This window comes from Scleropages formosus, chromosome 22 (genome assembly GCF_900964775.1).
Source record: "Scleropages formosus chromosome 22, fSclFor1.1, whole genome shotgun sequence".
Lineage (NCBI taxonomy): Eukaryota > Metazoa > Chordata > Actinopteri > Osteoglossiformes > Osteoglossidae > Scleropages > Scleropages formosus.
Genome location: NC_041827.1, coordinates 20271361 through 20343449, shown reverse-complemented (window position 1 = coordinate 20343449; position 72089 = coordinate 20271361). Strand labels below are relative to the sequence as shown.

General features: G+C 46.6%; 1 protein-coding gene across 1 annotated transcript; it reads right to left on the bottom strand.

Annotated features, from left to right (window-relative positions):
• Positions 1 to 32104: 32104 nt before the first annotated feature.
• On the bottom strand, positions 32105 to 69606 carry LOC108923392 (eukaryotic translation initiation factor 4E type 3-like). Its single transcript, XM_018734079.2, has 9 exons — positions 69315 to 69606; positions 66417 to 66489; positions 66191 to 66285; positions 64597 to 64657; positions 64422 to 64488; positions 62570 to 62725; positions 60288 to 62270; positions 59857 to 59947; positions 32105 to 32175 (listed from the first exon to the last, which is right to left on the bottom strand). Exons 1-7 carry the CDS (start codon positions 69497 to 69499, stop codon positions 62224 to 62226), a joined length of 684 nt encoding a protein of 227 aa, XP_018589595.1. The 5' UTR covers positions 69500 to 69606; the 3' UTR covers positions 32105 to 32175; positions 59857 to 59947; positions 60288 to 62223.
• Positions 69607 to 72089: the final 2483 nt, after the last annotated feature.

The window sequence follows — 72089 nt, the reverse complement described above, 5'->3', positions numbered from 1 at the left end:
CTGGGGGGGGTGGGGGGGGGGGCCTCGAGGGGGTGAGAGAGCAGAAAGGAGACCTCTGGAAAATAAACAGGCTATTGAGTTTCAAAGGCTGGGGACACAAGCATTCCATTGTTGGGGCCAATTATCAGTGGAAAATAATAACAACAGATGGATGGAGAGCGGCCGCGTTGCGCCGCAGCGCCGAGCACCGCATGATGAAATGTGAGAAGCGAGTCGGGGAGGAGGGCCGCCCAGCGGTCGCCCTGGCCTCACGCGCCAGATGTGGAACCTCCGACAAGGACACTTAAATATACACTCCTGGGCTGGGGCACGGAAAAAAATCTAAATAAATAAAATAAGCGCCGAGAGGCTCATCGGCACGGCCGAGCGACCAGCTCGTGTCTCTTCGTGCGTCTGAAGTCACCCGTTGGACGAGCATGCCTTGAGTGTGCATTAAATTTTCGAAGCGGTGCCATATTTCCAGAGTCAACCAAAAAAAGGGGGGGGGGGAATGAACATATGGAACATTTTTATGCTTAACTACTGTGAGTCATTCTGAGAAATAATGGTAAAAACGAAAAAAAAACTGCACTGGTTCAGACTCAATTCCGACCACATCAGCGATAGCCCAGTAGGAGGCGCAAGAGGGAGCTGCAATGAGGCACCTTGGGCCCCTCGGAGGCCTCGACAGAACCCGTGCCGCTCGCCAGTTGCGCGGTAAATCGGAACCGAGATGAAAATGGTACGAAGAGCACTTTCGCAAAGGCCTCCATCTGCTCTGAAATCGCACAGCAGCTTGCTAACCGTTCCAAAAGGACGAAGGACGAAGACACACGATGTACTTTGGTGTCCCACTGTCCAACAGGGACCAATGAAGTTCCACCCTTTATTGCACTCCAGTTACACATTTCATATATAGGCATCCCTCGATTTACGAAATTAATACGTTCTGGAAAACGGAGTGGACTTTCAGTTTTTTTGATACTAAAAGCCTATTTCCCATTATTTTAAAGAGGAAAAAAATAATAATGTGTTCCCAGCCCATTCGAAAACCCAAACCCATTTTCACAAATACGACCAGAGCTCTGTAAAACACCTGTATAACTCGACTCATGATTGCAGCACAATAAAAAAATTTATATTTGCATTTCTTTATTTTGACAGAGAGCGGGTGCGGTGGTGCAGAGGGTTTGACCGAGTCCAGCTCTCCGGTGGGTCTGGGGTTTGAGTCCCGCTTGGGATGTCTTGCGACGGACTGGCGTCCTATCCTGGGCGTGTCCCCTCCCCCTCCAGCCTCACGTCCTGTGCTGCCGGGTTAGGTTCCGGCTCCCCGCGACCCCGGTGTGTGTGTGTGTGTGTGTGTGTGTGTATTTTGACAGATACTTCTCCCCAAACTGATGTACATTTATGAAAATGATACAAACGTGTTTTACAGCCGTTACGTTTTCCGTTCTACTCCCAGACTGTGCTTGGAAAACCCAGCGGTGTTTTCTGGAGCTACTGCTCTGAGGTAATTCCCACTTTTTTTCTTAGTTGATTAGTTTTCTGCAGGATGAGCAACAAAACCAAGTTGGGAACCACCGAGAAAGTCGCGTTTATTGTGAACAACTTTCTAAAACTGCACACTGCTGCTAAAATGCACATACATAGAGTATCTGAAAAACCATCAGCTAAACTTTTCCTGCTAATTGCTCTGCTGTCTCTGCAGTCAATTAAGTAACACACCCAGTATGGTCAACTGACACACCTGTGCAATTTCATACATTTCCCATAATGCCCCACTTTCTTGAAGCAACCCTCATGCTCCCAACACACCAACAGACAAAAATATAGATGCAGACAAACCAACTACAGAACATTACTGCATTTCCGCTTCACTCGCCCAACGCATGACTTTCAATTTGGGCAGACTTTGGACACATTTTTTATGCGGATTTTTGATTTGTAAAACATATTTGATATCAGAAGCCAGGAGTAGAGCTCAAGGGATAGCCATCTACTTTCACAGAGTACCCAGTTTATCTCCACCTTTTACCCAAAACTTACATTTATCTGACACTTTTCTCCATAATGACTTACGGCGTTAATGCTACTTACAGCAATTTACCCCATTTATACAAGGAGTCATTTGTTACCTATCAATTCAGTGTAAGTGGCTTGATCAAGGGTACTACAGCAGGAGGGATTTGAACCTACAAACTGAGTCCAAAGTCAGCAGCTCTGATCAATATGCCAACCTCTACCCAATTTATGTAAAACTCATGTAACACAGCTGTAAACCTCTAGCTCAGCTGTCCATAAGGTCTTGTAAAGAAACATGTTAATCTGTTACCCATATCCCACGGTGAGAGATTTGCTACCCACTCAGTAATAATATGCTGTCAATTTAGAGAAGGGTGATATATTGCAAAAAACACACTGTTTTGATGGCCATTATGCTCATATATCCACTTTTTACCTTTTTTCCATTCAAAGAACAGCAATAAACTAAAACAGTGTTAAAAACACAAGACATACATTTTGTAATGAAGTGACAGATAACTAACGTGCACGCACGCGCGCACACACACACACACACACACACACGTTAACACACAGGGTTAATAACAGGAAAAACTGTCGGCTAGATTCACAGTTAGGCTGTACACTCAGTGGGGTAATTTCAGACCCCACCTCCTGAGATACATTTCACTGGTGACACAACTCAACCACAACTGTCGAAATGCCTTGTTATGTGTGTCGGGGTAAACTGCTGTCGGTCACTGTCTGCTACTGCTCTTCGCATCCACATTTGCATGAACTGTAGAGGCAAAATGAAGCTTCTGACTAAAGCAGCATCACACGCTGATGTCGTCCACACATTTATATGACGCTTTTTCCAAAGCGACTTACGGCATTAAGCTACGTACAATTTTTCCACCCATTTATACAGCTGGGTCATTTTACTGGAGCAATTTAGGGTAAGTACCTTACTCAGGGTACTACAGCTCAAGGTGGGGATCGAACCTGTGACCTTTCAGTCCAAAGGCATCGGCTCTAACCACTGCCCTACCAGCTGTCCCTACAGATGTGGCCTGGGGCAGGAGCAGGACCAGGACCATGACCATCACAGTGACCGTGACCAGGATACCGTTTCCACAGTTTGCCGACATGCGAGTGCTTCTGCACGCAGTTTATTCCTACATTCAATATTCGAGCATTTCAGCACCTGAACAACAGCTGAATCTGTACCAGCAAAACTCATATTCGGCCCTGGAGATCTCAAGCACACACACACACGCAGACACGTGCACGCACGCACGCACGCTGCCTCCGTGTCGGCTGCACGCACACATTCCCGAGCGCAGGTATACCGTGTCAATTTCGCACCGCGCTCTGCGTGCACCTGCACAGCACGCCGGGCACTTTCTGTTCCTGTTAGCGACTCTGCGACAAACCACAGAAATTCTGGCTGCGGTGAGAGATACGTCATATTGGCTCTGGACGGCCGCGCGGCACACACTCGCCCGTGACCTAAAACAAAGCGCTTGTGCACTCTCGGTCTGCGCGTAGCTTCGCGAAAGGATGTGCTCTTCATTTCAGAAAGGGGGGGGGGTTTCATTTCATTAAGTCAAGACTAAAGTGTAATTATCTCCCCGCAGACCTTCATCGGCAGCGCGAGGAGAAGCGAGCACAAAGAAGTTTCCAGTTCAGTCATTAAAAGGTTTGTGTTTTTCCTTTTCTCTCGGAAGAGAATTGCAGTCAAATAATAGTAGGAGATTGTAGGGCGAGTCTGTCTCACTCTCTCCGTCTCTGTCTCACACACACACACCCCTACAGAGTGTGACTTACACACGGAAGGGCTATTCTTCTTCAAGGTCACCCACTTCCCTGACCCCCCGAGGCAGACTCTGACCCTCCGGGCCCCCCGGGGGGCCTCTCCGGCCCCGCAGTGACCGGCGCAACTTCTCCGGCGTCCTCTGCACAGAGGACAAGTGTAATTAACCGCGTTTAATGCGGAATCACAAGGAACACAAACAGGCTGTTTCATAAATTGTATAGATTACTGTAAATGACTAACGGTGCTTGAAGGTGCTTGGAGCAGCGGCCCTTAAATGGTGCGTCCCTCAAGGATTCCGCACAAAAATAGTAACTGTGCAGTTAATTAGCTTATAAAAATAATTGCCATTAGCCATCCCATTGAAGAGGTTGCAGTGTTTGCTGAAAAACTCATTTGTGTGTGTGTTGGGGTACCGAAGACAAAAGGAGTTGACTGAAAGAAACTTGCAGGCTAACGTTCGCTTCCCGTGCTGGTGCCGGGGTCAACTTCATTAGCATATTGTCATTATAAAGAGGCCGGCCGAGGGCCACGCCTCCGTCGCAGAGCAGCCGAAACGCGTCGCGCCGGCGAGGCGGCTAGGGCGCGCGGTGCGAGCAACGCACATGCACACACGCGCACGGGCTTGAAGCGTCAGCAAGACTGCAGCATTACATCACCTTTAGTAATTTGAATTTCCAGGAAAAAACACCTTTTCTCAGAATGATCTGTCCGTGTCGACAGGTATATTTATGACAGAGTCCGTCGAACTTTCAAACCCTCAACAATAACTTTTCAAAGTCACGCAAAACCCGAAAGGGGAGACTCTCTGAGGTCATTCTTTTAACAACGGAAACTTAACCAGGTATGAAATTACACATTATTCTGAATATGAGTCTATTCTGTCATTTTAACGTAACATAAAAAGAGCAAATACACGCATTGATCATTTAGCGAACAGCTACCCTCAAAATTGGACGCTTAATATATAAAAACAGAAATGACAAATGGGCCTCGGCTGGAGACGAGGGCGACTCGGAAAGGAGGCCACGGCGGCGGCGGCGACGCTAGACGCAAAGCCATGCAAATAGCGTTTCTGCTCAGAGCCTCCGAGTCAAACGTAAACTGAAAGAGATCTTTCGCTCGGCTTCATTCTCAGCTAATTTAGGCAAATGATGCGGCGGCACGGCGTTTTTTCGGATACGGCCGGGACAATACGAAATATCGCCGACGCGAAGAGGCCCGTTTCGACGCAGACAGGAGACGCCCGACCTCGAGAGCGACACGGCGACTCAGAGTGCTAACGGAGCCCTTCCGTCGACGTGAGCCACGCCGGGCTCGGGTTCGAACGCGGCCCTCCGGACCGGACCCGGGTACTTTACCTCAACGCGGGCCGCAAACGGCGCAGTTAGTCATCGTCACGTTCGCGTGCGGAAAGTCACACTCGGGTGTAGGCGTACGGGTGTCTGTCAAGCTGACGGACACAAGAGAGACTCCATCGGTCGCCAAGAGTTGAGACTTAAGGCACTTGGCAACAAACAACAACAACAAACAACAAACAGCAACAACAACAAGGATAACAGCAGCACACGTGCACCTTGCTGAAGCAATTTCCCATGGCTCAAACAACAGGGTGCCCACCCAGACCTCAAACCTGTAACCCTTCGGTTACTAGTCCACAATAAAGGTTACCGCACCAGCAGATGCTCTAAAGGTTCAGGTTCAAATCCGGGCAGGTCAGAGGTCGTATCGCTGAACCTCTAGGAATTAACAGCAACGGAACATAGGTCCTCATTGAAAAGGTGTGATATTTTCCCGTTTCTCCCTCCTGATGGGGACCCTCTGCTCCCCCACCCCCCAGCTCACCAGCACTTATGGACCACATGTGGTTTTTGCTGCTCTCTGTGCTGCTACAACATGGCGAGCGACTTGGTCAAAAGAAGTTCGGGGCCCTTGAGAACATCCATCAAAACAAAGGCTCCATGTTTCCTCTACCAGCATTAACACATTTTCACTGTAAATGTCCACCGCCGGCATCATTCGTTCGCAATTGTTTACAGTTTCGGTACAAGAAGCTTCCCCACAATAGTGATGGAAGCAGAGAGAAGCACAGAGAAGCACAGAGGACAGCCAGCCGTTGCTCCCACCCACTAGAAAGGAGTGGACAGGTAGGCAGGGAATTACTTGTACGTAGATGAGACACATTCCGCACACCTGTCTCCGCTTTTTCGGCAAACACAAACCCTCATTTTAAGGAAAAGTTGAGTCAGGTATTTAATTTGCGGTTTGTGCGTACTCAGTCAAGGGTTCGGCGGTTCCATAATTAAATATGGAAAAGAATAATTGAGCTGTATGAATGAAGGAACGGCACAACGAGAGGACAGCGAACACACATAGCTGGCAGTAATCGCGTCTGCTTCCCCAACGCCGCGACTCAGTCCGAACGGGACAGTAACAAACCGCTGCTGTCCCGACTCTCGCTGCCTGCTTCGCTCGGCATCCTCGCTACCTTCACACCTCCTGAAAGCGTGCAGTAGAAAAAATTAAAATAAAAACATATAAATAAATAAATAAAATAGGAAAAAAAAATTATATTTTTTTGAAAATTTACAAAAAAAAAAAAAAAAAAAACCCCGATTGCCATGGAAACCTCTCCGACAAGCACTTTTACCGAACTCCTGGAACGCGGCGAAGAGTGTGTCGGCACGGTTTGATCACAGGATTCAAAAAGTACCGGCTGTTCCATCTGGCCGCGCCGCACATGTCGAGATACAGGAAGACATGAGCTGCGGAGCCATTCGCTGGCATGTGCTCGACATTTACCGCGAGTGAGGTAATTGAGCGATGTAAGCGAGGTGTGGCCCTGTCCAAATGGCCGGTCGGAAAACCGCACCTGAGCTCAGTTGCCAAAAAAAAAAAAAAGACCCTTCAAGTCTCCAGTGGCAACACAGAAATCATATTAACATATTGTTTCGTCTCGCAGCTTTAACTCAAATATAAAAGTGCCGTGAAAAATCATCCACGGTGATGTCAGAAAGCCTTCAAGAAACATTGTTGCGGATACTTTTTGACCCTCTCTTGTGTGTGTACAAAATGAAAGAGTAAGAGTGAGTACACACACACACACACACACACACACACACACACGAAAAAGAAGACATGCTGTCCTAAAATGTCCAAAGTTGATGCAATTGTTACTTTTCAAAACCGGTGCATCTCAAAAATAAACCACTCTTTTTCTCCCTGCGTGTCACAGATACATGACTGAACTTCTGAAAAGGTTCTTCTTCTCCGCTGTTGGGCTTTACAGAAAGTGAGAAATAAATATTTCACCGAGATGTATAGCCGAGACAGGTCCGCGATAGATCATGTATCTGGACAACGGCGACGTCTAAATTTAAACCGGGTGACGGAGCGCCGCGACAGCTCACTTTACTAAATTATTCAGCACTATACTGTTATTAGACAGCATATAGAATTAAAAATAGCTGCTGCTGCTGCTTAATTACGACGGCGTTTCATAGCGTCCGCGCCCTCGCCGCACCTCCCCGCCGTTCGGCCTCGTCGGCGACCGGGCCGTGGCGACTTGCTTCCCTCGGCCGTTTCGGAAAGGAACGAGGGGTTCGAAATAAATAGGCGAGGAACCGTCCCGCAACAGACGGCTCGCGCTGCGACCGACGGCGTCTTCCCGAGGCCCCGGGTTCCAGCACGCAGAGCTCCCCGTCCGCAGAGGGACCTTCCTCGACGCGCGTCGGTCCGAGCCTCCGAAGGCGACCGGAGGTTTACGTCCATCGCGTTTCCGGCGCCGTTCGCCATGCACAGAGCCCGCTTTAAGCCTTCGACCTCAGCTTTACGTAAACAAAGGAAATACTTAAAATGCACTGCACTTTAGGAGCTACAATTCAGGCAACACACACACACACACGTTTTAACACAGTGCAGCAGGAGGCTATCCATCAAACATTCAGGAATGTTTTCAGACCCCAGAAAGGCTCTGTAAATCCTGAAAAGGGCCACACTTTTACCTTTTACAACAGTGTAAAACAGTGTCGTTTTGGGCCCTGGCCCGCCCATCATAGGGAGCCCGCTTCTCTTACATAAAATATAAAAGCTCCCAACACCTTTAACAACTCGGTCCATTTTACTTGCGACAGAACGAAGCAGCATCACTCAGTCATGGAGTTCAACTAACAAGTGCAGTTTTCAGATGAGGATCCATGCAGCTGCGACCAAACGCTGAACGAGCAGCATTGTCTATAGGACACCCCCACCCCACCCCACCCCACATCATTTAATTATTGATCTGACACTTTTCTCTAAAGCACCTTACAGGGTTAATCCATGTACACAGATGTACCCCTTTACACAGCAGAGTAATTTTTTTACCGTATTAATTCAGCGTAAGTGCTTAGATCAAGGGCATGACGGAGGATTCAAACCTGTGGCCTCCTAGTCCAGAGGCGGCAGCTCTAACCGCTACGCCACCTGCTGCCCTCTTCAGGTGACAGTTTGGGGCTAGACACTGACACTCAAAGACTCACTCAAATATTTACTGAGATATACTACTATATATGGACGTTGCTTCGGAAAAAAGCGTCTGCAAAATGAATAAATGTAAATATTGCTCTTGTTTTGCTTAGCAGACACTTATCTGTGGTTATTTGCATAGCAGTACAAGGTACAAACTGTTGAAAGTGAGGTGAAGTACTTTCCTCAAGGGTACAACGGCAGGTAGGCCCTGGGGGGGGGGGATTCGAACCTACAGCTCCAGCTGTTCAACCGCTCACTTTGCTGCAGTTCCACACAGACCTTCAGTTCTCTGCTAATTCAGGACAGAAATGAGGAATAAGTCGTAATACCATTATTACCTGTAAAGCACTTGGTACTTTAAAAATGAAAGTGGCACGAATGTAAGCAGACGAAACCAATTGAAGTGCTTCTGGAAATTTCTGAAATGGCTTTTTTTCCCCCCCTCTTTAACGTGTCGAAACGAGGCCCTTGGAGCAAGCGCTCCAACAGCCTTCCGTCCCTCCGCCCTCCTGCCACTCGTCTCGGCGACACAGCAGCTGCACAGCTTATACCGTGACTGCAAACGAGGAACACGAACGCAGCGAGAAACATGCATGACCCGTGTGCAGCCAAACCACAGCACACTTAACATTCATAGTAATAATTACATGGTTAACCATAATTAGAAGAGTGTACAGTGGCTGGTGTCTGTGGTTCAGAGCTATTCTAGGTGTTTTGATTAGGAAAAATGGGACTGTCCCTCTAGTTACTACGTCGACGAGTATGCCGAAATACCACCAGTAACACGGTAAAATAGGGAATGCAACGTGTGGAGTTTGCGTGTTCTCCCCATGTCTGGGTGGGTTTCCTTCGGGTGCTCTGGTTTCCTCCCACACTCCAAAGACATGCTCTTCAGGTTCCCCCATAGTGTGTGAGTGACAGAGAGAGAGTGTGTGTGTTCCACTGATGTACGGATGAGTGACCAAGTGTAAGTAGTGTATCTAGCAGTGTAAGTCACCGCGGTGAATAAGGTGTGCGGGCTCATAACACTACGTGGAGTTCATTGAAAGTCGCTTTGGAGAAAAGTGTCTGAAATAAATAAATACATGTAAATGTAAACACTGCAGGTATTTCTCAGAAGTTGCATAATTTGGGATACATATTGTGTATTATGTATATGTATTGCTACTCTTATCATCAACAACCAATTTTTACATGGTTTCTTTTACGGTTAATAAATTTAGGCTCCATCTATCTATCTATCTAGATTATTAATACGGCACTTTTGTTACGTCAGGTTTGTATTTTAGACCGAACTAATTTTTCCGTTTAGACAGCTGAATAATTGTGCGATCAAAATATATGTTGGCGAGACATTATATCCTGACAACAAATGACGACAATGTCCCGATTTTATTGTTTTCCCCACCTGGCTGCGCACCTGTGTACTTCATTACACCAAATATTTACCGAACGTTATGGAAACAGTCGGGTGTCTGTGTGCCTCCTTCGCCAGGCTGTTACAGAGCGACAAACAGGCCGCATGCAAATGGCCATAACCGAGCGGCATTAAATTGTTTTGTGTTAACATTTGAATATTTAAACCATCAATTGCCGATCTCGATAGTTCGCGGCAATTTCCATATGTGTGTACGGGAGCCGTGTGTACGCCACAGCACGCCGCGATAACACCGTCGCCGCACTTCCCCCTTCCCATCGCAGAAGGTGCTACGGCGCCGCGTCGGCCGTGGGATGGACGCCGGCAAAGCGAGAGCGTTTAAGGGCAACGCGTTATATCCACTAATTCACAGCGGCGTCTGAAGGTGGGAAAAAAAAAAAAAAAGAGTGTACCCATGGGGGGGGGGGGGGCGGACGGAGATTCCCTGCCAAATAATGGCCCTCGCACACTTGCTGAAAAGTGCGTAATCCCGCTCCCCCGTAGCCGCGCCACGGCGCACCATTTGCGTACCGGACTTAGGTGGCCAGCAGGTTAATGTTCCGTGGGGTAACCAAGGGCCCCTAGGCACCAGGAGACACGTCTGTCAAACAGAAGGGGCCATTTGCATGCGGAGGGACAGTCCCGCCGAGACCTTTGATTTCCCCGTGAAGAGGCGTGGTCTTCGCTCTCCTCCGTCCACCACGACTCCTGGGCTGTAACCGAACGCGACAGCAAACAACAACTCGGCTTTACAAGCGACGTTATGCGGAGTTTGCGCGTTCTCCCCGTGTCCGCGTGGGTTTTCTCCTGCTGCTCCGGTTTCCTCCCACAGTCTAGAGACATGTGCTTCAGGTGGTGACACTGGTGCCCTTAGTGTGTGTGTGATTGCCCTGTGAGTGACTGGCGTCCTGCCCATCATGTACCCTGCTTCACACCTTCTATTTCTGGCAGCGGTTCTGGACCCCAAAGTCCCTGCATTGGACAAGTGGTTACAGGTAATGGACGGACGGACGGACATCTCACGTAGGTCAAGTCATTTCACACCAGCTCCTGCGGTTCTTCTTACTGATGTTCTCCAAGGGTGTCCACCAGTCGGAAATTTCTTAATGCTGAAGAGAGGCCCTCAGAAACCGTACATTAAAAGACAACGTCAAGAGTGACGCAACGACGCGAGACGCGGAAGACAAAGCAGCACGGGGCTCGTTCCTTCAGAAAAAGCCGAGTGGCGAGAGCGGGAGAAGCGGTCGCCGCATTCCCTCCACGCGGATCAGAGCTGGGGGACAGCAGGCGAGGACAGAGTCGGCCGGCCGGGAGGGAGGGAGGGAGGGAGCACCACCGCTATTGTCCGCCTCTGTCGGACCACCGCCAGTAGCGTCCACCTGCCTTTCCACAGCCGCAAGTGTCCACGTGCGTCTTGTGACCACCAGTGCTCCTCACATCCAGTGTACAGCTGCAGACCAACAGTGCCGCTCCCTCAGTCTCACACCCTGTATGCAAATAGTGTGTGTGTGTGTGTGTGTGTGTGAGAGAGAAAGACCCACAATTTCACCGTCTTCCAAACGTAACCAGGAAGGAATGCGGCCGCAACAACATTACTGAACAGAGTTCAAATGTAACAAAAGTTGTTCATAAAAGTAAATTTGACTCATTTGTCAATATGGAAAATCAATTGGTTTCCTCCGTTTATTGAAGAGCTGCTTTCGTGCTCTGAATCACAGCGTTTCCAGGGACGGACCTGCAGCACAATGAACTTTTTCTGGGCGCCCGACAATAATTAAACGCCCATGTGCTTTTACTGAGGACACATGGAAATGTAAGCGGTGCAGGTAGAAAACTCGTGTGTCGCTCACTATCTCATTCTGTCTCTAAAAGCCCTCTTAGATTGTTGAAACGATCACAGATAAACGCTCGCATTTTCATACACTGTGAAATCCAGACCCGTGTGTTTTTCAGAACACGGCAATACTCCCTCTTGTGTTTTAGACCAATTCAAAGTTTGGCAACTTAATACTTTCTTTATATTATCCTCACTACTTTATTATCGTGTAATAATACACACACACACACACACACACACACTCTGACTGAAGCCAACTGTCCTGAGTGGGGTCACGGCGAGCCTGAGCCTAACCCGGCAACACAGGGCGCAAGGCTAAGGGGGAAGGGACGCACCCAGGACGGGACACCAGTCTGTCGCAAGGCACCGAAGCGAACCGCTTGAGCTGCTCCGCACCTGAAGTTCACGCCCCCGCCTCGCATCCTGTCGCCCGATTGGCCGGCAGCCTGTCGATCAACTCCCGCCTCGCGCTCGTTGCGGTCAAAACATATGGATCTGTTATCGGCCCTTTGGACCCGTTTGTCTTCGCTCCATCGCGGTGGGTTCATTTCGCAAAGTCACACACACAGCGGACCTGCGTGACCCCGCGACCACGGAACGGAAAACAACAACCAGAAGCGGTTTAATGGCGCCATGTGAGTCGCGAGCACATGCTGATGGAAAAGGCGGAAGGAGAGCAAGACGTCCTGTATCTCGCTGAAAGACAAAGCGCACACGAGGCACACGGAACGTGGCGACTGGGACCAGAACCGACCGCCACACGCCTGGAACGGAACCCAGAGTGGCTCTCTTACCTTCAGGGCAAGCAAGCGAGCACATTCTGTGTGTGTTGCGCGTCGTGTGTGTTGTGTGCATGCTGGTGAAGGTCAACAGCTGTATATGTTTACAGTACATTCAAAGCTTTGAAATTGTTTGGTGATACAGTATCGACTGCAGGCCACTGTTTGTTTATGGCGTGTTTACACACTACACAGGGTACGGAGGGGTTGCCGAGAAGGAGGCCGTTAACTCCACGACGTATCCTTGCGTGCCCCTCAGGGCGGCCTCTTCCTCCCGTTCCACGCAAAAATAGCACTGCCACATATCATAAATATATGTACACTGCGCAGCAAAGCCTTCCTCCCTCTGACTTTTTTCAAGTTTCTACTTTGCACCGTGTGAGGTGTGCAGCCCTTCCACCAGAACCCATGCGCTTAAGGCTTCGCGGTGTCGGCGCCGCCCACACGCCGACACCGAACGCCCGTCGCCGCGGTCACTCACTCTGGTCTCTCGCGTCACAGGAAGCACCCGCCGGATTCTCCTGGAAAGAGAGCCAAGGGGGAGAGGAAGGGTTACACAGGGAATGCTGGGAGTCCAGGCCTACAGGCACAGGCAGCCCCAGGGAGGGCTACTCTAAACGGCGCACGCTGCGTTGTGTCCGCGTGTGGGTGGGTGCGTACCCCCCTCCGCAGCCTCCAGCACCAGCCTGGCGACGGAACAAACACCAGGACTGGCAATAATTAATTTTACATATATTTCAGAAGAGGTCACCCTCTACGTCGGCTGTTCATTAACGCAGCATTAAGTAGGGTGAGCGGAGCCCCCCCCCCCTTTAAATATATTTTCACATGTATATTTAGGGTCTCAAAAGAAAATTCCCCAGATTAAACAAATAGAGGCACATTCAGAAAACTGTAATTGAGTTCAAATTGATTCCACAACTGCTCTAATTGCATTTAAACACTGTTCTTCTCTAACCCTGGATCCGGAGCTCCTTAATTACTGCCCTCTGAAGATAAATCCCGCAGGTCCAAATGGAAAAATAAAAATAGTGCAAGTTTTACGTCCCGCTGTTAAAACGACCTATAAACATTATTTTATTCAATATAAATTACACCCCGGCAGAGAAGGCGCTGAGAGTGCGAGTTGTTACAGACGGCTGCCGAGGAGGCGCTCAGCGGTGACCCCCCAATCCTACCCGCCGCCTGGCCCCCAGCCCCTCGTTTCTGTCTTCTTGCCATCGAACTCCACCAACCCGCCCAGTTTTTAAACAGAAGAGCAAAAAAAAAAAAAGGCTAAATGTGTTTCCTGCAAACGAGCAGAGGTGGAAAAAGCCCTTCCTGGCTGCGAACATGGCGGCTGCGCCCAGCGTCCAGCGGCGCCCTTTTCTTGCAGAGGCAGCAAAAGGCGCCTGGAAGGGAGCGAGTGCCAAGTCAAACACGGCGCGCTCTTTCACACCCCGGAGCGGCGGGGCCGGCCCTCCGCGGGCTTCCTGAGGGCCCCGTGCAGATGGGGGGGGGGGGGGGGGGACGTTACAGATGCGGCAGAATGGAGCGTGGTGAGCGCCGCTGCGAACCCCAGCCTTCTCCCCCCTGCAGGACGTCCCAAATCAAAGCAGAAAAAAAGACAACTCCCCCCCCAGGCCACCTCAACACAAGGCATTGTTTCTGCGACCCCGCCCGGGCAGCTCAAAAACGCCCGTGGACTTCGAAGGCGGTGCTGGCGGAGGGCGGAGGGCAGCGGGACGCCGGCGACATGCGGCTCAGCCCGAGAAGCTGAAAGGCCCCCAGAGTGACGAGCGCCTTATTTTCCGCTGGCTTCGCAGCACCGCAGAGGAAATCAGAACAATCGACTGCACACCATTTCTTTTTTTTGGTCCCGTTCCTCTGAATTTAGTAACACTAATTAGTTTTGCTCTCATAAACTCAACCTAGAAAGTGCGAAGGGGACACGTGCTGAAGAAACAAAAGGCTCAGGGAACCAAGCGCTCGCCTTCTATCCTTGACCATCTTTCCAACAGCACTAACACCTTTCAATCATAACCCCTACAGTCGACCGAAATCAAAGGCAGTTCACTACAGGGCTCGGTATTAACAGCTGTCTGACCCTCCTGGATGGGTGATTTATTTATAATTTTCACAGTCGCACAGTTAGAGTCGTTTACATAGCTGTCACATGGACAGGTGAAAAATTAAGGTAAAATATTCAGAAATTTGATGTAAAATGACAACCACCACCATAATAACACAACCGTGTCACGAAACCGGAGCCGCTGCCTTTGGCCGCAAAGGTCACAAGTTCCAATATCACCACCAGCTGTAGTATCTTTGAGCAAAGTACTTATTGCTCCAGAAAAAAAAAAAAAAAAAAAAAAAAAAGACTGAGCTGTATATTCTGGTAAAAAATCTGTAGGTAGATTAACAGTAAGTTGCTTTGGAGAGAAGCACCAGCTAAGTGAACAAAAGTCAATGTGACGTCACTAATTGTGTTCTCTGCATTTTCATCTCGAAATTGTTTTCTCGCTAGAAAGCGTTCAGAAGTGTTGAAAATAAAGCACGACTGTCCTACGTCTTGCCAGTTTGGGCAATTTCTTCATGGTGGACCCTTGCTGGACGTGCTCCTCCTTCCACGTGACGTCTCGGTCGACAACTTGCAAGGATATTTCAAAGGTACACATTTATATACTTTTCTCTTTCCAGAACGTTCCAAAATTGGACAGGTAAAATACACCTGTCCTGTGGACAATGAAGAAAAAGAGGCTGCCAAACCCTGCTCAGCAGCGATAAGCACTTGGCTAAAGGTTATTTTACATCAAAGTCTGCAGCAAAAGACCACATCAAGCGTCTGGAGGACCGTGGTCTCGGAGATCAGAGTTCGGTCCAGACGAGCCAACAGTCGAAGCAGGTCTGACCAACTCGAGGTCTGACTGTCGACCAGCAACGTAAACCAACCTCCAGCCTTTAAGCAACTGCTTTACCATCTGCAAAGCTCTCTCTCAAATCACATCTGCACACACACACACACACACACACACACACACACACACACACACACAGAGCTTTGGTCGGACTGCAAGGTTGGGTTCGAAGCTTAATGTTTCATTTACAAATTAAGGATAAACTCGCAAAAATCAACGCTGGGAATTTCTGTGGCTCTTCCCCAAGTGGACGGCCAGTCGTTCATCACTGTCAGGACCAAGACTGATGGCCTGTCAGCGCAGGCCTCGCCTCCAGCTCCGCTCCTTGGGCCGGGAAGCCACCGCGAGGGGCCGCGCCTGCGCCATCCAGGCCCTCGCTTTTGCTGCGAGCAATTCTCCAAAGTCAGGTCGCTGCCAACGTCCTTGCAGCCGATGGCAAAGGGGCCAGAGAGTTCACATTAACTGCGGCGTGTAACCGCGCTGAACATCTGCTCATGAATGAGCGCGCTGCCCACTAACTCGGCGAGTCGGGGCGCCGATGAAAAATTCAGAGCGGCCTCCCTCGCTGGCACGCTCGCGCCGCGCTATTCTCCCGAGCCCCCCTGGAATTATATTAAGAGAATTTCAGCGCGGCGCCGTGTATCAGAGAACAGCTGGTGCTGAAAAGGGATCTGCTGCTCGCAGAGAGCCGAGGGACCCGCGCCGGGCCGGCCTTCTCACACGCCGCTTGTCCTTGAAGGGGGAAAGAAGTGTTCAACACTCAGGTAATAACCGGACAGCACAGCAACGTTTAGGCGATTACAGCCCCTGTGCGTTCGGGTGGCATAAACAATCGCCGGCAAAGACGCGGGACGGTGGACCTCGGAGACACGGCCAGGAGCCTTTCCGTTTGGTCGCTTGCCCTCCCTCGTTACACGTACGTTCGCCATATTGTAGGTTGCTGTTGCTCTACACTGTGTGGAGCAGCAGGTGGCGCGGTGGTTAGAGCCTCCCGGGTCTCAGTTTCCAATCCATCCTCCTGCTGCATCACACTTGGCTAAGGTACTTACAGTGAACCGAGACGGTTAAAATTACCCAGCTGCCTAAATGGGTAAATCACTGTCAGTAGCTTAACGCTGTCAGTTGCTCTGGAGAAAAGCACCTGTGGAGTTTTCTTCTCCAGCATCATGTAAGCTATCCCAAAGTCTCAGACAGCTGGAACTGTTCGGGGGCGGGGGGCGTGTGGGGTCACCTACAAGTTAAACCAAAGTCACAGAGGATTTTCAAATGTAGCTTGAGTCGCAAAAAATAACTCATCGATAAGTGGTCATCGACAGAAGCAAAAAAACATCAGTACAGCACCCCGGTACGGTGAAAAATGTGTATCAATTCACCGGTTCTTGGAGGCGAGATGTAAATCCTGTTCGTCGCTGAAGGGCGTCACGACTGTTACTGCTCTTGTCCCACAAACAAACGAAAGCCTCCCTATTTCTGTCATTCAACCGTTTTTTTTTTTCCTGCAGGAGCATCAATATGAGCAACCTCCCTTGTGCTCAAAAACTGTATGTTTCAACCAAAAGTTAAAAATAAAACATTTACAAACAAGCAATTTCCAGTAATTTTCACTTCTGATATGACTAAAGTGGGGAAAAAAGTATAACTACTTCATTTAGAAGGGACTGATCCATTGACTGTACTGTGCTTAAAGAAACCAGGATCTGGTATCATAACAGGCAGTCAATCATACAATCATGAATGCCGAAAATGGATCTGGTACATGTACACACACACACACACACACACACACACACACACTTCTCCACCTGCCATGTGGTGCATAAGAAAATAATTTATGCACCAATAAGCACTTTGCAGCAGCAATTGTGTTACTTAAACTCTCAATGGCTACTGTTTTGGTTGAGAAGAAATGAGATTTCTTCTTTTACATGATGAAACCTGGAACAAAAAGAAAAAAAAAAAAAAGAAAAAAAAAGAAAAATCCTACAAGGTCTTTCCTGTTGGAAAACGTAACGTTAATTCAATCAAACAATCATTTGTTGTACATAACACTCACACACATAACTGGTCGCCTGTATGTGGCTTCAACTGACAGCTGGGGATGCTGATATGGTGAAGTACATTGACAAGCAGACAAAGAAAACTTTGAAATCTGCATTTCATAGATACACCTGCTATCAATAGGTGCCTTGGGGGTCCGTGGATGGGCTTTAGGGGGTCCAGGAAGCGCAGGCTTTTCTTACGTGTAATTCGGAATATACCAGTTGTGGCAAATTTGTGACACTGGAACATGCGCTGCTCTCCAGGCAGAATTGTGTAAACTTTCATAAACCCTTACAGGTGGAGAGTAAACCAACACGCAATCATTGCATCAAAGCCATGCAAAACACACCCGACGAAAGGAAAGCAAAAGCAGACCAAGCGTCGTCTCATACACGGACCCGCTCGAAGGCGCACACACACTGCACAACACCTCCGTTTTATTAAAAGTCCACATTTTACAACAGTGGCATGTTTCTTAAAAATGATTAAATCTGATATAAAATATTAGCAACCCTCTCCTTTTTTTCTTTTTAAAACGCAGCTTCAAATGTCACCTTGTAGAAAAAAACTAGCCCCAGTAAATATGACTGCTTACTCCTCCGACGTGCATTGTTGACACTTAATATCATTTCAAAGGAACTTCCAAATGAAAGCACTGTGGGTAATATCATGCTCTTAATGAGAATCCTTGCCAGTTCTAGACCTTGGCGAGATAGCCATAATGCACAGCTCCTCTTTTAATAAAATAATTGTTACAGTTATTAAAGATGAATCTCATCAGAGGCAAGATGACAAAATAATTCATTACTAAAACTGGGCTTTAAATAGCTGCAAATTAAATTTCCCCTGAAAATATGCTTCCAGATAAATTGGATCATTATTTCATATAAATATTGGATTTAGTGTGCCCTTGAAAAAAGAGAAATATTCAACAAAATGTCTGGAAAAAAGTTCATAACGTGCAGCAATAACAATAAATATTAATAGGATACCATTATTACTACTTAAAATTATTATAAATACCTAAATGATGAGCGAAACAAAATAACAATTACACTAACAATCCTCGCGGCCATCACGAGCCCCGCCCCGCCCCTCCGCTCCCCCGCTCCGCTCCCTGCGGCCCTTCCCGCCTCGAACCCGGGGCCGCCACGTTTCGCTTCTCGAGTCGAGAAAGTCCTTCGCAATGTTGGAAAATTAAATAGTGCAACTATTCGCTGCCCGACGAGCAGCGCTTTCATCAGAGCAGTCGCTCCCCGTCCCGCCTTGTTGTTGTAAACACTGTGTGTGACGCGTCGCGTCGGCGCTTTGAAATGTTGCAGTTTCGTAAGGGGCTTTTTTCTTTCAAACAGCGTTGATGTCATTCGGTCGATGAGTATTCAGTACGGTTTCAGTCCGAGTACGACGGTGTTTCAGTCCACACTCAACGTTCGCACGACGAGTTATATTAGGTACAAATAACGAACTTATACATTCGAATCTGTCATTTTCTCTTTCCGACACCTGTACATATCCGATAAAATATATACAGGCTACGGTGCGGGACAGAAGGGGACCCGAGAAGTCGCGATGCTTCCTTCACACACGATCCAGGGAGACACGAGGGAAGGGACGGACGGACGGACGGAACCGACGGTACGATGAGTTCCCATCATGCCCTCTGATCGGGCCCTTCTGCACTCTGTGGGCGGCGGGACGCGCCCAGGAAACTCAAGTTATTCCGAGCAGTAATAAACACACGGGTATATCGTTGGAGTGGAATTACACTGAACTTATCTCCCCCTTAATAAGATCTCCGCACCCCCGATGTTGTTTAGATCAATAAAGCCCATTAAGTACAGACCTCAACAAAAGATAAGAGCGCAGCGGTGCGCGATACACTAACGCGTCGCGCAGCCTTTTAATGCGCGGCAGCTTTTGCCACCAGAGCGGGACACTGACATTCATTCATCCATCCATCCGCTGACAGTTATTCAGTTGAGACACTTTTCTACAAAGCGACGTGATGTTACTTGCGCAGATTTTACCCGCGGCATCTGTACGGCTGGGTTAGGTTATGTTCGCACGCCGTCAACCGTGCACGCGCCTTTCGAACCCGCGGCCCGCGCCTGCCAGCCACCCCCGGCAGCGCTTTTATCAGCCACGAGCGGGAGGGGAAAAAGTGACACGAAGACAATAACAGCGATGCTCTGAAATGTCTCGCTTTAATATTAGAGCTCGTCTCATTTTGTCTTTAGAACGCCGCACGTTGAAATTATAATGGGGGAGGGGAAGAGAAGAGAGAGAGAAAAAAAAAAAAAAAAAGCCCCACAGAACATTTGTGCGAGGCGCAGGCCCATGCGCGCGCGCACGAGCTCTTATAAATACATTAAAATGTACTTTTTAAATGGCAAGCGAAACGGTGACGCCAAAAGGAAAAACAACAAACGGCGGCGCGCGGCTATTAGCGAGGCCATTTGTCATTAATGTGAGCTAATGTGCTCTAAACATCGTGGCATTTATTTGTGACGGGGCGTCTAGTCGGTCAGGGCCACCGGGGTCCCGGGAAGCTTCGAGGCAGGAAAGGGCGGGGAGGGGGGGGGGGAGTAAAACAAAAAATTATATATAAAGAGCTGGATTTGTGAAATTGAGTGATATTTTGACTTGACATGTCGAATTTGCTTTTTTTATTTAAAAAAAAAAAAAACTGTGCACCTTAAAGTCGGGAATAAGCGTAACTCACAGGAAACTGTGCAGCCCCCCGCCCGCGCGCCCGGTAAACACAGGCGCTGCTAGGGGGATTCCCCCCCCCCTCCCAGGCGCGGAGCGCGCGCTCCGCAGCCGGCGCCTCCAGCAGGTGACGCGCTACGTCGCTGAGCGCGACAGGCCCACAGCCACGCGAGATGGGCCCCGACCGCACACCTCCCTCACCTGCGCGCCACTGACGGACGCGCTGGCTTGGTAGCAAAATTATTGCTAATTAATACAACACGTTTATTCTTTTTTTATATAGCGCGCTACCTCGGACACTCAGGGCGCGTTCACGTGGCTACAGAAAAAACAAATAAGAAACGATCACTTGTAACACATAGTTGTAAGAGACACGTGTACATGAAAGATAAAAAGGACAAAAGCCAACAGTCAAATTAATAAATATAAAAAAGGCAGTCACTGCTGATGCACTTTGCTACGAAGTGGGCAACTGGCAACAGAGCAGACCGAGCCAAAACGGAGACAAACTTCCGGGGCCCCGGTCAATCAGGGAATAAACAGGACTGACCAGCTGACCTCTGGGGCAACAGTCTTCTGAAAGTAAATTAAATTAATTATTATTACACTAATATTTCCGTGGTGTTGGAATTTCCCATAACGGACGAGCCAGACATAGAGAAGGGTGCCGATGGTCGGACGCAACACTTCTCTGCCCCACCAGCTCCGGCAGCGAGCTCAGTATTACTTTATGTTCCGGAGGGCTCAGTGCTCACGGTGTGGTCAAGAGAGCGGATGTGGTTAAGGCACGTAAATAGTTGAAGGCAGCGCTGCACGCGGGGTGAATTTGAGGGCTGCTCGACAGGCAGGCCCAGGCGCCGCTGCGGTGAGAACAAACGCGTGATCCTCCAAAGCGCAGGAAGGACGGTGCTGATGTTTCATTGGGGCACCGGCACAGAAAATGTTAAACAAAAAACAAAAGAAAAGAAAGTCCCATCCGTGCACGATGGGCTTAGCGACCGTGTGCTTCCGCAACATGGCCTGAACTGCGACGGCATCTCGTGTGCGACAGACCCTTGTAGCTGCGCTGACGTCCCCCTGTGCTGCCCCCCCCCTCCCCCCACATCTTTCAAATGACAGAATAGCTCTAACAACTACGCCTCCTGCAGGCTCACAATGGCAATAACAAAAGCGTTACTAAAAAGCTGAGATTTTGCCTGAGTATTTGGTACAGATTCTTAGTCTTGTTACAAACACTTGCACAGGCCATTTAAAGTCAAGTGCATAAGTGCCTCCAAAAACCAGAAACATACAGCATTCTGAGCCCCTGGATTACAGCCTGTGACTGTTTTCCGACGCAGCTCGAACCCGGCACGGCAGAGCGCTAACGGGAACGAAGGCCTTCTTCCGAAAAGTAGCGGTAGCGTCCGCTGGACAGGTCGAGGGGCAGGAGCTGCGGCCACCCTGCACAATGACACCCTTTGACAGCATCGCATTATCCCACAATAAATAAAATGTGATTCAAAAAAAAAAGAGGAGGTGGGGGAGGGGGGAGAGAAAGGAAGGGGAAAGCATGTGTCGTCAGCTTGGAAAGTGAAAGCATAAATAAAGCGTAGCACATCTTTTACCTTCCTCAATTATGTGCCTTTTGACATGCAAGCTGAGCGCAGCGTAATTAACATCTCGGCAGATAATGGGGTCGCTACTCACTGATCAATCTCACACATACATTATCTGCCTCTCGCAAAACTACACTCGCAGAAATCGAGCCGTGCCATTTCCCCTTAATATCGCTCCGCTATTATACTTCTGAGGTTTATGGTTCGGTCGCTGTTCTCAAAACAGGAATTCGTGAGAGCGGCTGGAAAGACCCTGCCGTAAACAGCGCCGTTGCTCTTGTTTGGGCGTCAAGGCGTCGATAGGGACAAAAGTACAACTGTGTTTTCGCAGGCAATATCTGGCAGACATCTCTCTCACATGTGCGCGGAAAAGCGAGCCAATAGCGCTCCTGTATCGCTATTGTTACGCTCTCGTAATTAGTCGTCGGAGGAGAATAAGTGGCGGCGGAGACGCTCCTGCAGTTGTTTGTGCAGAGACATCAAAGACTAATTTAAAGGAAGTAAGACAAGAACAGAAAAAAAAGGCATGTGCTGCATTACGCACAAAGTGCCTTATGATCATTCTGTGGCGTGAACACTGATTTGGGGTGTCTGCCATCTCTCCAGAGACTGCAGGCCTCCCACCCCATTTCAACTTCGAGTTGTAGAGTTGAGGTGGGGGGGGTTGGGTGCGGCAAGCCCACCCGCCCGCAGGCCATGTAACACCTGGCGCTCACCTGTAAGAGCCGGACATGGGCGGATTGTCCCGGCTTGGGGAGCCCGTCTCCCCTGCCCCCCGCAACACCCCTCACTTTACCTCACCAAAACATAAATGGGAGAAAAAAGATAAAGAAAAAAAACAACAAAAAAAACAAAATGAGCCGGGCAAGCTGAAACGAAGCCTTGTGAGGCACCAGCGACGGGCGCTGACTCACTGCCTTCGGGCTCTTCGGCAGGTCAGCGCTGCCGATTTCATCGCGCCGCCCAGCTTCCATGGCGAAGGAGGCCCTGCTCACGTAGCTCGGCTAAGGTCAAATTTACATTTGTTCGTTTAACAGACGCTTTTCTCCAAAGCGACATACATCTCAGAGAAAACACAATGTGTGCGTTAATCGATTAATCAAATATAGTTTAAGAGATTTAGGGAACACCATCGCTGCTGTTAATAGCATTTATTTATTTATCAATTTATCATCATCATCATCCATGTTGCAGTGAAGCAATGAATAGTGGGTAAAACTCTTGAAAGGCAGAGTTACAATTTGGACAGTCTGGAAGGGCCTCGCTCAGAGCCGTGCAACTCCTCCAACTTGCCTTCAGGAACCCCCCCCCCCACCTCCACCTCCACCTCCCCCTCCACCTCCACCTCCCCCTCCACCTCCACCCGAGAGTTACCTGCGCAGGACACTCCCACACCTGCGACACGACTCTCCCGGAGCCTAAGTTTCCCAAAAACGGGGGCAGGGAACGTATATATTTGCAAAACGTGCACAATTAGTGTGGTGGTGAGGGGGGGGGGGGGGTAATGCTAGAAATCTGAGTAACGTGGAAATCTATAAATAAAAGCTGCAGGCAGGGCAGGGAATCTCAATTATAGAATAAAGACAAAACAGCTCATTATTAAGAGGCTTTCATAAACTGTTTTTTTTTTCCATAATCGCACGTATAAATGTTTATGCAAAAAATCTCATTGTTTCTGCTCATCAGATAAGCGGTGGTGTACAGTAACAGTAAGCGTGTCGGTGTGCTGCTCCCTCTTATCGCCCTCCGACACGAGCCGCTTGTTTAGTCTCACCGTAGCTGTATTTGCGAGGCGAGGACCGGTGAGTCGCACCGAGGGTCCGCAGCGGAGCCCAAACAAACGGAAGAGCTTTTCAGTGCCCCCGGTGGGAACGTGCTCTGGACCACGGACCGCTGCTCTGGCCCGTCGCCTCGCTGCGGCGAAGGCCCTTTCGCCGAAGCCCAATTCGGACAGCGACCCGGCCGTTTTCATCTCGTTAAAAAAATCACAGCCGTCCGCGGCACACCGGCACGTCCATTTTAACAACTCGTAAGAGTGGTCGACAGTATTTGTCAATATGTTCTCTTGAGGTCTGCGGGTAAAACTTTTAAGAGTCATAATGCGAGCGCTTAACGTGGAAAACGTACCAATTGAACAAAAAGCAGACCTTTTTTATTAGTCCATTAAGGCAATCAGGAGCACGGCGTTGTGCACTTTAGAGGAAATATTTTAATAAATGCATAACAAGAGCTGTCTGCTAGCCTAATTATTTATATCGGCCTTCAGACTGCATCGGCGTCGCCGTGTCGTTCATTTACTGCGTCTAGACGGCAAATTTATTTACAGCGGCGCAACCCTCGCTGGAAAATGACAGAAAAAGAACTGATGCTAAAGCAGCGAGAAAGAGGAACAGTGAGCAAGAGGGGGCAGCAGGTGGCGTAACGGTTAGACACATATCTGGAGTTGGGGGGGTGTCGCACCTTGAATCCGGGCTCCTGCGGTAGTGGCCTTGATCAAGGAATTACCATGAAGTGATAGAGTAAGACACAAAGCAGTGAATAAAGTTACTGTAAATGATACAATGTTACAGGGTGTGATACCCGGCAGTTGCGGCAAACTATTATGATAAGGCAGCTGGCTCCTGAGGAGAGGAAAACAAAAGAACTCAACAGCAAAGGGAGAAAAATAAATCTCTGGGAGTCCAAGTACCAGTGGGCCTGTTTATACGTCCACTGCAACCCATGTCTGTCTAATACATGTAAGAGGTGAAGGAGACACAGTCTGCTGGAGAAGCGGCTTTCATGACGGCACACACCGGCGGCAGATGTGTGTTTTTTAAAGGCTCTTCCGAAGCCAGGAGGCCAGAGTTGAGCGTCCTGCCCGAGGGCAAGAGACATGCAATAAAACGCGTTTGAGAAGGGGCGCGGACCAGTACCGGCACGACGTCCTCCGCCGGTCTCGGCACGATTTGTGCCTCTGCGCTACGCCCTCCGACGCCTTAACCGTCTTCCACTTTGAAACCGTCCCAGAGGTAGACGCTCCGCGAAGCATAAAAAAGGTACATATGGGAAGTTTTCTGTAGAGCCTCGTGTGCAGGGGAAAAAAGAAAAAAAGTCAACCCACAATTTCTGAAGCCCTCTGTTTTTGAAAGATCTGAAAAACAGTGCAGGTGTGAGCTTATTTTGCATATTCACTATTTCTGTATTTTTCCTTCCACGTCTAAATGCACAACACTAATTTTAAAGCGTGTGATATTTCGCGCGGAATTCCATGTTCGCAGCTGAAAACGTTCATCATCGCACAATGAGAAAAGGTTTTGTGAGGAAGAAGAATAATTCCAGGCGTATACACTATACGGACAGACAAAGGGACACTCAAAATATTTTTTCCGAAAAAGACCATCCTGTTATATTGGCACATTTTTGCATTTTATGGGCTTTTCTTTTTTTTTTCTTTCTTTAAACTGCAGTACTCTTGCCATTCGGAAACACAGATTCCACCTGAGATGTTCGCTAACACTTTCTAGAAGGCCATTTGGAGACAAGCAAGCGAAGTCACCCCTGAGAGCGTCAGGGAGTAATGAAACCACTGACAGATTTACACATCCTCCTCCCTCCCCAGCCCGCAGAGTGGATTCCAGCCTTCCCCTTCCTGGCCCACCTGACCCCTGGTCCTGGGGACGACCACGGTGACCTGCAGCCCTCCCTGAAGCTCCGCCCCCGAGGTGCAGGAAGCCCTGCAGAGCAAGTGCGTGTATGCGGAAGGCCCGTTACACAACCTGGCCTTCGGCCCCCACTTGCAGGCCTCCCTTCCTCCAGAGACGACGGAACCGGGCAGGAGCCGAGGAGCGGGGGTGGGGTCAGCACATCCTGCGTGCGAAACCGCATCCTGAACAAGCATCACCGCATCACACTGTAAATAAATACCCTCTCCTGACACTGTTTCCGGCAGCTGCCGCCTCCTCGGCTCCCATCACCTTCAGGCCCAAACAGGAAGGCGCGCCGAGGTAATGCGGCGAGAGCGCCGACGGAGCCTTCGATTCGCTGTGCGCGCCGAGGACACCGTCGGAAGTTGGGATCGGGGGGGGGGCGTCGCCAACAAGCACGAGCCGAGCCTGCTACTCACACACAGCCAGAATGCCAGTAACGGGTCGCACGCACCACGTGGTCGCGGCCCGAGGAGCCCCTTTGCACGGCTACGGGAGACACCGCTCAACATCGGCAGAGACCCGTGGGCCTCGGCCCCAAACCCGGGCTCCGCATCGTCCCTTTAACCACCCGAGGACGCTGCTCCGGAAGATTCCCGAAAGACATCGGCGGTTCATTTTCCTCTACGGTGCAAAATTTTCAACGCTCCAGGTTACAGTACAAAGAAAACACAGTTGCTGCAATAAGTAGTAAAGAGAAAAGTGAGCAGGTCAACTGCTTAAACTAACAGAAACAAAAAAAATGAGATGAGATACGATCGAGAGAGTTGCTGTACATTTACCGCAGTAAAACACTCGTGCAGAAATGGGGAAACCAGAAGTCGAAGTGGAAAAACACAATGAGCAAAACAAGTAATATTTAACTTTATTCATTTAGCAGACACTTGGCGTCCAACAGATTTACATTAATACCTACACTAATTTACCTGTTTATAGAGCAGTGTAATTTTTACTTTACCCGTACGGTGTGTCAGTTTAAGTACTTTGATCAAAAGCACTACATCAGGAGGGGGATTCAAACCTTTCGGTCCAAGGCAACAGCTGTAACCAATGTACACCACCTGCTATCAATAATAATAATAATCAGAAGGCCCTATATAATATCTAGGCTGCTATGTTCAGCATTCAGCCCCAGTGTCATGCAGCTGAAGTGTAAATGTCAAAGACTCCGCTGCTGTTGGTACTTGAGTGCTGACTGTGCAAAAAGACGAAAGAGCGTGTTGAGGCCCCCCCCCCCCCAGCTGCTTTCATCCGTTTATTACACTTGAGACCGCGGGGCTGGAAAGGGGCTTCTCCCTATCGGTGCGTCGTCTGGACACAGGCATTGTCTCCAGGGCTGAAAAATATCATCCTTACTAGCCAGGAGTCAACAAACATTCTTCTAATATGTGTGTGTGTGCGCGTGTTTGGGTGTTTCCATGGAAACGTGAATAAAACAACTTTAAAAAAAAAAAAAAAAAGTGGTGTTAACAGTTAGAGTGCCTGTCTATAAATGCACTTTAGACAAAAGTAAGAGTGACCTTCTCCCCCACTGAGGTATGCAAACGAACAGTGAGAAATGAGACGTGTTGCGCAAAAGTCGAGTGCGTTCACTGAAGAGACACACACACACACACACACCTTCATTGCTGCTGTTTCAACGGAATGAATTACTCAAATTACTTAATGTTAAGTACATACACTGGCACATCCAGTAATAATTTAATGAACTAACAGTTTGAGCTTCATAACAAAAAAAAAAAAAAAAGAATCAGAATGAGATCGACTCCCCTCCATACAGGTGTGATGTGCCCGAGGGCCACACATTAGCCATGGTCTGTGTCACACGCAGCAGCATCCAGAATTACCCGCACAAGAGCAGCCTGGTTCTCCTACAGACGGGCATTCAGCAGGAGCCCGTGGTGCTTTATCTGGGCCAGCGGGTGGCACAGTGGTTAGAGCTGCTCTCATGCACTCGAAGGATGCAGCGTCGAACCCCTCCTCTCCTTAATTGATATAGTAAAAACTACCCAGATGTATATATTGGTAAATCACTAAGTACTTTAACGGCATAGGCTGCTTTGGAAAAAAGCGTCAGATAAACAAACAGGTGTAAATGTACCCCGTTTTCGCTCAGTGGAGACTGGGCTTCGACTATGAGCCGACGTGAACGCTGCTCTGGGGACTGTAACACACAGCACTGCTGTTCGGGCCGTGCATCACGTCCCAGGGAGGGTAACCACAACTGCATCAGTGTGAGGGTTCTTTACGTCTGTGGTTAAACGGGGGGGGGGGGGAGGAAAATTAAAAAAAAAAAAAAACTGAAAATAAATAGCAATTAGATATAAACACTGGGCTGGAAGTAATGTATCTGTAGGGTCGGGGGCGGAACAAAGCAAACGTCGGGAGAGTACAACGCCTGCGATGCATCCGTTTTCCGTGTTATGAATAATATGTCGAGTGGCTGTCAGAATGAGGCGGCCGGCAGGCCTCGCACCCAGGGCCGCGCAGCACGTCTGTCCACCTCGGGAGGAAGAGACTCGGGGAGTGTCATTTAAAGTGTCCGATCTGTATCGCTCGCTCTCACTCACACTCACACACACACACACAGAGAGAGAGAGAGCGCTCTACCCAAAGGGTCTTATCTAGGATCTGGAGACTCTTTAGAGCAGAGTGCATGTGAGCATGTTCATCTTTGTGTTTGTGTGTATGTGTGTACACACATCTGCTCTGCATGTCCTTAGGATCTTCCTGTTTAATCATCTCTTCCGTCCTCTGGTTTATTTGCTTATTTGTGCCTCCGAAGCACTGGAGACGCGGCTCTGTTGTCTTCGGCCACGTTGCGGCACTTTTCCACGCAAGTGCCCGATAACACATAATTGCACAATTAAAACAATTTGCTCCTTCCATCTGTCAAAGTGATCTAATAGTCTGGGCGCACGCCGCCACCGCCGCCGCCGCTCTGCGCCATGCTCTCCGTGGGCTAAATCCCCGGCCGCACGGCTCCAACGGCGAGCGCGACGGAGGCCTTTAATTAGGGGGAGACGCGACGCGGGCCGGCCGCGGGTGCGAGGTTCTCGACGTCTGAATTAACGCAACCTTCCTGTTCTGATCGGGACAAGACCCCCTACCTGTGCAGTCTGGCACACAGACACGGTGCAGAGAGGAGGTTGTAGGCTGAAAACAACAAACAAGGAGAAAATATTTACCCGGCTCTATAAATGGGTAAATCAGCGTAAGGAGAACAACAGTATAAGTCGCTTTGGAGGAAAGTGCCAAATAAATGAACAGATGTTAACGTCAATGGGGTAGAAGGCGGCGTAGCAGTTAGAGCCATCGCTTCGGAGTCCAAGGACTAGGGTTCGAATCCTCACTTCCGTAGTGTGCTCAAGCAAGGTCCTTACCCTGAACTAACAATGTAAAGCTGCTCAGTTACAGCAACTTGCATGTAGCCTCTTTTTTTTTTTTTTTTTTTTTTTTAAAACTCTACAGCAGCGCGATAAGGGAGACAAATAGATATTCAGACATATCCATAAACATTCAATAAATATTGGGTGTGTGGCAACTACATGCAGTACGTTCACAGCGAGGTGGGGGGGAAAAAAAAAAAAAAAAACAAAATCACAACATCGTCATCATTTGTTGTCAGTTTCTAATGTCTCCTCAAGATAACTCTGGATCGGAGAATTACTTGGCTGTATGAATGGGTAAATCAGTGTAAGAAGCTTAGTGTCCTGGCAGCTGTTCTGGAGTTAGTTAACAAGATGAAATTGTAATGAAACAAAGCAAATAAGAACGACAAGCAAAACTAACACCTCACTGTTATTTATAGAGCTGCTAACAATAACAGTCAACTGCAGGTAATGGGGTGTGTGTGTGTGTGTGCGTGCGCACGCGCGTTGACATTTCCACACACACAGAAAACCTGCAGTTCATCTTCATGAGCCCCAATAAGAAAATCAACGGCACTGATGCGACTCTATGGGAAACGACCACTCACTGCACCTGGGACCTGCGCTGAGCCGAGCTTCTTCTCCAGCCTCCGTGGGACACGGGTTCTAATCCCGCAAACCCCCGGCTCCGACAGCATCCGCGCGTGAACCTCCGTCGGTCAACGTGCGTTTGGGGCGCCTCGGACCCCTGTCCGCCATCAGACAACCGCTGTAGGGTGACCTCCCTCCGAGAGCGCTGTCTATACGCTGCCCCACGCTGCCCCCCCCTCCCCGATGCGGACTTCTCCAGAAATCCCTGAAACAGCTCACAAAATAACAACTGTCACCTTGAGCAGAATTCATTAAACCAATGTTAATGTCTTCTTGTTCTAACGTAATTTTTATAATTGAAATTTAATTCTTCGACAATATTTGCCAGGGTTTTAATTGACATTTGTTGTAATTAATTGCCGGGCCGCGCAGCCCTTTCGCCGCGGTGGAGGGGGCCGGTTAAAAAAACCAAATGTGACATGGAGATTGGAGGAGTGCGGGGCGGCGAGGTGCCTGCTGGGACCTTTTCATCATCGGCACGATGCCGGTGTGTGTGTGTGTGTGTGTGTGTGTGTGTGTGTGTGTGTGTGTGTGTGTGTGTGTGTGTGTGTGTGTGGGGGGGGTTACTGGGAGGACGGTGGGCTCTTCTTCACCATTACGGGTTCCAGTGCGCAGGGATTCCATCATTCCTGCACAAATGGCACACGTTTAGCCCGTTCCCTTTTTAACCCCCCACCTCAAAAAAAAAAAAAAAAAAAAAAACAGGCACAACGGAAGAAAATCAGAAGAAACATTCCAGCGACATGGTCTCCTGCTTTTTTCGGCCTCATTCCTTCAGAGAAGGAAAGGTGAAAAAAGGGTTCGTTCTGCTAAATCGTTCAGCCCCCCCAACGACCAATGGTACCAGCTGAGACCCCATCTCTTTATCGAGGTGCCACAGCGAGATGCAAAAGCTCCTTCTTCACTCCAAATTAACATCGAAAAGCTGGCTGTGCCTGAGCAACACTTTTTTTAAAACCGCAAAAGATCAACTGTAACCGAAAATGTCACATGATTAAACATAAAATTAAAATACAACCCAAAAAGTTGACCAAAAAAAACAAAGAAAAGAACAAGAGAGTCGTGGCAGCCCTAACGCCATGTTATTTCAAATGGGTAAATGAGATGTAACTCGGTCAAAAAACCTAGACGGAAACACCCACATCATGTCGAGTCCCTCGTCTCACTGTCCCGCACAGAACTTTATTCTGGAAACTCTCATCTGGCCCATAAAACAGGAAGACCACCTGTGGAAAGGTGTAACCCGGGTAACCTGGGTAACCCGGGTAACCCCACCCATCGAAGTCATGGACATCGACATCGAGGGGAAGCCGACTCCTCGGTGTCGCACAGGCTTTCCGTTGCTCGCGCCCACCGCGCTCCACACGAGCATTAAGGGCATCGGCGGTCGAGGTGTAAACGGGTGTCGTCGTCTTGCCGCCCGCCCGCCCGCACACACGCACGCGTCACCGGGGAACCGTTACTCGAACCGTTGGCCGCGCTCGTTCGCAGCGTGACCGCCGCGGCGGCCTGCCCGCCCGCAAGCGCGTCCCGTTCAGATATCGGCGACAAACAGCGACGCGCAACGCGCTCTGTACCATGTTAATGAGCAAGGGGGGAACTACCCGCAGCGGAGCGGTAATACCATGTTTTGAAGCACACTATTCAAATACGAAGAGAAAACCCACATGTAAGTGTTACAGTTATGCAGCAATAATTTTACTAATTGTCAAGTGCTAAATCCCATAAAATGGGCTGTGTGAAAATGAACAAAAAAATCTCTGGAGAATAAGCGGCACAAACGTCTGGGACTAGTTGTTTTCAAGGCAAAAGAATGACTAATTCAACACTTTCCTGTTATAAATACTGTAAATGAGTTGCGGCCATAACTATCGCAAATTCTATCCATTTCAGACGCCTCATTTGCAGGAAGTTTGTCTGATATCTGCACCACAGAAATACTAATTGCTGTTTTGATATCAAATACTGGTTAAAAATAAATAAATAAATAAATAAAAAAATACATACACCGTTTTCTCACTTTTGCGATTATTAAAAATATAGATATTTTCACGACGCTGACGTGAATGAAAACTGCAAGCGTACGAAAAACACCGCATTATTTATAGATGTTCTATAAAAAAAAGGATTTCACTTTTTATTTCTTCAGATTAATGCAAACTTTGACGTCTCACCAAAAAGCAGATTTAAAGAAAGTGTACAAATGTTTTTACTATCTTGAAAAAAAATATATATATATTTTTGGATAACAGTGCAATCATTATGAGCAGTATTGCTTTATCCCAGAGACGACAAGGGAGTGAAAGCTGCAAGTTCGAGTCCCGAAAGGGTCATTACTTCTGTATCCCTGAACGGTGTCCTTAACCTCAATCACCTCACACTCACCTGCATCAGTGGCAAATATAAAAACATAAAACACAAAAAATGCACACTTTTTAAAAGGCATTAATTCTGGATTAAAGACTTCAGCAAAGCGAGTAGGCGCAAAAAAACCCGCAGAAATAAAAGCGAATAAAACAATTAACAGCGGAAACGGTGGCTCGTAGAAGTCGTCAAAAATTGTTCCGAAACGCTGCTCGTTTCCGTGGTTGGTAACGTAGCTACGGTAAAACGCACGACGTACATTATACCTATCATGGTCCTATGTGTACGCTTTTCTAGGAATCTACTGCCTGATTAATTTTCTGCTGTAATGTGCATCGTTATCCCGGCGTAAACATCTACATGAGATTTTTTTTTTTTTTTAATTAAAAAAAAGGGGGAATGTGACTCCTACTTACCGCTGTCACTCGCCGTGGTAAGATGGACATTCCATCCATCCAATGGATATTCAGCACAGAGCCTTTGAAGTGCGGACCATTGGCAGTTGACACACGTCACTTCACCTTAAATACAAAAAAGACAGGACACAAGAGACAGATCATCAAGCTGCAAACAGGAATTGACACCATTTCAAAGGTGGGGAAAGTCCCTCTTAGTTTATTTAACCCACACAAACAGGAATGAAAAGTGTAGAGAGCAAGAGAAGAGAGAGAAGAAGAAGAAGAAAAAAAAAAAAAAAAACGTGACCAACAAGAACTTCAGGGATTTATCTCGAATTATGACACATATCTTCCTATCCTTCGCTGCCAAACGCAGACATTTTCAGCTGTCAGTAATTTCTTTTTATAGTGTGAACTTTCAATATGAGTAATATTTCTGAGGAATCTCATTAATACAAATCACATCCGACTTCCAGTCGCGATCTGAGGGAACGCGAAAACAACAAGGCCGCGCTGCGGGGTCACGCACGACGCGCGGGGCCCAGTGGACGGCGGGTCCGCCTGGACGCAACCTCGCGCCAACGTCACCGTCGGCCCCGATCCCTACGAAGAGGGAAAGAAAGAAAAAAAAAAAAAACCACCATCTTTGCAAATCAACGTACGTAATATTTATACAATAATACACAGGGAAAGATGTTCAACCCCTCGTGCCAAAATCAAGCGGGACTGTCAACGTGGGACAACGCGTTGGTTACGTAATTCTTCACTTCCTATGGAAGTGCGCGTGACGTCAGCGGTCGCGGGGTCTCGGCGGCGCCCCGGCGGCGCCCCTCGGCCCTGCGGGACAAGAGGAGAGCCCCCTTCTTCATTTCGTCGAGTTCCCGGGGAAAACTGGCCTCCCGAGGTCAGCTGCTAGGTCGTCGTGAAATCATCTGAAGGACCGTTTCGTTACCTTGACGACTGACGCCGGGCACTAGTGGACGCCTTGAGATCTGAGCAGGAGTTAACGAGGTGCACGAAGAGCAAAAGGAGCCGCGCGCAACGGAAAACGTTTCGTTCGCTCGCGCTGTGTGTGCATGCATGCACGCGTGTGTGTGGGTTGTGTGTATGCAAATCAGAAACAGTCCAGCTACTAGAACAACTAATTATTAACAATCGTAATAACAATGACGAGAAGGAAATCGCACCGCCCGCAAAGCGAGGTCCAGAAATTCACGCTAGAAATCAGTGTACGCGGTCGACGTGCAACACCTCGGAGAGCGCTGCTGGCGGCGCGCAAGGCCACCGCCCCTTAACCCCAACTCCTGCACAAAACCGGCCGCCCAGGGCAGCTTTCCTCGGCTCGTCCTCGTTACTCCGCCCGCCCTCCAATAGGGCCCTACCGAGCTCCTTGCCCTCACGCGTGTCATTGAGACCGAAACGGGGAAAAAACAAGTGGGCGGCGTCATCCTAGAATTTCCACGTTTGGACCTCTGTACGACAGAACTCTCGTTCCGACCCGGAGCCGAGGCCCCGACACGTCGGTCGAGAGCCACAGGTGGAGAAAGGCACGGGAGCGCGGCCGATCGGCGAAGGCAGACGGCCCGAGGAGCGCGGCCGTCTATAACTCAAGATGCTGTTCCTCAACAAGACGGCTCTGCGGTTCAACCATGTGGTTCCCATCCTCCCTTCGCACAAATTACAGCCCTTGTCGGCTTCAACCGAGCCCAGCTGATGCCATTTACGCAGCGCAGCGTTATCCCTCTCTTACTTGTGCACCGCGCCGCGTTCTGGGGCGATCTGGATACGAACCCAGGTTGTGTTCGGTTCTCCTATCTTTACCGCATAATTAATACATACAGCAAACGCGTCCGATGGATATATTTCAGTTGTAGAGGCAGCAGTAATATCGGGATCGCTTGTTAGCTTCCTAGCACCACGCCTCGCAGCCGTACACTTTCATGAATTTAAACAGGGAAATTTGAAAGATTTTTGGCTAAGTACCTTCTCCAAGGTACAACAGCAGTTCCCCTGTGAGATTAGCTGAACTCAAGCTCCTTATTTACACCGGTGTGTCCTGCCGCACTGTGTTTCACACCATTGTGACAGATTGGGGCGGCACGGTGGCACAGTGAGTAGCGACGCTGTCACACAGCGCCTGGGTGGTATGAGAGGATGAGGGTTTGATCCCTGCTCAATCTGTGTGGAGTTTGCATGTCCTCTGCGTGGGTTTCCTCTGGGTGCTCTGGTTTCCTCCCACAGTCTAAAGACATGCTGTTGAGGTTCACCCATAGTGTGTGAGTGACAGAGCGAGAGTGTGTGTGTTCCACTGATGTATGGATGAGCGACCCAGTGTAAGTAGTGTATCTAGCAGTGTAAGTCACCGCGGTGAATAAGGTGTGTGGGCTCATAACACTACATAGAGTTCATTGGAAGTCGCTTTGGACAAAAGCGTCTGATAAATAAATGTAAATCGTTTAGAATTTCTCAGCTGTTGGGGAAAACTTTATTTTCCCAAGTTTTGATGGTCAGCGAGGCCACTGCTCCCGATGGGAGCGACGGCATCCACGGCATCCACTCAAGTAGCCCGGCCCGGCTCGCGCCGCGCCGCGCCGCGCCGCGTCACGGGGGGGGAATCGTGGCCACCGCGTCGGATCAATGGCCTGACCCGTCGAGTCGACCCACACCTGGCACCTAATCTAATCGGAGCCGGCCTCGCGCAACACCCCGGGCTGACCCGCGCGACTCGGGAGAATTACGGGGAAAGTGGTCTTCCAGAGCAGACGCCCACTTGACCTGGGAACGAGAAGCGCGAGGGAGAGAGACGCATGATTTAAACTCCTCGCCAGACGCGCTGACAAGGTCGCGGGGTCAATGCAGACATTAACAGGTCAGCCTGCGGCCCGCTTGGGAACAATTCCACCCAGTCACAGCTAAGTGGACACTTGATTGAACACGATAGAGGCAGGACACACTTCCCACAGATAACAATCCCAGAAGCCATTTAGAATAAAAGCCCTTGTGATTCCGCCTTTATGGGTAAAATTCATCTTCCTTCTCCTTTTAAAAGAATGTGTGCAAGTGCGGCGCCGTACCCTCGCAGAGGAGTTACCATTGAAATTCTTCTCCAATGCTAAATAGGGCATTACTCCGGCAGATAACACGAGCAAGAATAATTGCAAGGTGAAGGGAAGGGGGAAGAAAGGATGGACAGATACTTAATTTTATTAATTGAGATGAGGACAGCTAAATTTGACGGGGAAGCGGGGGTAATACAAACCATTCCGAGACAAAATTGATTTTAATTATTCAGATTCGGTATTTTGCACTACAGGCAGGCTGTTCAATGCGGTGCTGAGGGGGGCAGCAGAAATAAATACAATATTACATTTATCTGACACTTTTCTCCAACGCAAATCACAACGTTAAGCTACTTACAGTTATTTACCCCTTTACATGGCTGGGTAAATTTACTGGAACAATTCAGGGTAAGGACATTGCGCAAGGGTATTACAGCAAGAGGTGAGGCTCGAACCCGTGACCTTTGGATCCAAAGGCAGCAGTTCTAAGCACTAGACCACCAGTTGTCCCCTGGGATAAAGAGTCACACAGACTTCACTTCCACCGTATCACATTTTCTTGCATATTTGTACATAATAACGCAGACAGAAGGGCGACAGTGGTTGTACAGCAACAGCTCGAGGATTTCACCGGAGGCCGTTTCACTATAGCACGTTGTGCTCCGGCACTTCTGCAAACACCGAAGTACAAGTGCATGTAGACGCACTGGCTGGGGGGTCCCGGTCTGACGCTGTCAAGTCTGCACCGGCTCCACATTATTGGGAATTATGGGTTACTGCCATCAAAGGCATCAACGAGCCAACGTGAACGGTACGACACGATCGCGAACCTGCTCCACACCAGAGCTTCAGGTGGGACCTGCTGCTCGACATCGCAGGGCTGTGTATGATATGTTGACAGCAAAATAAACTTTTAGGGCTTCTCAGAAACGTTGCACTTGGGCTGACGACCTAAACGCTCACATTGATTTATTTAGCCAACATTTTTCTCCGAAAGCGGGGGGTTGGACTGGGTCCTGCTTTCCGGTGGGTCTGGGGTTCGAGTCCTGCTTGGGGTGCCCTGTGAGAGACTACTGTCCCGTCCTGGGTGTCCCCCCTCTCCCTCTAGCCTTACACCCTGTGTTGCTGGGTTAGGGATAGGCTCCGGCTCTCCGCAACCCTGTATGGGACAAGGGGTTTCAGACAATGCGTGTGTGTTTTCTCCAAAAGCAACTGGGTAATTTTAAGTGGAGCAATTGAGGATGAGAACTTTGATCAAGGGAACTACAACAGGAGATGTGTCTTGGAGGTCGCCGGTTCGAATCCCAAGGGGGGCGGTCCTAACCACTACACCACCTGCCCCCCAAGGCGAACAGACTGTGTTGCGAAAATACAAGCAAGAGGTGACATCAAGCATGATCGTGTTCCCGGGCAAAGGGATCTGCCCTTCCACCCCCCACCCCATCGTGACAGCTCAGCGCTGGTTTCAATTTGCAATCCATAACTTCACAAAAGGGTAAACAAGTCCATTTTTGAGAGCACAAAACATGAGAACTCATTATGTTCTCAGCATGATCTCATTTAGTTGCTGCCTTAAATAAACCCAGTTTCCACCTGACTTTGACCCGGTGACACAATGAAACCGGCTGTTTCGGAGGAAATAAACCCAGACGCTATCAGCGTATATAAATTATGTAAATATGCCCGTCGTTCAGAAAATATGCCCACTGGAGTCGCGTGTTATTCCTCGTTGACCGGTAAACATGTTCTTCCACCCGCTGGGACGCGGTTCTGCTTTCTCTGCCAGGTAAACGAGTCCCGCGATACCGGCGCCCTGCCGGGAGAAGGTCCGCGGATGGCGAAAGAGCGTGGAACATCTGCGGCCGACGAGGGCGGCCGTGAAAGTGCGTCAGACAGAAAGCCGGGACGGCGAAGCAAGGAAAACCAAAAGATGGCGAGCGTGTGTGCGTCATCCCACACACACGCACGCACTAAAAATCCATTTACATTCATTCATATAGCTGATGTTTTCTTCCAAAGCAAACTTACAAAAATTTTTACACATTTATCTGATGCCTTTAGCCAAAGTGACTCATGGCGCGAGATGTGCAAGTCATTTACACATCTATATGGCACAACAACGGAACTAAGACACACGCACGGCAATTTAGACACCTGCGTCTTTGACTATCTGTCCCTTTAGTTCACCTGTAACACATATTTAAAGCCACATGGACACAGGGAGAACACGCCAACTCCATACAGACCGAGTGGGGAATCGATCCCACAGCCTCTCGCACCTGCCAGGCACCGCGAGACACCAGCCTGATCGTCTGCGCCACCGAGCCGCGAAACTTCATCTCGGAACCTTCTGGAAGGTCCGACCGGCATTCCGCTCCGCGGCGTGCGGGTCCCCGGCTCTCCGGCAGAAAGGTGTCAGCAGCTCTGGGTGTGCACCGCAGGGCCACATCGCTCCTCTCCTCATTATCTGGGCTCTTTTCCAATTTGTTTAGGGCCCCCGAGATGCGCGAGAATGACAAAACATTAAGAGATTTGCATATGCAAAACACGCGAGCAACAGGCAATCCTGCTCAATTGACCTGCTGCTTGTTGTGGCAGCCGAACTATTCCCCGGGATGATTCCGTAACCAAGTGGGCGTCATGCGAGCACCATCTGGGTACCACTTATTTAAAGCTGGCAGAGGTCCCATGGCAGCCAGCCTGGCAATGAGCAGGAAGGGAATAAATTGCATCATTTACTTAACATCCATTTGCTGTTGTGCCCGTTAAAAACCCATGACTAAATAATTTGGTTATTTCAGTTGCCAGTTACCGCTGTCAGCCAAACGACGGCGCGCACCACAAACGGGGCGACCGAGGAGACATCGGACGGGAGCCACATGAAAGGTATTTGCCGGGAGTGTAGAGCACACAGCTCCCGAGATGAAGATGTTGCACACAAACACCTGAACACGCACACACAACAAATGTATAAACATGGGCTCAAATACCTACAATTCAGGTAAGCGGCGAGTTCATCATTACGACAGATGCGAGGGCCACTGACACACTCATGCGGCGATGCTATTGCAACGGTACCAAGGTGCACATCACGGTAAGGGGGACAGCACCGTGCGGTCAACGTTTCCTAAACGTTTCCCAGCTTAAGCCTGAAACATGCGACAGTCGGGGCTCTCGGCACTTGGGGTTTGCGTCACACGTTATTTTCTCACACATTCAGTTTTGACCCAAACCAAATAAGTGCTTGTTTGCCCATCATTTGGAGAAGAACCTTGGCAAAGCGTGGCATACTGAACGGAAGCGAACAAAACCACGTTCCCACAGTTGCCAACAGTCGTGCGCTACTTAAAGTGGCACAAAAAATAAAAACATGCAATAACAACACAATAATAATAAAAAAAAAAATGTATAAAAGTGGCACAGTTAGAGCGGGGCTCTAAACTGCCCTTTAAGTGTGTGTGTGTGTGTGTGTGTGTGTGTGTGTGTGAGAGAGAGAGAGAGAGAGGGATTGCCCTATATTGGACTGGCATCCCATACAAGCCAAACACTCCCTCATGCCCCATGCTTCCAGGTGGACTGCGGACCACCCGACGCTGCCTTCGATGGGTGGCTATTGATCCAAAGGGTGTATGGATAAAGTGTGTGCGCCGTTCAGCGTTCGCACAGCGGAGCAGCGCCTCCGCAGCGCACGCTGCACATGCCGCGCAAGTTATGGAGTAGAAACATAGTGAAACGCCACCACAGCATTCCCACACAAGGCCAGAGCGTGTCGGTGGAACTGCTTGAAGGGGACGTGGTTTCTCAACGCAGAGTCCTCGCCTGCCCTGGGTACGAGCGTTTATTACGGAATCCGCCAATCAAGTCGAATAGATGAGGATGCTCGGATCAATAATGCAACATAATGGGACTTTAATCCCAGCAAGCAGCAACATGTGATCAATACATTTCTAATATATAAAAAGATTATGGTCAAATAGGACGGAAAATAAACAAGGCAGCAATATAACGAGATACATTATGAGTGCAGGTGCGGGGGCCTCATCTTATCAAGTCAAAAATAAAGGGTTCATTTACGTGTGGGGGGAGGGTGTTAGAACAAATAAGGGTGGCATGGTGGCACAGCGAGTGGCACTGCTCTCTCTCAGCACCTGGGTAGTACGAGGGGACGTGGGTTCGATCCCCACTCAGTCTGTGTGGAGTTTGCATGTTCTCCCTGTGTCTGTGTGGGTTTTGTCTCAGTGCTCTGGTTTCCTCCCACACTCAAGACATGCGATTCAGATTCCCCTGTAGTGTGTGAGTGACAGTGTGTGTTCCACTGATGTATGGATGAGTGACCCAGTCTAAGTAGTGTATATAGCAGTGTAAGTCACCGCGGTGGATAAGATGTGTGGGCTCCTAACACTACATAGAGTTCACTGGAAGTTGCTTTGGAGAAAAGCATCTGATAAATAAATAAATGTAAGGTAAAATATGACAGTGCAGGTTTGCAAGTGAACAAACTAGTTGTGCCCCAGCAGTGATCAGTTCAGACTGATATCACAAGTTCACTGGAAACTGAAAAAATCTGAGCTGTTGGCTCAAAAATACCCATTTTGTGTGTGTGTGTGTGTGTGTGTGTGTGTGTGTATACTTGCCCTGTAATGGACTAACATCCCATCCACCATGTACCTTTCCTCATACCCTATGACTACACTGTACAAGTGATTATTGATAACTGATACACAGATGGATGAATTTAAAAGCTTTTTTTATTGCTCATGTTGCCAAGCTGCCCCCCCACCCCCCATCTGATGCTGATCCACTCTTGAGTGCTGCTCCCTTCGCTTTACCGTGCCTCTAGTGCCTCCGCTGTTTTATATTCTAAATGTCGCCATTATGCTCTAAAGAGAGAAAGCGCGCTCATTTTTATGAAGTATTTAAAAAAGGATAATGACATGGATTCAGGTTCATGAACTGATTTAATTTCCTTGAATTAGCCCTCCATTCATCCATAACAATCCTGTATCAAACACACAAAAACACACACTCGCACCTCTAATAAACTACTCCTTCGGAATATTAAGTAACGGCACGTTAGATAAATTCTAAATTATGCCGATGACTGCATCAATGGATGAGTAATGCTGGTTAAAGGAGTAACATGTTCATTCAGAACAAGAATTATTAGTGAATATGTGTCTAATAATCGAATATCCAGAGCAGCTGAAACAAACGCCAGAAGGGTGACACCACACAGTCGCAGTTTCCTTAACCAGGGTGATATGTGTGTGTGTCTGTGCGCTGCTGTCGCACACAGTGTCCGAACTGAACAATGACGTATTTGGGGGCAGAGCGACAAAATTCCCGGCCAAATATTTACCCAGAGGAAAGCTACCGACGGGGGCCAGTAAGCAAGAGAACGATGCTAAAGGCAGCGGTACCTACAGACGCAGCGCAGCTTCGCCGTTTCCCACGTAAAGCCAGGAGTTGTGGGGAAAACGCAGTTCCGTGAAGCCAACAAAACTAGTTTTACATTACGACTGACGCTGATTTACCAGCTTGGGTAATTTTTATTGCATCGATTCAGGGCAAGTGCCTCGATCGAAGGTACAAGAGCAGGAGGTGGGATTCGAACCCACGTCCTTCGAATGCAAGCCGTCAGCTGTAACCAGCGCGCTACCTACTCTCCCACGCTTTGACATTTTACCACTTTCAATGTTTACAAATTAAAAATCAATTTACTCCTCTGTCTGTCTGAATAGGCAGATTTCATCCTCCATACATCCCAAAAAATAACCCGGGGAATGTTTGTGAAAACACACAGAAAAGCCCCTGAAATAATAAATATGCATTTTGAATAATCATGACCTCACTGGAGGAGTTGGGAATCGTACATAACTGCTGGCTGGAGCAGAAACCAACACACACACACACACACACACCCCTTCACAAAATAGAGTCCAGAAAAACAGAAGAAAAAATCCAACCCAAATGTGAGCTCTGGTGCTGCCATCACCCTCTCTTTTGTCACTTTCACTATACTGGGGCAGCAGTGCTTAGAGCAGCTGCCTTTGGACTTTGAAGGCTGTGAGTTCAAATTCCATGTCCTGATCTTGCACCCCTGATCGAGGGATTTGCCCTGAACTGACAGAGTAAAAATTACACTCCTGTACAAATAGGCCCAGCACAGCAAGCAGTGCCGTCGCCTCACAGCACAAGAGGTGCTGGGGTGTAGGTTTGAATCCAGCTCAGTCTGCGTGGAGTTTGCACATTCGCACCGTGTCTGTGAGGTTTCCTCCCACAGCCCAAAGACGTGCAGCTGAGAGGAACTGCGATCCCGTGACGGTCTGGTGTCCCATCCAGGGTGTACCCCTCCTCCCCCCTGCTCATCCTCGTGCCAGGCGATTCCGCGATAGGATCCGGACCATCGCGACCCAGGGCGAGCAGTCAGTGACAGCGAGCGAGAGTATAAATGATTAAATCGGCGTAAGCGGCTTTGGAGAAAAGCATCAGGTTAATGAGCAAATGTACATTTGTGCTAATCGCGCTCCCAGGGTTCATTCCTACGAATCACACAGCAGCCCCGACCCCCAGCGGCAAAGCCATCCTGTACGAGGAGCGCCGCGCGGCTGTGCCAATGACCTCAGGACGTCCCGTCCCTCAGCCCCTGCCGAGCCACTTGGGCAATTCGGGCTTTGCTCTTCGCATTTAAACGCATCGATTTATCCGACGCTTCTCTCCAAAACGACTTACAATGTCAAGGTTTCTATTATTACAGTTACAAGCTTACAATTATTTACCCCTTTACAGAGCTGGGTAACTTCACTGGAGCAATTTTAGGGCAAGAACCTTGCTCAAGGGTACTACAGCCAGAGGTGGGAATCGAACCTGTGAGCTTTGGATCCAAGACAGCAGCTGTAACCACTACACTACCAACCTTGCCAGCACTACACACATCCAGTAAAGATGCGTCACACAAACAAGGCCCTAAAAGAACCGCCGTCTGTTCGACTGACCGTCTAATCCGGTGCAGGAATGTTGGAAAAAGGCATTTCGAAAACCTCAGACTTCAGCTGTGGCCGAAACCCCGATACAAATGCAATAAAGGCAGCGATCTGCCATCTCGTTAAGACTAAAGCATATTAATCTGTGCCGCAAACCTGCTTATTAAATTCTTTATCGTCGCAAACGCAGCACAGATTGAAATGGTTGGAATTAAACAGAGCTGGGAGCGAGGAGGGGTCCCGCGAAGACCCCGTGTGTCGGGGTACCGTCCGGGCGGCGGGAAGGAGGAGGCGCGCCCGTCCGGGGCAGATGAGGGAGCTGTGCTGCGTGGTTCGCCTTCTCACTAGGGCAGTCAGAGGCGGCGCTGGAGAAAAACAACAGTACAGTCTCATCCCCAAAAAACTTAATACCAGGACTGCCGGTAGCGTAGCGGTTAAAGCTGTTGCTTTGGACCCAAAGGTCGCAGGTTCAATCTCCAGCTGTAGTACCCTTGAGCAAGATATTTACCCTCAACAGCTCCAGTAAAATTACCCAGCTGTATAAATGGGTAAATAATTGCAACCTTAACACTGTAAGTCGCTATGGAGAAAAACATCAGCTAAATGAATAAACCAAATTATTAAAATAAAAAATAATTAAAAAACACCACAATTGGCATGAGCGTAAGTGCGGCAGCAAGGAATCCCATTACATAAGGACCACAAAGCTGGAGTGCGTTACCGGTGTCCATGTAACACATTGAATTAGGGCATCACCACGATTTGGAGATTTAAAAAAAAGGGGGAGAAATAAAAGTTTTACGTATTTACACATAAAAAATGACATGGTGAAATGTATCGGTTAAAAAATGTAAATGCACGTATATTCTTGTCTAACAGAACATACAGCTTAAAGAAATACATCATATATTATGCATTCTGTTTATAAAGTATGCTTTATCCCCAAATCTTTGCTGCCAATTTTCTAATTATTTTGCCCAAATGTCTTCAAATAAAAGCATCTTGTGGATTAATAAACCAAATTATTTCGCTACTCCACACTTTGACGACGTCACCATTTCTGACTTACTGTTTAATTTCTCCATTAAATGTTAACTTTTACAGTTCACTTAACTTTAAATGCTAACTCTTTTGTCATTTAAATAGATCAAGTAGAATTAAAGTATCGCAGTAATTTGAGGAGATAATCCCTTTTAAAAAAAAAAAAAAAAAGTTAAATTCGACAATTTCATCCCAGGTTGAGTACAAAAAAATCCACTCAACATAAATTGGCGAAAAAGTAAAACTGCACCCAAATATACATTTTTTTTTTTCAAATTTGCATGTTCCTTTTGAAAGGAGCAAGAAAAAGAAAAAGAAAGAGAGAGGAAAAAAAAAACTTTCACATGACACAAATGCCAAGGCAGAAATGAAAAATGTTTTGATGCTCTGCAAGAAGAACATACTAATAATGATTGTGAAATTATAGCCCTCAGCAATAAGGCTGTTTCATTATTAAAAAGGTAGCAGACAATGACGAAGAACGCAAATCTCCATCTCCGTCAGGGCCCGGGCATTCTGACACATGTATACCATGGTATTTAAACCTCAGCGATCTACCCTTCGCCTATCACCGTTTCCATCAAGCCCCTCGCCGATAAAGGATTCACTCCTAAAACCGATCTTAACACTTCTCCCCAGGTCCTGCAGCAAATGTGCTGTCAAACTTACTCCTCTTACTTTCAAAATTAAACACATTTTAACATATAAAATCAAAAACTCAATCACACTAAACCACAGATGGATTTAGGGTTACGTTACTGTAACAAAACTGCTCAAACGTCACCTTTGTTTAAATCGTTAAAAGAAAAGCTTCCACTTAGCTGTACTTCTACACTCCATTCTTGCTCGTATTAATTTTACGTGATATATAAAATTAAGGCAACTCTTGCCTGCTGCTAAAATTGGTAGGAGGGTACGAGGATTTGTCTGTCCTGTGTTTGATGCACCTACTCGAACGATGAACCTCGGTGCAGAAAGTGGCAGGTAACAAACTAGGTTTGCTTGAGACTTTCATGCCTGCAGCTTTGTCTCCTCCTCTCAACGTAATGCATAAATTGTACTTTTTGCCGAGATGTACGTCGCTTTGGACAAAAGCGTCTGCTAAACGAATAAATGTAAACGTAAATGCTGTAATACCACTAAGCAAGGTACTTACTGTAAATTATTCCAGTAAAATTACCCATCTGTATAGATGCGTAAATAACCAAGTAGCTCAACAGTGAGTCACTTCGGAGAAAAGCATCAGATAAATAAATAAATGTGAGTATCAATACAAAGCAGTACCGTGTAGTACAGTGAATAAGGTGTGTGGGCTGGAAACACTACACAGAGTTCACTGGAAGTCGCGTTGGAGAAAAGAGTCTGATAAATAAATAAATGTAAATAATAAAACCAAACCGACCAATTTGTAGAGGTGTGTCATTCAATCATTCATGATTTGAGTAAAAGCATTTTTGAATATTACACATGCAGACAGATGTGCTCACGAAAGACATTAAGTGAAGTTTTGCTTCGCCCGGGTCGCAGGTACGAGGAGGCAGCGGCAGCGAGGCGACTCCGGCGCTCTTGAGGCGGTTTGTCGACCGAGATGAAAAACGTTACATAACCCGCTGCCAAAACGACCAAGTCAACAGCTCACAATGACTGAACGCACTTCGAAAATAAACTGCGGGCCTTCGCAGAGAAGCATCGGGTAGCACAGGAACGCACGGACGGCACGTCAAGGATGAGTTCCCGCACACACGCGAAAAACAAAGAAGCGGATTGCATTCAGCTCGCATACGGTTACAAATATCATTGTTATGTTACATTTGTGCAAATGTCATCAACTGGGGGGGAGGGATGCACCATGCGACCTCTGAAACTTTCACACCTTTTCATTTCTCCGTTCTCACGACTCCGTCGAGCTCCGCTCGGCGCCGCACCGAGAGCGGACGGCAGGCCGCGTACGCGCGCGTCCTTTAAAGACCCGCGTTACAGAAGGGAACGACGTCGACATTAGGTCTTCCCCGAGTTCCTCGGTCATTCCCGGCTTTCACGGCGTTTGCGCACTTGACAAAACGTCGGCGAGCGCCGGCGACGCGCAGGGTTCCGGGGAGCTTGTAAGGAAGTCTCGCTTGCCGAGCGACGGATGAAAAACGGGATTAACCCCTAAACTTAACCCCACCGCTAATAAGCCCCCAATTAGCCGTTATTAAGAGCGAGGGGTGTTTAAAGGAGCGCGCTCTACAAAGCGGGATGCCATGTAGTACTGGACGTGACCCCCGCGACCTCTAGGACGGGAAAGCCGGGAAGGCCTCGGACAAAGAGCGAGACGATGAGTCGGCGGCGGAGGAGGAGGAGGGGGACAGCTGGCCGGCCAGCGCAGGTGCGAGGGGTCGCCGGGCCAGCCGAACGCACGGACCGCAGCATATGGCCGGGCCGGCGACCTCCGCCGGGAGACAAAACGGAGAAAGGAGCAGCGGCGGTACGGGCGGCAGAGAACGCAGCCCTGGCCGCTGCCAGAAAAAGGGGTGTGTGTGTGCGCGCGTGCGTGCGTGTGTGCGTGGGGAGAGAGAGCGCGAGAGACGGCGAGCGAGAGGCAGCCATTCTCACAGGCAAACAGAAACCAGCGAGAGCCATATTGAGCCGGCGTACAGTTTCAGTCTGAAAGTGAAAGCACGGCGGCCAAAGAGCAACAGAGCCGTCTCAGAGCAGCTTAGGAAGTCGATCCGATTTTAGAAAAATGGGTTTCGTGCAAAACAAACCCGAACTCGGCACGGACGGCAGCGGGAGCGAAACAAACGGTCGGCTCCGCTCGACGCGTCAGTTATTCCTACGGACGAGCGGCTCCGCTCTCTTTCGCCGAGGCCCGGGCCGTCAGTCGCGTTCGGGACGAGGCGTCCGATAGGCGCCGTTAATCCACAGACATGTTGCATACCGCGAAGTACGCACTTCTAGAAATTTTAAAAAATAAACTTCAACTTAAATATCTATTCTGTTGATTTTTTTTTTTAAATCTGCCAGATGTGACATTCAACGCGAATAGAAGCCGGTCGTTTTCCGACTTACACAAGCGTAAACCTCACACTCGTACGCATGTCATGTTGCTGCACCACAAACTACTTTGCGGTGAAACTTTTGTACCTTAAAAAAACAGACAACCAGTTATGGGGGGGAACCTGTAAAGGATAAAATGTTAAAGGGAACCACAACATCTGGCTCACTTCAAAAACGCTGTTTCTTCGTTTAATCTTTCAACAAATTGTATCTAAAGTGCAGGATCCCTGGCCATGGTGCTCTGATTTGCTACTGAACTGCTCCTATAAGACACAAACAAAATAATTCTAATAATGACGTTTTTCTTGGGAAATTCACTATGTAACAATATAAAAATTCCTGCCAGTAAAGGAAAAATTTCTGTTAATTGAGTATCGGAAAATGTGTGTGAATTTTCAGTTTGGCAACCGAAGGAGGTTAATTTCTCTAGAAATATTATGGAAATAGAGGAAAGTTTCAAAATAACATTTAAATGGTTTAAAAAACAAAGCAAGTAGAGTAGGAGTCAGATTTTTTTTCTTTTTAAAAACCACCTCAAAAATATTTAGAATACCAAATAAAACTGCAACAATCGAACTTCTAGTTTGCCGTCGCTTGAGTCGCAGCTCCTGTTAAACAAATAAATATCATTTCACCCTTTAAAAATTGAAGAAACTGCAAAATCACAAAGCTAAAGAAATAACACGATTAACACAAATGTTGATATTCAATCCAACTTACATTTACATTTATTTACTTAACAGATGCTTTTCTCCAAAGCAACTTACAATGAATACTATGCAGTGTTATCAGCCCACACACCTTATTCACCGCGGTAACTTACACTGCTACATACACTGCGTCACTCACCCATACATCAGTGGAACACACACACTCTCGCTCTCTGTCACTCACACACTATGGGGGAACGTGAACAGCATGTCCTTGGACTGTGGGAGGAAACCAGAGCATCCAGAGGAAACCCACACGGACACGGGGAGAACATGCAAACTCCACACAGACTGAGTGGGGATCGAACCCACGTCCTCTCACGCCACCCAGGTGCTGTTAGACAGCAGCGCCACTCCATGTGGCGCCCTTAGCTATCAAACTACACGGGGGGGGGGGGGGCTTGGGGGGCTAACAGCTGGTGCAAAAAAACCACATCTCTTCATAGCAGCCTTTTTCAAATTTGTCAATACGTGAACATACTTTCCCATAATGACAAATGATACAGACGTTTTCTTTTGTTTCGAAGTAACAAGAGGACGGCCGCGCTGGACCTCGAGGCCGTGGACGTCAAAGGCGAAGCCCGACACCAGCGAAACGCTCCGCTTTGCCCCGAGCCGCCGCGAAGAGCCCAAGGGAGCGCCGAGCGAGAAGAGCATCGATTCGAACAAGAGCTCCGCGCCGCTCCTTCCCACTGCCTGTAATTAGGGTTGTCGACAACCCACCGTTGCACTCTTCCCAGAACCCGGAGAGCTCCGACACCTCGACAGTTGACTTTATAATCAGTTTGTGACACCGCGGGAGAGGCCACTGGCCCATCTGCAGGACGGCTTCTCTAAGCTCCTTCAACAAAGAGCCGCGGTCAAACAATATATCTCATGCTCTCTAAAGTACAGTCCGATCACGGTCGCGTAATTCAGGAGGCACGGGGTTGGGACGGTTGTGAACGAAACCCTCATTCGCACCATCCTGCAGCTTTGGCTCCTCTAATATGGACTCTGGTCCTTAGTTCTGTTTCAGCATTTGATGCAAAAAAAGTGGGTAGAACTGATTGTCAAAGAGCTGAGAATTTGGGTCAGCAGGTGGCGCTGTGGTTAGGGCAGCCATCTTCGGACCCCAAGGAACCAGCTCTGAACCCCCCCCTTCTGCTGCGGTACCTTGAACTGCAACGGTAAAAAATTACCCTGCTGTATAAATGAGCAAATCGTTGCACAAGGTTTTGGAGGGAAAAGCAAGTAAATAAATATACACGTCTTGCAGATGTGCATTTTCTTTCAAAACCACATGGTCCTCAATCAACCCGCAGCACAGGCTGCGAAGGTGGACCGTGCAGTCCTTACAGTTCAACGAGGGCGTGGGGCCAGGACCGGAGTGTTGAAATTTTTTTTTTCAAATCTATCCAGGAATCCGCCGTGCGCCGCACGTTTACATTTACGTGACGCTTTTCTCCAAAGCGCCTTACGGTGTTAAGGTTACAATTATTTACCCATTTATACAGCTGAGTAATTTTACTGGAGCAATTGAGGGTAAGTACCTCGTTCGAGGGTACAACAGCCGGAGGTGGGAATCAAATCTGCAACCTTCGGATCCAGAGGCAGCAGCTGTAACCGCTACCCTACCAGGCAGGCCAATTCCTGACAGTTCCTACTTTTAACACGTAACCTCCCCGTTAATCCAATCAGACGGGCTCCCGCTGGGCGAAGGCGGAACCGTGGATTCGATCTGTCGCACCGAGCCCCGCTTTCACCATACTGAAATGGGACGGCGCGACAACCGCGACGTCAAGCGGCGACTTGAAGATGCGACAAAGAACCGATGGCTCGAACGCCAATCACACCTGCGGCCACACGGCTCGACCCTTTCGAGAGACGCTGGCGGAGGGAACCTGGCGACTAAAAACGAAGCGCAACTGACGGCGCTGAAGAAAAAATAGCTACAAAGCGAACGCGCCGGTCGGTGCCAGTCAAATCGAGCCATATTAAAAACCCAAAGGGCACCACTTCAATGGAGGTGACCTGTCACCGTAAAGCGGTTAGGGAAACGGTATCGCAGCGGCAACATCACAGACTGCGAGTGTGAAAGTAGAGCTATGACTGCAGCCATGACCGTGACCGCCCCGCCCCTCCGCTTCAGGGGAGTGAAAGCAGTCGCTCCGACGCATGGGGGGGGGTAGAAATCCAGCGGTTTAGGAAGTGTGTGATCTTCGCCGCCGGTCGGGTGACCGGACTGGGCCGGAGGCCTCACGGTCCCCTTCCTTGCCGCTCGCCCTTCGCTCATCAAACTCGCACGGCTGCGCGGCCCACACCTCTCTGAACGCGGAGCTGGGCTCCACCAAGGCCCGCGAGTAGCCCGTAAAGAGCAGCACCTCTACCTGGATATTCGCAGAAAATACACTCGGGCCACACTTACAGTGATCATTTCACATCATCATTATTTGCACTTTCACACGAAGCCACAGGCGGACGCTCTGCTCCGTCTCGTTTTTGTTCTGTTCTTTTCTTCTGGGAAATTTCAGCGCCCGTCTCCCGATGAGCCGCATGCTGACCTGACTCTTGTTCTCAGTGTGCTGAAGAAAGTGATGACGAAACGGTATTTGAATATGCGGCGATGTGCACATGCACCCTCATTTTCACTGTGAATGGCTGGTGTCTAATAGTGAGATTTCACTCACCGTCCTCCAGAGGCCTGGAGCCGCTGTGCTCTCCCCTCCCACACACACACACACACACACACACACACACACACACACACACACACACACACACACACCAGTAGAGATGCAATAGTACCGGTGTGGCTAGCGACAACTTTACTATCTCTATCCATCTCATGGGAAACCATTACGCTTAGTAACGATTAGGACTTATTTTACAGCAGTGATCTGGAAAATGGAAAATGCAAGAAAAAAATTAAAAAACGCAGAAAATGTCAAATTTACATGGAGCGACTGCAGAAGTGGCCTTCCTTAACCTCGCCCTGCGATGATCTTATCAGACTGAGTGGCAGCTGATTACAGCACTTTGTCGTTGGGTGGTACAGATAGGCAGGAAAAAAAAGAAACGCATCGCGAAGCACGAGCAGCATCTCCTATTTACACACGAGAACTAGATTACTTCACCAGCTAAGGGCAATACTGGCCATTGTTTACTGATCAAAAAAAAAAATAAAGGAAAAGACATGCAGCAATGTAACATTTTTGCGCAAAAAAAAAAAAAAAAAAAAAAAAAAAACATCCAAATTCAAAGTACTGGGGTAAAGATTCTAAGTTTACATTGTTGTCCCATGCAAATCATGCATATTTTAAAATAACACAACCTGGGTGCTGTGCTCATTTTTAGATCTGTTATGCATTTATGGCTCCGATTCAAAGAGCGTGGTGTCAACGTACTGATATCCTGTACACCAATTCACCCTCAACGCCCCTGTTTCTGCAGGGGATTCCTCTCGCCGTCTTGGGGAATTCTGCTTTTAACTGTTGTGCTGCTGAGCCAAAGACCGCGGTGGTCAGCTGCCGCCAGTTCTACAACACTTAGCGACCACTAATTAATACTTCCACGCTGTACGACGTAAGAAAGACACGCGTTTTATCCTTCAATCCTTCTAAGTACAGTGCTGTTATACATTTGACCAAAGGTGGGGGGGAGGAAAAGAAAAAAAAAAAAGGTCAAGATGACCAAAATCCAAGCTACGTCCCATATGTGTGCTCAGTAGAAGCGGCGCCTGGAACCACTTTCACAAAGTACTCAACCTGAACTTAAAGGCTAAACTAAACATACACAGTTGTATTAAGAGGTAAAACTTAAGCTGTCTGGCATAACAGAACTGGCCCAGTCAAGAATAATAATTCTTAATAATAATTAAGGCACATTAAAAAATATCTTTTATTATCAGAGAACATATAAATTACATTAAAGAGCCTACATATAAACATTTACAAACGTTAATATAAACATGTACAAGAAAGTGACATTTTCTACTTGCCACAATGACAATTTCAGCATCAAAACCTTTTATTAAAAATAACAATGCAAAGCAGAGTGTGTGTAAGATCGTGGCTGGATGTGGCCAAAGTGTTTAATGACTGTCTTGAGTATGTATGGGTCTCCATGGCGACGGGGGAGGGGAAGGGTATCGTCTTTACCTGAAGCTGTCCTCTCCTTGACCAATCACCTGTCTCCGAGGCACGGGGAGCACAGTGTGTCGACACACCACAGAGAAATAACAGCCATGTTTGCGTGAGGCACGGGGGGGGGGGGGGGGGGGGGGGGACACACACGCGACGATAACAGCCTTCCTTCCATCGGTGGCCAAACGCCATCACTTAGTGCACATTAACGGTACCACTTCAATCATAATTGTAACCGTCGCGTGATCTCCCCCCCCCCCGCGCAAAAAAAAAAAAAAGGGGACACATTTCCACATCTCACTTCTCTGGCTGCTCTGTGTGCATTTATTCACACACAGATCAGTCCACGTTAAAGAATAAATTTGACGGTTTCCATCCGTCCCGACATAAACTGCGCCGAAGCAGCAAAGTGACACTGGGGAGGGGGGGTCCGGACATGACTTTGTGCTTCCACTGAAACACCAGACAGCACCGAGCTTCCCTCGGCGGCCAAACTGCCAAGAAGCTGTCCGAGCTCCAAGTTCCCTCATTTCGGCAAATACCTGGAAACACAAGAGCTGTACGCGGCACCCGGTGCGAGAAAAAGAAGAGGAGAAGCCTCCCCCCCCCACCCCTTTCCCACAGATGGTCAAAAATAACTCATCTTTCAGCTGCTGACAAGGAGCAGCGAGCAGCTCAGAGGCGCTCCAGTCGCGGCGAGGGCATGGCAACCTGCGCTCAGAAAAACACACACACACACGACCGAAGAAAAGGGATGCCTCAACCACAGACAGGCCGCTCTCGCTCGCACCCATGGAGAGCTCCCTGGTCTCCGGCTCCTTTCCGTTTTCACTCAGCAGAAGCACGAGTTTACCACCAACCGAGGCGTTTGGGACATCGGGGGGGGGGGGGGGCACCGCGGTCAAAAACGTCCATCGGAACGAACCCTGGCACAAGACAGTACTGAAACGGAGCTGCTGAGTGAAAAGGGGTTTTTGAAAGTGTTTGTTTGCGACACTCGTCTGTTAATCACTTCATCACAGGCACGATATCAGACCGGAAAAACACTGAAGTTGACACCAGCTGAGGAGAAGAGAAAAAAAAAAAGAAAAACAGAGAGGCCACACTAAACTGTGGATGTCAGAAGTGCACCTGGTGCATTATAATTCAAGTGCTCGAAACTTGAACTTTTATTAGAGACTAAATGTTTATCCGAGGGGGACGAGTCCAAACGCGGGCAGCGCCCTCCGGGCCGCTCTCCCGAGCCCCGTCCCGGGGTCGGGTCGTCGCCCGACACCAGGGCCTCGGAAAAGTTGCGAAGAAAAAGTTGAGCCGGCCTTTCAAAGCAGGCCGGCGTTCCGCGAAGGTCCATTTCTGCATAAGTGAGCAGAGCGACGGCGGGGCCTGTTGAAACAGCGAGGAGCGAGGGCTCTCGCAGGCAGCCCATGACAACAGCCCAGCAGCAGCGCCGTTTGATCTCCACCGTTTCCCTTAATCTGGCCTGTCAAGGTTCGCCTGTTGGAGGCTGTTTACTTTACTTCTCCTACAAAAAAAAAAATGTTTTTTTCTCAGACAATGACTAATCCAAAGACCAGGGGAAAAAAAGAAAGAGGACTCTGCCAACGCAATATGTTAAAGCTACAGTTGCCCTTTTTAATTTTAAAGAAAGAATATGCAGCACGATTTCTTTTTTTAATAGAACAAGCACACGGGTTTTCAGTTATTAACTGTGAAGAAATTAGAAATTTTAAAAGGAATGACCCCCTTTCTCTGTACTGTAAATTTTTTTTTTGCAGTTTTTTTTACTTCGATACACCACGAACAAAGGAAGAACTGAAGTCACTGCAGTCTATGTGCTAATAGAGGTTAATATACATGACCTATGAAGAAATCATAGTTCTGGGTTTTAAAAATAACACGATTCAATCTTTTAGCGCTACACGGAATCGCACTTTGAAACCATTACATTTCAGGACACAATATAACGTGAAGGAGCAGCTACAGTGAGCGTTAAATTGTTTCTTGTCACCATTTTCATTTCGAAACGCGACACTTTGCTGGTGACAGTAAACTTTCCTTCCGCTTCTCACAATTCCAAGATCATTTATTAGTTCAGGAAAAACCGGAACAGTTCTGCGAAGCGAGTGAATTTGTTTTCGGTAGGACTTGAAGTTTTTTTTTTTTCCCCCCCAGCACAATTTCCTAAATGGACACTTTCCTACCCTTTATTGGGTTACACACTTTTAACCAGGGAAATAAATCTCATTTTTATGCAGAGTATTTTAGTTGCTTACAAGCCTGAGAAAAACTGCACAGAAAAGCAACAATGGCTGGTAAACATCCAATAATAAAGTAATTCAAAGTGTTAAAACGAGAAACCTGGGTGTTTTGTACACGTGCAAGAGAAAAGGGTGTATTTTTGTAAAGTCTCCTGTTCCCTCCTAGTGGCTTTCAGTATAATGAGGCCTATTGAAAGCAGCAGTAAAAGCTGGGAAGTAAAGTACAAGTAAAGTAAAAGTAAAGTAACGCAGTACTTGGGCTCCACACCAAATTCATCACCACAACTTTTCACTTTATTAACGCAAATAGTAAACAAGGTGTTTTAATTCAATGTTTTCAGGCTTTTACGCGGCGCGTTTCCCTCGAAGGCACGGCGATGTGTGTGAGAGAGACACACACACACACTCTCTCGATTTGTGTCTCCTGCAAAAACACTTGGAACGAAAGGTTCGAGGAGGGGGGGAAAAAAAAAAAAAAAAAAAAAAAGTGCTTTTTAATAAAAACGGGAAGCTCAGCTGCACAAGTAAACGCGGAGGACCGACGAGCACTTTTACTCAAATTACTCTGTGCTGTGTGGTACAGCGAGGGAAGCCCGTCTTCGCATGAGTGAGAAGCAGCGGAGCACCTGCGTGGGGGACGGAAAAGGTGGACAACGACGTGGACGCGCCGGACCCGTAAGCAGCACGTCCGTCCACGCAGGAGAATAGAGAGGGGGGGAGAAAAAGGGGAGAGAAGAAAGGAGAGAAAAAAAAAAAAAAAAAAGTTTGAGCCGCGCGCTCTCAGCCGTGCATCTTCTCGCGCTGCCCGCGCGCGCAACTCGCGCCTCCGCGAGAAACTAAGAGCAACAGAGGGACGGTCCTCCTATCCGTCCGGCCGCCGAAAGTGCGCGAAAGCGGCGAGGAGCGCGCGCCACGGACCGAGGCTGTCCGGTCACAGTTTAGAAAGAAAGAAAAAGAAAAAAGGCACGGAGAGTGAGTGTGTGTATCGAGTGCTAAGTTTGGACGGCCACACGTGGTGTTTCCACTCCACAGTCTAAATCACAGCTCGGTCCGCGGGCGCCTCGCTGCGAGAAACTTCCTGAAGTTCGCCGCGGCGCTTCTTCTCGCTGCTGCAGCTCCTCCGAACCAGAAGCGCCGGTACCGGCCGCCCCCGACGACACCGCGGCACAGCCGACGTTCCGCCAACAACTCGCCAAGTTCCAGGAGCTCGCGAGCCGCCGCCACCGCCGCCGACATGTGCAGTCGTGTCACCCGCACGCGCGTCTCGCCCTCCCAAAGTGCCACACGAGCGGACGGACCGGGACCCGCGCGGCGCTCGCCTCTCCGCTTGCTCGCGCAGCGCCTCAAACACGCAACAAACCCCCGAAAAAAAGAGCGAAAACAAAAGGAACAAACTCGCCGTGCGCTCCGCCTGAGACCCAGAGCGAGCGAGAGAGCGAGTGTGTGTGTGTGTCTGTGTGAGAGTGTGAGTGAGCGCCAGGAAAAGCGACGGCGGCGGAGCGACCGGCCACTTACCGATTTTAACGCAACGGGAGCAACAAAAAAAATGTTCTGTGCTTTTTTTTTTTTTGAGGGGGACGAAAAAAAAATAACGAAGTGCAGCGTGCTATGCCCAGCTTCGAGAGGAGCCAGCGTGCGACACGCCGCACTGTAAACAAGAGATCACTCCGCCAACGGGACTAACCTCCAGCCGGAGCCGCCACCGGGATACTGGGGAAAAGGAGAGTGAGAGAGAGAGGCGACGTTCGGGTTTCACAGCGCCGCCGCCTCCTGCCTTGAATATGAGGGCGAGCCTCGCGGTGCTGTTATTACATTTTTAATGCGGCTTCAAGAAGGGGGGAGAAAAGGGGAAAAAGGAGAAGAGAGGGGAGTCCGCGGATTTGGATGTTGTTGTTTTTTGGCGTTCCGAGGCCGTTACGTCACATCCACCTGCTGGGTAAACAGCACGCGCCGGCCGACGTGCGGCGGACAGGCGAGTGGATAATAGTGATGATGATGATGGCGGTGATGAGGATGCTTAACGGAAGCGCCGACGGGCGGCGGTGTCAGAGCGCTCGCGGTAGTAGCGCGCGCACGCTTGAGCTAGCAGGCTAACGAGCTAGCTAATTAGAAGCCGAAGCGAAAGGGACTCTCTTTTCCACTCTTTCCTCTCTCTCTCGGTTCACTTTGTCCAATGAAAGGAGGCGGGTTGGTTCGCGAGGTGAGAGTTCAGCACGAGGACAAAGTCTCGACTCGCTCGCCGCTCCTCAAAACTACGTGCCTTTTCTCAGTTCTGCTCCATTGTGTCCCAGATGCTATATAAGCTGTGACGCGCGTGGAGTCGAGGTGAAAAACTTGTCGCCCGCCTCAGCCCCAAATAGACTTTCGTGATCCTGTGGAAACGCCGAAATGTCGCGAGGGCTGCAGCGCGGTGCCGTTTTTAAACTTTCGCGTTGCTTAGTTTGTTATAAGTACAAAAAAAAAAAAGTCGCGCGTCGAGTTTATAATTTAGTTGCCCGGCAGTATGAATTCGTACAAATTTCACTCGTTAATGAGTCAAATCAAATGCATTGGCCCACATTTATGTAATTTCTATATACGTGTGCATTTCTATACATTGTTAGCCGGTTTAAGTAACAAATTCAAATGTGTTGTTTACATTTAACTTCTTAAAAGGATATAAAGTTAACACTTTATCATTTTGAAACAAATGTATGAATTTGTGCACTTTGCCATTTTTTAATTTTTTTAAAGTAGTGTGCAATGGTACGCGGAATTGTATCCCCTGGCTGGGTTTCAAGTAAAAAAAAAAAGACCTCGTTGCTGCCCTTCTCCGTGTGTCCTGAACCTGAGGTGGACAGACAGAGCAGAAGACACTTTGCTCACATTTCGCTCTGCAGGTCTGTTATACCATTATAATTAATTATAAATTCCCTCATTTGACTCCAGATCTGTGGATGGTCGTGGGCCGCTTCACTAGGCCGCTTAACCCTCTTGGAAAGCAACATTAATCTACAGCTCAACTGAAAATGTTTTAAAGTCTTCCTGTCCTTGATCAAGGTCTGAAAAACCACAGTTCATTTAATTATATGCGACGGTGGATTTATCATGGCTGTATCAATGGGGTTTAAAGCCTGTTTGTCCCCCGTGCTGTAGGGTGGAGGTGAAGGGAAATGGGATTCATTGGTTATAGAGCGCCACCCTCTGGAAAAATGGTAAAAGGAGCTTTTTTATCTCAATCACGTCAAGGTTATTCACTGTAGCCTATAAAGTTTTAATACTGTAGTCAATGCAGCTATATCAGCTGTCGGTGAAAGATGCATTAATATAAACTTCTGTGGATGTACAAATACACATTTGTTCTGCCAGTGCAATAAAAAAAATCTTTAAGATGAAAAGCTTTTGTTGTCGTTTTGAGCGGCAAAATGGAAATGTTCAAAATTTAATTTCACAAAAGCATGGTGGACAGCATAATGTTAATTCATGAACATATTACCTTTCCTGACACGCTCTGTGCTTTCCGAAAGCGTGAACCGATTTGCATTTTGTCCTGCGTTCCAGTTGCACCTTAAATTACATTCATTTAGCTGATGCTTTCTCCAAAGCAATTTACTGTTATGGTTACAATTATTTACCCATTTATACATCTGGGTAATTTTACTGGATTAAGTACCTTATACAAGAGTACTACAGCCAGAGGTGAGGCTTAAAACCTGTGACCTTTAGGTCCAAAAACAGCAGCAGTAACCACTATGCTACCAGCTGTCCTGCTACTTTTGAAATTTGGAATCAAAGTGTAAATGTTCCTTGCAAACGCATCTGTTTCTTAAAAAAAAAAATAAAAGATGTTTGTTTTACAGAAGTAATGAAAACATCTCCAAATCTGTATTTTGTGCACAGATCACATTTAGATTCTGGGACTTTTGTTCTTTCCTGTAAAATGGCTTTAGCCTTTAGATGGAGAGCCTCAACACACAGCAATTTTAGGTCATACCCCAGCTATTGAGTGATCCCTTCATCTCTAGACATTGGCTGGCCAATTCAAGAATACAGTACTGAGTTTTAAGCCACTCCTTTGTAGTTTTTGCAGTTTTCTGCTTTTCATTGTCCTATTGGAACATGAATCTATATCCTAAATGTTTTTCTTGCTAACTGAAATCTGCTGAATTTTCCTGTAATTGGCTTCTTCCACATTGTCCTTGGTGGCCTTCCAATGCCTTCTGCTTAAAAAACAACCCCATTTCATGATACTGCCACCACCTTGCCTAACAGAACACATAGTGGTGCCTGGATGATGGACAGAAGAGTTCAACTTTTGTTTCATCACACCACAAAATCTCAGACTCTCATCCAGGTTAACAATCCAAGCATTTGACTCAGCATCGGCTTTCCTTCTGGATCTTTTTTTTTTTACTTGTTTTCTCAAAGAAGCCACATCGGTGCAGTGCTGAATATAGCTGATCTCTGGACAGTGATTTCCATTTCAGCCAGTGACCTCTGTTCCTTTGTGTGGCCTTTTGGTCACTTTACCCACAGTTGCCCTTCACATCCTGTTGCTCAGTTTGGTGTGGCAACCTGACCTTCTGGGTTGTGCCACATTTTTTCCATTTTGTTACAATGGACCTAACTGTGCTCCAGGGATCTTTCAAAACTTTGCCAAGCTTTTTGTAACTTCCTCTAACTTTTTGTTTCCCAATAATTTCAAAAACAGGGATTTTCTTCATTATTATTACTCTTTTTTTAACTCTTCAGTTTCTTACAATTATTCACCCATTTATACAGCAGTATATTCTTACTGTTTAGGGTAGGTATCTCAATTCAAGGAGAGTATTCTGGTCAACAAAGCAGATTCAAACCTGGGACCTTTAGGCTGTAACATGAAGAACTACATTAATGATGACCGCATAACTCATGCACCCCACTGTTTCAAATGTTGGACTTCAAAGTTTGCAATATTTATTCTGCATTGAGTTCCACATCAACATATGAATTCTCATTTCTGATTTAATGTTTAAACAGAATACACCTGACCCAATTTAGGTTCTTAATACAAAGTGCTGAATCGATGACACTGAATTATGCAGTTACCTCTATACGAACAGAAAAAATCAATTGAGATAAATTTTGACTTTAAATGAGAAATAATCAGTGGGGATGTTGTGTTCCACTTGTTTGATGTGCACTCCTAAAACACGAATTAACGATAGTTACACAAAGGCAAATGCTCTATTTAACCGAACCAAATGTTTAGTATTAACACACTCAGAAACGTACAGGAAAGGGGTTAACATCTGGGTGTGAAGAGAAAATCTGTCCTGTATTTTTATCTAAAACATTAATGATGTAAACTATGTAATGCATCTAAGATGTGAGAACAAAACATGCATTAACCCCAGTGAAGTCCTCAAGCGAAACATGGTAAAAGCCAGGTCTGAAAATGCAGGTGGGTGTTTAAAAGATTAAGTTAAAGTTTAGATAAAGCTTTACTATTTAATTGAAAATGACACTAAATGCATCTAACAGTGGTGGATTTGCAGCAATATTAATTTTATATTGGAGCAAATTCCCGTGTCCAAGGCAACTTTAAATGCTTTGCTAATCTCCCTACAATCAATCACTAATATAACAACACTACAGGCAACTTAAGAGTCAATAATTCACACGAAACACATGTCTTTGGCATTTGAGCATTTATCTGGAAATGCCTCATATGGTATTGTGAGCTCACCTGCATCGCAGGCAAAATGTAGTGCTGGTCAAAATAGTTATTTACTACGGTGAATATCTGGCAAGTTATTGTAGTCTAAACCAAAGAATAAAGTAAAACCCTAACTCTCCCAGTGGAACCATCTGCTTTGACATCTCTCTTAAGAACACCGTATAGCATCTGTTTAATATCAAGTAGCTGTATTAACACAATGAAAAGAAGAAAAAAAAAACAGGTGCCTTAAATAATATTGCAACTTCATTAGTCCTTATGCAGAACTGTTTGAATACATGCAATATAGTGGACCAACTGATCTAAAGAGATCAGTGGATTCTAACGCAATGTTTTTGTCTGGATTATTGTTTATGATTCCTTGTAGGTGTGATAAAACGGAGTCTCCATGGGTAAGGACACAATATGATAAAAGCATGCTTTCTCTTAAGATAAATGAGGATTACCATCAGTAAGTTATGTAACACCCTCTCCATATGCACCCATGCACACAACAAAGTAATTAGCTTTCTGTTAATTAGGTAATTAAGCAAATGAAAAGAATCCACTCTCTATACCAAAGGGGGTGGCTTTCAAATGATATTCTCCCCTGCTGCTGTGTGTAGAGTGAGCTCCGGGGGAACAATGGAAATCCACCGCTGTTCTCATAAATTAACCGCAGAGCTCATCAGCGAGAAGCTCCAGCTCAGTCTTACATGAAATAAAGGCTCAGCTCAACGTACTCAAACAGCATGATGGGAAAATCGTAAAACTGGTGCATGGAAATGCAAAGTAATAATGAAGAACTATGATGGGCAGCGTTCATCATTTTAAATCTTTTTCTCTGTGTGTACAGATAAGACAGATCAGATGTATTGTAGTGAAAACATTGAATAGGATTAGGTCGGATGACCTTTCAGAGGTATTGAATTCCATCCAAGCAACATTTCGTCCAAGAACTCTCAATGTGAATGTGAAGATCTGTGTCTGATGCTGGACCAAACCTGAAATCACCAGAGAATACATATTCTGAAATGTTTTATATAAAACAAATCAATAAAATTTTAATTTAAATGAACATTTTTTAATTTATATAAAATAATATTATGAAAGCAATGTTTAAGTGTGAATTGCAACACAAAAGAGGAAAAGCACAGGCCACGCATTTATGAAATCACTAATAAATGTAAACAGTTTAGAATGAAAGTATCTGCATCAGGTACCTTCCTTAAACATATTGGTACAACTGGCATAAGGTACATTATGGTATTACAAGGTATATTAAGCTACATTACAAAGAGGGACAGCAGTGTATCAGCAGCTTTCACTGACGTGTCAACTTACCACTAGAAGCAGACAATAGAAATCATGACAGGAGTTAAGTCTGTTTGGAATAAACAAAAGCAAAAATAAGACAAATACTTCATATTGAGTCTGTGCATTTTATTTTACAATGCCAAAATCTAAAAGATTAATATGTCACTAGAACTGGTTACACAAATTGAACAGACAGTATATTCATTTTAAACTGGGGGGAAAAGAAGAGGGGAGGGGGAATATCAAGGCACCAATCCATAACAGGTGTTTCACAAAATAAAATAAAAAAAAAAAAACCTACATCATATAATGTACACAAACAAAACAATTAAAAACATCTGCAGGCACCAGTGCTCATGTAAATAATTAAACATCTTGATGCATTTTCATACTCTCAACCCAAGTCAGATGACAGTAGTTCTCCAGAACTCGTCTGCCTTGCTCAATTTTTTTTTATTTATTTTTTTTTTAAAAAAAGCAACATTCAGCAATGTTCAATTTTAAACTTTTCAGAATATTCCTCTGCATAAAAAGACAATAAAATGGAGGGGAACACACTCATAAATGCATAGATGCACCACCATTCTTACAAAGTTGGATTTCTTAAACTCCATTAATGATCCACTAAAAAGTTTAGAAGGACAAGCATATGCCCTTATGGGAAGCATTCAGCACAAAATTCATACATAAAATCTTTGGTACAGCATAATACATATATATCTATTCATAGAAATTAATAAAGATACTTGGAAGTCTTTTTAATCCATTACAAGTACTGAACATTAACTTTTTTTAATTTAAAATACAAATATTAAAAAAGGCATCTGAAACCAAGAGTTAGTGGAGGGCAAATGTAACAGTAGACAACCCTGACATGTGGATTACTTTTACCGTGTGTAAAAGCTGCTTCTAGCAATGTAAATCATTCATTCTCTAGGAAGTGTCCACTCATAAACCCAAATTTGCACGAACACGTTAAAACTGCAACCAAACTCAGTTTTAGTAGTCTTTAAAAAAAATATCAATGACTCTTAAGTCTTCAACAGTTATTAAAAAGTATGTATTGCAATACTTGTATAAAAGTGCTGTGGCTTTATAATAAATACATGTAATGTATACAGTTACAAAAACTTTAACTCCATTTACTGCAATGTAAGGGATGCACTGAATGTTTCTCATTCCCGCAAGCAATTAGTTCACAGTTAATTTTACTAGCTAAAATAAAAATTTAAATTCCGTAACGAAAATTAAAGTCATACTGTGCGATGTCCCCACATGTAGCACTAAGTCTAAAATGAAGGGGAAATTTAGAGCCAACCTTTGCAATACAGAAACACTAACTGAGAGGTGATACAAGTGTGAACACACTGTGGGAAGAGGTCATTCACTGGCTATTATACAAATGGTTAAACGGTTAAACAGGTACCACTGATTATATTCTGTACCACACAGGGAAGAAAAGCATTGGGTACTAGTTGCCCCTGCAAAACAGCTATTGCTCTGCCTGTCCATGAAACAGTACAAAATTTAACAGGTGGCGCGTACACATGAACTGCGAGGGTTTGTTTGTGCACCGCTCTTACATGTTGTCATGGTTAAAGGAGCCACGGTGCAGGTAGCAAGTGAGGAGGTGAATATCGAGTATCAGAATTTTGTAGCATATCCCCACGTGGCTGGAGCAGACACAAGGGATGATCTGATACACGAGACAAAAATGGTACAGAACCAAAGAAAGTGAAAACATACCAAGTTCTCTCAGCGATGCAGACAGTCAACTAACATACATGAAGGCATTCCTGAAAATTTCTGAGAAATTACAATCCAAAATATATGTAACGTTACCGGGTGTCCCCTTAATTGCAAATTGATTTTAATTAACCAGAGTGCTGTTTATACAATAGAGGTGTTCAGTCCATTTTCTACAGAGCAAAAACTAAATCAAGAGCGCAATGTGCAAAGGTGGCTAATGTCTTGAACGACCACCCTCAAACGCATGATGCTCTTCATGAGCTGAAAAAGAAATAAAAATAATCTTAATAAGGGAGTAACGCAACAAATGACACGTTAATATGGCAAGATGCTCTTACGTAAAGTATAATATTCAGACTTGTCTTTAAGTGCTGACATTTTTTAATACACCTGGATCACAGATTATCTTGTTAAACTATGTAAATATTAGTCAATCTGGAAAAATAAGTGTAACCATGCATCAAAAGTCCAACAAACAATGACACCAAGCATAATTATATAGTACTCCATCTAATTTGGTTAATTAAAATCCAGTAAAATATAAAATGAAAAATACTTACGTTTATAAAACACTGCTTTAAAAGTTATGCGTGGGAGGAGCTCATAGATCTTGGCTAAAACATTTGCTTCGCTAGCAAAAGAGGCATTTCCATTCCATACTTGGACAACATCTTCTCGATCTCGTACACTAACACTGACACCGACTATTTCATCTTCTAAAACATAAAAAGGGACCTTGTTAGTCAGTGCCATTTTCAATTAACATTTCAGTGATTCTCGTAAGAACACAGCGCAACATATTGATTCTCCGTTTTCAAAGAAATTGTTCTCTCACACACACTTGCTTTACATATTTTTGAAGGTTTAACTCATCATTACACAATACATTGTTCACAAGATTGTGGTATATTCTATTACAAGAATTACATTATAAGATTCCATGATATATTTTTAATTGATGTAAAATCCTTAGCAAGTATCTCATGTACATACTCCAGTTCCTGTTTTGATTTTCATTTGCGTTTTTTCTTTTTTTTAAATTTCATTTTTAATAATTAAATAATTTCTGATGTATAGACATATACAAGTTGTCCAGATTTGATTTTTACCCCACACTTTTTAATTGTCATTTGGCACTTCACCGAGTTAGTAAGAAGCACAATGAAACTCAACAACAGTTGACCATGTTGCTATAGGACAAAAAAGCAACGCATTTTCCAGTTCTTTCACCCTTCAGCTAAAAATACTGGGCTTTCAGGCAGCGATTGCGCAGCATATCCCCCAGCAGTAAGAGTCATGGGCCCCAGGGCTGGTAAGCAGTCAGTGATATTGTTTAATATTAGGCTGCAAATTATATAAATGCAACTACCTGAGTATTTATGTCTATTATTGTTACAGTTATCACTATAACAGCATTTGGTGATATCTACCTTTTTAATGTCTCCTATATAATCCTTTTGTCATTAACTTTTAGGACTAAAAATAAACATTGGTGAAATAATAATAAAAAAAAAAAAATCAGTAAGGCATCGTCTACCTACATCTCCATTTTCAAAGATGTTTCAGACCAGAAAAACAATCTGTTATCAGAATTAATTGACATATACACATAATAACCAATTAAATTAGCAAGACTGCTCCAGTAAAAATTACCCAGCTATATAAATGGTAAATCGGTGTAAGAAGACTAACACGGCTAGTCACCTTGAAGGAAAGTTAGTGAATAAAGAGCAAAAGTAAGAGAATAAATAGCAGTAATCAAAGCTACATACAGCCTATTTTAGTTCTGCTTGAATGATTAAGTAACACCAAGCAGAGTACATTTTGGTAACCAGCAAGCTAGCTGCAGTGGTCAGGACTGATTGTATATAATATTGTTGTGCATATTCCACAACGGTTATTTCAGCACAATTTGTAACTGTGGTACCTAAGCACAGAAAACTTCATTCCTTAATTTAAATTCCATTATGTGCTCAACTCCGAAAGATATTTACCAAATAAACAGTGACAAAGAAAATGTATGTACACTACCAGTTCTCATTATTTGCATAATAAGATGAATTATTCTGCAGTATTTCAGCATTTTAACTTTTATTAAGGTCTAAAAACAAAATGGTTAATAAACTCTCATTGTCTTAAACTTAGCTACGAAGGAATGCCATGTGAAGTAGGTAAATAGGTAGTGGTGATATTCTAGTAAAGTTTTATGCAGCTACTTGTGTGATGAATGTCGGTGCATATGGTAAAGGAAACTAACTGTACCTAAGAATCACACATCTGCAGCTATGGCTCTTTCTCCTAAGGTAATCCACAAATTGTATTTTCCACGGGATGTATGTTGCTTTGGAGGAAAGCATCTGCTAAATGAATAAACGTAAATGTAAGTAGGGTTGGGCTGAATTTGGGACTCACCTGAAGCACAATAATCTGCAAACTGTTCCCCAATGGTAGCAAGTAACAATTCTTTCCACACAGCAGACTGACAAAAATAAACACATAAATACTCTATAAATAAACTTTCCACTCGGAAAAATGCCAAGTATAGAAACAAAGTCAGAACTGCAACCAGTAAGCATTTTCCACATACCGTGCTCTCCTTGGGAACTTTCATCTTCCAAACTCCACCCTTAGCATTGCTTTCCTCTTCCCTGGAATAAAAACAAATCAACATGAGACTACTATTTAAAGTTACAGAAAAAAAAAAACAAAAAAGTAGCACCGATTCTTTTTGCAGATGAAATGATTAACCTCTACGACTGAAATATCTGCTCTCCCGTACAATATGTAAGACGTCCATCGCTGCTGTGAAAAGATTTTTAAAACTGTGACTCAGACTTATCGCCTTGATTCACTTTCATTTCGACAGCTTGCCTGAAATGACTCTGGCACTTTGTACAAGGCAATTTAGAAGATTAACAATGTCAGTATAATTATCTAGGCTGAAGTAAGCAAATTTCTTACCAAGAACCCAGTGAAACACCTGCAGATGGAAATTCATACACCTTGTTTCTCCTATGAAATCAGTTGTATGTATGAGCAAGAATGTACATGGGCAGCAGGTAGCAAGTGATGTAGGTAGTGGTTTGAGCTACTGCCTTGCAGTCAAAAAAACTTGAGTGTGAATCCCACCTGCTGCCGTAGTACCTTTGATGAGAGTGAGTACTTTAGCTTGAGGGCCCTTCAAAAAGTCCAAACAAAGGAAACAGCTGGCAGTGAAATTAAAGAGTAGCTGCTGGTCCATGTGTTCACTATTATTGCCCATCCATCCATCATCAGCAACCGCTTGTCCCAAGCAGGGGCACGACCAACTGGAGCCTAACCCGGCAACACAGGGCGCAAGGCCAAAGTGAGAGGGGACACACCCAGGATGGGATGGCAGGCCGTCACAAGGCACCCCAAGTGGGGCTCGAACCCCAGACCTGCCACCGGCTGAACCCACCACTCCACCACGGCCCCCCCATTCTTATTGTGCACTCGCTTACTCACTATAATTAGTCAGTGTTGTGCTGGTCTGCAGTCTATTCCAGAAGCACAGGGCACAAAGCTGCTCACAATACACTGTGGATGGGATACCAGTCCATCACAAGGTAGTTTCTATAGTACAACACTTGCATTTGAATTACTGTATATGCTACACCTGAATTACAAGTGACATCCAAAATACTTCATGAAAATGAAAAAGAAGTCAATAATTTTAGCAGCTTAATGTTAAGGAGTTAACAACACCATCACAGCCAAATTCTAAAATTCATAGCTCTGGGCTTTTCTGACACAGCAAACATTCATCTTTAGAGATTTTGTGCCCCTTTGGGCTAAAATACTGAAGAGTTACAAGAGTTCCCATGTAAAAAAAAAAAAAAAAAAAGATCACTACAATCTCAAATCCACTTCTCAGCTTCTCAGTCTATACACAGCACACAACACACACCGCTCAGACTACAGGCCAAATTTATTCTGCACTTCAGCGTCAGTCTCAGCTGAAGAAGCTGCCTTATGTAACTCCAGGCACTTCTAGGATTAAATAACAGTTATATTTCACACTATGATTCAAAATATTTGTCACTTGAAAAGATACAGACATCTGCCAGTTTAGTCCTCCTACCAGGGTTGTTTTTTTTTTTCCTTTTTTGCTGTAGACATATTTTATTGGAACTCAAAAATCAACTGAACGATAGACTCACCACAGAGGCCTCCTCTCTCCACGCATTAGATGGTAGCTACACCTCAATGGAAGATACGTCACAGGGGGGATATTATTATAGACACTCCAGAAAGACTAATTACAAAAGGAAAGAACAGGAAGAAACCATCAGCAACCTACCAAGTTGATTTAAAAAAAAAAAAATTTACCTAGAATATTTATGTTCTCTTCTATTTCGCTCCAGTTGTGCCAGGGATGTACCTTACCTGAATGGTCTGAACAGTGTAGATTTTCTTCAGGTTGGATTCGCATTCTGCCGCCGTCGTTCCTGGCAGTGATCTTTAAAGAGAGACACAAGTAAAAATTACAGATTTTTTTTTTTCCAGGCACTAATGGAGCAGATTCTGTTTTGAAACCTGCCAGAACATGACTGAACAAGTCCAGCTGTGGTCGTGTGACCTGTCCTCCTCTTGAACCCTTTCAGTTTCTAGATCAGTTTTGGGAGCAGTCTGCATGAACACAAAGAAGAATGTGGAAACTCCCCCAAACACATGGAATTAGTAAGGAGCCAACAAACTGGCACGATCGATAGCTTAGTCAAATACCACTCCTGCTGCAGCACCCTTCATCGAGATGCTTAACCTGCATTAATATAGTAAGAACACCCAGCTGTATAAGTGTATAAAAAAATTGCAAAATAAGTGCAGAGACATCTGGTAACATAGTGATTAGAACAGCTGTCTTTGGACCCTAAGGGTGCAGGTTTGAATCCCACCTCCAGCTGTAGTATCCTTGAGCAAAGTACTTTCTCTAAACTGCTGAAATAAAATTACCCTGCTGTATAAATGGGTAAATAATTGTAAGTCGCTTTGAAGAAAAGCATCAGTTACATGAATAAATGTAAACTGTTCATTATCCAACACTGTATGTTTTTTTTGGACAGAGTTAACAGGGAAGTACAGGTTAATACCAACAAATAATAATGAGACCCTACTTTTTAAAGGATCTAACACTAGAGGGCAGAATTTTATACCAAATAAAACCTTTGGCAACCAGAACCAGAGGCTGACAGTAACACCCAACTATGCACCCCACTGAGGGTCTGCAGTGTTACAGAAATGTTACCCAATAGACCTTCAAACCCCCATCATTTTAAATTGATTTCCCCCCCCCCCCCCACTGTCGCTAAAGTAACAACTGGTAAAACAACTTCCAAAAAAAGATTCACTTTCACCATTTTGCCATTTTTACTATAAGTGATTTCTCACCCATTTTTGAAAATGTCAAAACACAGGAAAACGCATAAGTACAGGACAGCTCTCAGCTGGAGGGAACCATAAACAATACAAATAAGAGGAGAATAAACAAAAGGCTAAGGACTTAATCAATGAATGTTGTCAATTTTACCTCAAGGCTGAAAAACAGTTTTGACCCACAGGCCATCAGGCTTGTGAACGACATCCATCCACTGCTTCTCCACCCATCACGGTAGACACAGATTACCTGCTGAGGCTGAGAGGTTTCAACTACCTCCCATCCCTCCTACACACACACATACACATCCATAACGCCAATAACATCAGAGACCACAGACTACCTCCGCATACCTTGCGCACACAAGTACATACCCCCCCTTTCAACTGCAAACAGACCAATCTACCTCTGCAGGACTTTGCACATGTACGACTTCCATGTTTACATTGCGCACTGCACACTTTAAATACGTGTATAACTTTGTTTCTTGGATTTTTGCACTAATAGTAATTTCTGTAAATTTGTGATTATTTTGCACTAATAGTAATTTCTGTAAATTTGTGATTTATGCCTAGTGTTTTTCTTTCCTCATGTCCTCACAATTTATGTCATAAGCTGCTAAGAGGATTCACAGAGGAAGAATTTCATTGTATGGTGTAACAAACTGTTTACTGTACACATGAAAATAAACTCTTGAATCTTGTACAAACTGACAATGTCTTTTTTTTTTTTTTTTTTTTTTATTTAGTTACAGTAATTACATATAACTCATATATACCATGGGGAGTTTGTATGTCCTCCCTCTGTCTGTGTGGGTTTCCTCCAGATGCTCTGGTTTCCTCCCACAGTCCAAAGACATGCTGTTCAGGTTCCCCCATAGTGTGTGAGTGACAGAGAAAGTGTGTTCCACTGATGTCTGGATAAGTGACCCATTGTAAGTACTAGTGTATCTAGCCGTGTAAGTCACCGCGGCGAATAAGGTGTGTGGGCTAATAAAACTATATGGAAGCTGCTCTACACAAAAAAAAAGCATCTGCTAAATAAATGTAAATATATACAAATTGTGCATACGAGTTAACTTAAACGCAATTCATTTTCTAATTCAGAGGTTCCGCCGACGCGCAACAAGACCACCCTGTCAATATTCTCTGTAAGGATTTCCACGACTGAAACACTGAAACGTTGACAACAGAGCAATTCTCGTACAAACGATCCACTTGACAGTTTCTTTCTGCCGCTGCCAATCAACAGACCCGTGTGGCACTGCGCATGTCAGCTGGCTATTTAAAAAAAAAAAAAAAAAAAAAAAAAAAGTAAAATTGTTTCACCTGAGGCGCTCGAGCTCTGTGGAAACACATACTGCACATGAACAGTAACAACTGGGAAAGTTATCCGACAATAATTTCAGTACACTGTACTTGTTTAAATACAGTGCCTCGGCTGTTACATTGTGTACTCATTCAAAAAAACACAGTGACTCCTTTTCCTGTACTTACTTAACATGCTAGCATTTATGCTACACACATACCAGCCAACTCTCCCGAAATTAAGGTTTTCGACATTTTCACGACACATGCCTTGAAATATAAACATTATGTGCCGCGCCACTCCGTCACGCGTTATTAAAACAAGACAAAGCGGCCAAAAACACCGTCGTTTGCGAGCTGACTAGCTAGCCGGCTAAGGCGCAAACCCCCAGGACCGTAGCGGTAGCTAGGAGAAGCTAAGCTAAGCTAGCTAGGCCCCGGCGTTAGCTACAGCGCTAACTAGCGGACGATTAGCCGTTTGTAAAGACACTTTACTTTATGGAAACGTACACTTGTAGAAGCACGGGATTACTGTCCAGGAACAGTGTGTCACCTGAGGTGGGACTCACTGGCGCCGTCCGTCTCGAACCCAAATCCGCGTACCTGTCCAGCCAGAAGGTCCAGGGAGAGTGCAGCGGCAGCGCGGATGATCCGGAGCCGTCGCCCTCCTTCTCCAGCTCCTTCTCCAGTTCTTTCTCGTCGATGTGGATGTTATTCTCCGGATCGCTCATTCGGCCACCCTGCATCTCCGCGTTCAGCTGCAGGTCCGGGGCCGCAGGCAGCGCCATTTTCCCCGGCAGCGGCTGTGCACCGACGTCCGGACTGAACAAGTTCAGCGCTGTTCATACGGGTCACGGACAGACCGTCCGCCCGGCGCCTCGGCGACGACGACGACGACGACGACAACAACAACAAGGCGGAGCGCGTGCTCGCTCGCTCGCTCTCTCGCTCACTCCATCTCTCGATCTCTATTACGTTCCAGTTTCAGTTTATTGTGACTTATTGACACTTTTTATGCGCTTGTAAGTTATATTGGAAAAGCACTGGTTGAACTGATTTTTGTTAACAAAAAAAATAATAATAATAATAATAAAGAAAGAACGAAAAGTCTCTCTCAGTCCATCTCTCGCCTTCTCAGTTTCAGTTTACTCAGCTTTATTGACAGGAAACATTTTATGCACGTGTATTGCCAAAAGCAATAATAAAAAGTATCTCCGACCCCCCGTCTCGTGCCCCTAATTGCTCATAAAACGAGAGTTGATTTTTGTTTGTCGGAGTCGGTCGCTTCGCTGAGAGGAGAAAAAAAAACGAATTGGGAACACACACCTCACACCGCTGACCACTTTATATGTTGGTCCTTCAACTTCAACTTGATAGCTTCAACCAGCGTGCCACCTGCTGCCCTCTCACCTGTACTTAAGATCTTTAGCTCTTTAAAAAAATGCTCTTATTTATCCTTGGGATTTCTTTCCCTCAGAAAATATGTATTTGCAATGTGCAGTTTCTTTTCAGGGCTGCTGTACCTCTGTTCATTCCAGCTTCTTCCCCTTTGCGTTAATGTTCTTCAAAGTGTGGCTGTACCTGAGCTGCCCCTGCTGTGCAGTTCATTTGTCTTCACTCTTACCTGTCAGAAGACCATGTGCTCCGAAAGCCTACAGATGATGCTATTATGATGGTCTTGGTAGTGTAGTGGGGGGGCGTGGTCCTGCTCCCCGGTGGGTCTGGGGTTTGAGTCCCGCTTGGGGTGCATTGCAATGGACTGGTGTCCTGTCCTGGGTGTGTCCCCTCCCCCCTCCGGCCTTGTGCCGTGTTGCTGGGTTAGGCTCTGGCTCCCCGTGACCCTGTAGGGGACAAGCAGTTCAGACAGTGTGTCTGTGTTGTAGTGGTTAGAGCTGCTGCCTTTGAACCCAGAGGTTAGAGGTTTCAATCCCACTGACTGTTATAGTATCCTTGAGCAAAGTACTTATTCTAAAATTGCTCCAGTAAAAAAAAAAAAAACACCCAGCTGTATAAATGGGTAAATAATTCTAGGGAGGTTGACATTGTAAGTTGTTTTGGAGAAAAGCGTCAGCTAAATATAATATGTATTAACTGTTTCCATCCATATGTTCCTTTACTACAACTGCTTTTTGACTTAAAGTCAGTCTGTGTGGAACATTTACAACATACATGTATTTATTTATTAGACACTTTTCTCCAAAGCGACTTCCAATGAACTCTATGTAGTGTTATCAGACCACACACCTTATTCACCACAGTGAGTTACACTACGGGGGGTGCGGTGGCGCAGTGGGTTGGACCACAGTCCTGCTCTCCGGTGGGTCTGGGGTTCGAATCCTGCTGGGGGTGCCTTGCGATGGACTGGCATCCTGTCCTGGGTGTGTCCCCTCCCCCTACGACCCTACGCCCTGTGTTACCGGGTAGGCTCCGGTTCCCCGTGACCCCGTACAGGACAAGCGGTTCTGAAAGTGTGTGTGTGTGTGTGTGTGTGTGTGTGTGTGTGTGTGTGAGTTACACTGCTAGATACACTACTTACACTGGGTCACTCATCTATACATCAGTTATCTTTGTGTATATCTATATATGTATGTATATAATATGGATAAATGTATATATGTATAATATAGATATATAATATGTATATGATCTGTACATACATGGTGCATTATGCTTGCTACTGTTGTACATACTCTATAGATATTTATATATATATATTCCTACTACTATCTGCTCAACAGGGGGGCGCGGTGGTGCAGTGGGTTGGACCAGGTCCTGCTCTCCAGTGGGTCTGGGGTTCGAGCCCCACTTGGGGTGCCTTGCGACGGACTGGCGTCCTGTCCTGGGTGTGTCCCCTCCCCCTTCAGCCTTACGCCCTGTGTTGCCGGGTTAGGCTCCGGTTCCCTGTGACCCCGTCTGAGACAAGCGGTTCTGAAAGTGTGTGTGTATCTGCTCAACAGCTTCTGTACATACTCTCTGCCATATTCTATTTTATTTACTTGTTCTACATAAATTTCTTATTTTTAACTGCACTTGTTCATTTGCACAGTTCTACTATTTGCATTTCCAATCGATGCTAAACTGCATTCTGTTGCTGTGTACTTGTACTATGCAATGACACTAAAGTTCTATCTATCTATCTATCTATCTATCTATCTATCTATCTATCTATCTATGTACTGGTGGAACACACACACTTTCTGTCATTCACACACATTGGGGGAACCTGAACAGCATGTCTTTGGACTGTGGGAGGAAACCAGAGCACCTGGTGGAAACACAGTGGAACACACTCTCTCTGTCACTCACACACTCTCGGTCACTCTGCTGGTCTTCTGCTTATTTGATGGCTTCTTGAGAACCACAGGGCAAGGGATGCAG

Coding starts and splice junctions, on each gene's coding strand:
- LOC108923392 (XM_018734079.2), bottom strand. CDS start 69,499: ATGGCGCTGCCTGCGGCCCCGGACCTGCAGCTGAACGCGGAGATGCAG. Junction 66,490..69,314: donor TGGACCTTCTGGCTGGACAG/GTACGCGGATTT, acceptor CTCTCTTTAAAG/ATCACTGCCAGGAACGACGG. Junction 62,726..64,421: donor TGCAGATTATTGTGCTTCAG/GTGAGTCCCAAA, acceptor TTTATGTTTTAG/AAGATGAAATAGTCGGTGTC.